Source organism: Triticum urartu, chromosome 3A (genome assembly GCF_056163025.1).
Source record: "Triticum urartu cultivar PI428250 chromosome 3A, HENAU_Tu73, whole genome shotgun sequence".
NCBI classification, from domain to species: domain Eukaryota; kingdom Viridiplantae; phylum Streptophyta; class Magnoliopsida; order Poales; family Poaceae; genus Triticum; species Triticum urartu.
The window spans coordinates 45,820,802-45,892,502 of record NC_141875.1 but is presented as its reverse complement, the minus strand read 5'-3'; the positions used below and the strand labels follow the sequence as shown (position 1 = coordinate 45,892,502).

The 71,701-nt window shown below is 46.2% G+C and overlaps 3 protein-coding genes and 1 pseudogene across 5 annotated transcripts; all 4 read right to left on the bottom strand.

The window, feature by feature from the left end:
* Positions 1-6,692: 6,692 nt before the first annotated feature.
* ALB3 (63 kDa inner membrane family protein) lies at positions 6,693-10,441 on the bottom strand. The gene is made up of 12 exons (XM_048705793.2): positions 9,971-10,441; positions 9,635-9,745; positions 9,464-9,538; positions 9,215-9,275; positions 8,860-8,933; positions 8,681-8,785; positions 8,123-8,230; positions 7,941-8,044; positions 7,679-7,828; positions 7,474-7,594; positions 7,187-7,331; positions 6,693-7,070 (listed from the first exon to the last, which is right to left on the bottom strand). The coding sequence occupies exons 1-11, from the start codon at positions 10,304-10,306 to the stop codon at positions 7,227-7,229; spliced, it is 1,350 nt and encodes a 449-aa protein (XP_048561750.1). The 5' UTR covers positions 10,307-10,441; the 3' UTR covers positions 6,693-7,070; positions 7,187-7,226.
* Positions 10,442-42,098: 31,657 nt separating this feature from the next.
* Positions 42,099-44,839, bottom strand: LOC125542661 (uncharacterized). Of its 2 annotated transcripts, XM_048705792.2 has the most exons (3): positions 44,642-44,839; positions 42,520-44,356; positions 42,099-42,241 (listed from the first exon to the last, which is right to left on the bottom strand). In XM_048705792.2, the coding sequence occupies exons 2-3, from the start codon at positions 44,089-44,091 to the stop codon at positions 42,191-42,193; spliced, it is 1,623 nt and encodes a 540-aa protein (XP_048561749.1). In that variant the 5' UTR covers positions 44,092-44,356; positions 44,642-44,839; the 3' UTR covers positions 42,099-42,190. The 2 variants fall into 2 exon arrangements, with proteins under 2 accessions (XP_048561749.1, XP_048561748.1); XM_048705791.2 differs by having other exon boundaries at positions 42,099-44,356; positions 44,499-44,838.
* An 887-nt stretch (positions 44,840-45,726) lies between these two features.
* Positions 45,727-46,562, bottom strand: LOC147978374 (uncharacterized; annotated as a pseudogene).
* A 902-nt stretch (positions 46,563-47,464) lies between these two features.
* On the bottom strand, positions 47,465-52,058 carry LOC125542660 (very-long-chain (3R)-3-hydroxyacyl-CoA dehydratase PASTICCINO 2B). Of its 2 annotated transcripts, XM_048705789.2 has the most exons (9): positions 51,919-52,058; positions 51,714-51,825; positions 51,592-51,610; positions 49,415-49,503; positions 49,233-49,286; positions 48,968-49,038; positions 48,706-48,787; positions 48,514-48,607; positions 47,465-47,864 (listed from the first exon to the last, which is right to left on the bottom strand). In XM_048705789.2, exons 1-9 carry the CDS (start codon positions 51,993-51,995, stop codon positions 47,794-47,796), a joined length of 669 nt encoding a protein of 222 aa, XP_048561746.1. In that variant the 5' UTR covers positions 51,996-52,058; the 3' UTR covers positions 47,465-47,793. The 2 variants fall into 2 exon arrangements, with proteins under 2 accessions (XP_048561746.1, XP_048561747.1); XM_048705790.2 differs by lacking the exon at positions 49,233-49,286.
* Between the last annotated feature and the right edge of the window lie 19,643 nt (positions 52,059-71,701).

Here is a 71,701-nt window from a genome sequence, read left to right as displayed (position 1 = left end):
ATAAACATGTTCGAAGATAACAAATGACCAACCCAAAACACTTATACTATAAATACAAAAATAAAATATCAGAGTGACCCACAATACGACACATTAAAACTCTTGTTCTTGAACAAACAACATCTTTACCAAGCACTAAACATGAAAATCAAGCGTTGCAGCTGAATCTGTACCTGTTCGCACCAAATATATTGATGCACGATTTCTTATCTTGAAAGCTTGAATCTGTGACGACACAAGATCATCTATTTCCTTTCGCGTAGTCGAATGATTCTTCAAGGTGCATATTCTGTTTTGATGAACATGAGAGAAGAACAAAGAAGCAAGGAGAGTACGGGAACCATGGCATGGTGAATCATTTTTCCTTATTTATTATATGAGCATTTTTTATTATTTCCCGTTTTCATTGTTCAGGCACCCCATGGAACGGGTATACAACCCCACATGAATAGGTATACCTGCGTGATATATGAACACATTACAGATAAAAGTGAAAATAGAAATCCGTCTATACATCGTCAAATATGCAAATCTTGGCGCAGATGAACATCGCAGAATCTGTGTGCCCCCACACTTACGTTCCCAAAATCCTCACTTGCGTGGGCATTGCTAACATTGTGACGATGCCCAAAATTTGATTTGGGCAAACCCCATGTGTTGGGCTACACATGTATGTCACACACACTATCGACGTAATTGTGCATAGACACCTCACAAACTTTGTATAATAGAAATCAATGAGGATGTAGTTTTTTTCCTGGGTTTGTAAGAACGACTAATTCTTGCAAAGAGGGGGGGCGGGGGGGGGGGGGGGGGGGGGAGTTTCAGAGCATCTCCAGCAGTCTCCTTCAAAATCTCTCACAAGCATTTAGGGGTTCTCGCAATATTTTTTTGTGTGTGAAAGGTTTGCCACTATTGTAGTTTCCTTATAAACCTTTCGTTATACTTTACCTCGACATACGATCCCCACTTGTTAGTGACTAATTTATCTTCTCTTTCTCTATCGCGTCCATGCAAGACATCGCCAGAGCTCCGGGGACCTGTGGGGAGGCAGTAGGCGATGCGGTGGATGGCAGCCAGGCAGGCAGCAGCTGCAGCAGGCGATGATGTGGCATGAGTTGAAAAATTATTGAGAGAGCAGCAACTCTCCCTCTATTGAGGAAAGATGGGGTATTTTTTTCGAGAGATCCAAATAGTTTTTTTTACGAATAGAGGGGGATTTTTTTTACCTAAACTCTCCCTGTGCGTGCATCCTTTTGGAAATAAAGAGACTGGGAGCTGCTATTAACGAGGTAAGGGGAAAAAAGTGGCGACAAGAGGGTGGGAGTTGATCCGAGCAGCTGGATTTAGGGCCTGTTCGGAGACTCTCCCGCTCCCCAAGTCCGCTCCAGGAATTGGTGGAGCTGTAGCTAAAAATGACAGAGCAGGAAAAGGAAGCTCCACATATTCTCAGGTTTCATAGAGCCGGAGGACTGCCGAACAACTCCTTAATTTAAGGGAAAACTTTGTTTTTGCCACTCTAGCTTTTGCCAATTTTGCTTATGCCACTGTAGAATTTGACATCTCACTTTTGCCACTCTTTGCTTTTGACAATGCATCACAAATGTCATTCCGTGGCAAAATCGATAATTTTTCATTTCACTTTTGCCACTCTTAGCTTTTGACAATGTATCACAATTGCCACTCTGAAAATTTTGCTTTTGCCACTGAATGGCAAAAGTGATACATTGTCAAAAGCTAAGAGTGGCAAAAATGAAATGTCAAATTCTAGAGTGACATAAGCAAAATTGGCAAAAGCTAGAGTGGCAAAAACAAAGTTTTCCCTTAATTTAACACTTGGGAGCTGGCCGGAGGAGCGTGCGTCCCTACCATCATTTTTATCCACCGACCGGGGTCGCCGTAGCCAGGCAGACGGTCACACAAGTGGTGCGCCCCCACCGCAGGCTTCGGGCTGAAATCATATCATAGTCACCCAACCTGGCCACTCTTTTACCCCACGAAGCATGGGGTGACAGGCCCGCGCCACCAGGCCCGGCGAGGCAGGCGCACGCGCGTCGCCAGCGGCCCAAAAAATGCTTGCCACCAGACCCGGCGAGACAGGCGCACGCGCGTCGCCAGCGGCCCAAAAAATGCTTGCCACCAGGCCCGGCGAGGCAGGCGCACGCGCGTCGCCTTTTAACCGCGTCGCCAGCGGCCCAAAAAATGCTTGACGAGCGTAAAAATTTGTATGCCAGGGTCTACAATACGGGGGAGGCGCCCTGGAACCAAGTGGCACCGACCGGGGTCGCCGTAGGCAGGCATACGGTCACACAAGTGGTGCACCCCCACCGCAGGCTTCGGACTGAAATCATATCACAGTCACCCAACCTGGCCACTCTTTTACCCTCCAAAGCATGGGGTGACAGGCCCGCGCCACCAGGCCCGGCGAGGCAGGCGCACGCGCGTCGCCAGCGGCCCAAAAAAGCTTGCCACCAGGCCCGACGAGACAGGCGCACGCGCGTCGCCAGCGGCCCAAAAAATGCTTGCCACCAGGCCCGGCGAGGCAGGCGCACGCGCGTCGCCAGCGGCCCAAAAAAGCTTGCCACCAGGCCCGGCGAGGCAGGCGCACGCACGTCACCAGCGGCCCAAAAAATACTTGACGAGCGTAAAAATTTGGATGCCGGGGTCTACAATACGGGGGAGGCGCCCTGGAACCAAGTGGCACTCACTACAGCACGCAGTTGGGCCGGCCCACAAGAAGCGAAGAAAGTATAGCTTTGTTCAGGATTCGATCTCGCGCCGTTGGACTCACGTACATCTTCGCTAACCACAGCCACTAAATTGCCCTGACTGAAATCAGCGGCAAAAATATAAGAACGACTATGGACGCACTATGTATACCTTATCACTTAGATTTTGGGATCATTTGAGAAAAAACATGAATTTCAAAAAGTTCATCGATTTGGAAAAAGGTTCATCATTTCTGAAGAAAAAAGTTCATCGATTTTCAAAAAGAGTTCACAAAATACTGAAAAAAGTTCACCGACTTTGTAAAAAGTTCGTCGATTTTCAAAAAGAGTTCACAAAATACTGAAAAAAGTTCACCGACTTTGGAAAAAGTTCATCGATTTTCAAAAAGAGTTCACAAAATACCGAAAAAAGTTCACCGACTTCGGAAAAGTTCATTGATTTCGATAAAAGTTCATCGATTTCGATAAAAGTTCATCGGTTTTGAAAATAAGTTCATTTATTTTGAAAAAAGGTCGTTCAAAATTGAAAAAGGTTCATAGATTTTAAAAAAGTTCATCAATTTCAAAAAACAGTTCATTAATTTTTGAAAGAGTTCATCGATTTTGTAAAAAAGTTCGTTCATTCAATTTTGAAAAAAATTCATTCAATTTAGCAAAAGAAAAAACGAAAAAAGAACAAAACTATTCCAATAAAAAAAGGAACAAGAAAATAACTTTTTTAAGAGAAAAGAGAAGATAGGAAGAAGAACTATGGAAACAAAACCATATGTAGTAGGTGTTCGCGTGGTTAGCGCATCGTAATCACCAGCAGGAGGTCGGTTGTTCGAACCTCAAACATCGCGCAACATTGTTGTGTTCAAAAACAGAAAAAAAACGCAGAGGAAAGGGTATGCGCCTGTTTGCAAGAAAGGAAAGAACGGGCGCTGAAGGCGCCGTTTAAGGAAATGCCCCTTTATAGGGCTACAAATCTGACCAAAATTCCTATTAGATGTACAGCACTAGTTGGGCCACGCCTGGGGTTTTTTTTTTTCCAGCTTTTTAGATGGTGTTTTTCCTAGTTTTTTTTACTTCTCGGTTTTTTTAGCTTTTGGACCCAAACAAAATTACACGAAAAAATATGTTTTCTTTTTTTCTTCCTTTTCACGAGAGGCACGGTTTTGCTTCCGCACAACATTTTTGTGTTCAAAAACAGAAAAAAAACGCAGAGGAAAGGGTATGCGCCTGTTTGCAAGAAAGGAAGGAACGGGCGCTGAAGGCGCCGTTTAGGAAATGCCCCTTTATAGGGCTACAAATCTGACCAAAATTCCTATTAGATGTACAGCACTAGTTGGGCCACGCCTGGGGCTTTTTTTTTCAGCTTTTTAGATGGTGTTTTTCCTAGTTTTTTTTACTTCTCGGTTTTTTTAGCTTTTGGACCCAAACAAAATTACACGAAAAAATATGTTTTCTTTTTTTCTTCCTTTTCACGAGAGGCACGGTTTTGCTTCCGCACAACATTTTTGTGTTCAAAAACAGAAAAAAAAACGCAGAGGAAAGGGTATGCGCCTGTTTGCAAGAAAGGAAGGAACGGGCGCTGAAGGCGCCGTTTAGGAAATGCCCCTTTATAGGGCTACAAATCTGACCAAAATTCCTATTAGATGTACAGCACTAGTTGGGCCACGCCTGGGGCTTTTTTTTTTCAGCTTTTTAGATGGTGTTTTTCCTAGTTTTTTTTTACTTCTCGGTTTTTTTAGCTTTTGGACCCAAACAAAATTACACGAAAAAATATGTTTTCTTTTTTTCTTCCTTTTCACGAAAGGCACGGTTTTGCTTCCGCACAACATTTTTGTGTTCAAAAACAGAAAAAAAACGCAGAGGAAAGGGTATGCGCCTGTTTGCAAGAAAGGAAGGAACGGGCGCTGAAGGCGCCGTTTAGGAAATGCCCCTTTATAGGGCTACAAATCTGACCAAAATTCCTATTAGATGTACAGCACTAGTTGGGCCACGCCTGGGGCTTTTTTTTTCAGCTTTTTAGATGGTGTTTTTCCTAGTTTTTTTTTACTTCTCGGTTTTTTTAGCTTTTGGACCCAAACAAAATTACACGAAAAAATATGTTTTCTTTTTTTCTTCCTTTTCACGAGAGGCACGGTTTTGCTTCCGCAAGAGGCACGGTCGTGCCTCCTGGAAACAAAAAAAAACATGTTTTTTTCTTCCGCGAGAGGCACGGCCATGTCTCTCGGAAACAAAAAATAAATGTGTTCTCTTTATTTTCCGTGAGATGCACGATTTTGCTTCCGCTTGCTTTCGCGAGAGGCATGGTCGTGCCTCTCGGAAATGAAAAAAAACATGTTTTCTCTTTTTTTTCCTTCCATGACAGGGACGGTTTTGCTTCCGCGAGAGGCACGGTTGTGCCACTCGAAAACGAAAAAAAAGTGTTTTTTGTTTTTTTTCGCAAGAGCACGGCTGTGCCTCTCGAAAATGGCTTTCTGAAAGGAGAAAAAACGTGCTCGCGGTCCGGTTTTTTCGTGAAAAAAATTCATCAAAACCTCTCAACATGGGATCTAGTTTTGAAGATCTCAATGCGAGAAATCCAACAATGAAAACTGTTCAAGATTTGGACGCACGGTTTAAAAGACAAACCATTTTTAATAAACGAATCTACGAAACAAAGGAAAAACTCACAGGTTGCGACTAGTGACCCACATGCAGCGCGCCACCTGTCGCAACCTGGGGAGATGGAAGTGATCTTGAAAGGAGTACTCCTCAATTAGTGGTTTCGTCTGATGTGCAATCGGCTTTCCTCTCGAGCATGCAAAATTCCATATTCTTTACTTTTATTTTTGAAGCTTCCGTATTCTTTACTATATAGCCCTCGTTTGAGATTTGGGAACATGTCATGTCCCGTTGAAAACACAAACTTAAGGCCTTCCACTATGTTGCCGGTGCCATATTGGTCAAACTTCCCCAATGCCTAAAGAAAACACGAACCTAATAACAACATCATCCACGATTGAAGAAATATAGTTTTATGGCACGTGCTCCACAGTGTAGGGCACCATTCTGTATAAAGGAATTGATAAACAAGTCCACTGATCCAGTTGACAGTGCCCTTCGATCTAACTTTGGAGAATTTGGCATCGAAGCATCTGCTTGCTCCGAGGCCCAGAAATTTTTTATGGCTCCGGCTGGGCTACGTAGGGCATCGGTGCCCAAAGGCTAGAAAGTGAATTTGGCATTGATTGTGGCCTACATAGTCGAGGGCCTTATACTCTTGTAGAATTTTCATCAGATTACCTGTTGCAAAACTCCAGGATACACGCACTATCTTGCCAAACGATGCACGACCTGTGTACTATACTGATCAACCAGCCAAACACTAATGAGATACAGAAATCAGAGGACGTATACCATGGTTAAATAGATTCGCCATATATATACCGACAGTCTTTCTAATCTCAAACAATGAGTTGGCTATCCCTTTTGGATCTTGATGATTCGTTCCTTATAAAACAGGAGTTCCCAGATCTAACTTGGCCCCTGATTGGCCAACTGAAATCGAAGACTCCCACACCAAGTCCCCAAGAATATATGTATCCAACACATTGCCTTCAGAAACAGCACAGCACACAGGCGCATATGATACACATCCAAATTGTCAACCACGATGGGGAGCGTGGCAGTCCTTCCCAGTGGTTGGGCGAGCAGAGCAGACGGCAGAAAAAGAGTGCAAAATCCACATGAAAAGATTGGGAGGCAGTGAGAACGAGTGATGACAGAAGCTACAGCTGAACTCGCCAAATGTTCCTCTCCAATCCAACCAACATCAAACCTTTCTCCTCAAGTAAAAGGAAGTCGTCCAAGCAAGTGAAGTTCAACTCGCAAGAATGCCCATCGGTCGTCCTCGTCTCATCTCTTTACACTTGCGGCGACGAGACGAAATCGCAGCAGTTCCATCGGACTAATTTGTACGATTCGCATACCATGTACTCCCAAGAACTACAATGTTATTATTAGGTTATTACAAGAGGGATAGAGAAAATACAGATTGTACAAAGTACGCAATTCCTGCCCGATTTCCGAGCCCGCCTTACAGAACAGCACAAGAAAGTTTATGTACCTCTTCTCTACATATACTCTCCTCGGCTGGAACAGGCTTGCCTGATCCATTAACCTTGCGATCCTACCGTAACATATTGTGCTGACTGAACCCAACTATTTTCATCTTACAGCTTCCCAGCAAATACCTGCCTGTAGTAAAACTTTTGTCTATCCCCATCTGAAGATCTGGGACCCCCGTGCAGGTGACCATCAAAATTTGTATCCGAGATCATCTACAGTGGCTCACTGGTCAACTGAATTAACCTGTGATTGTAAGGATTACATGGGTAAGACGGAGATAGAGAGACAATCTGCCCACTGTAACCAGCTCCCCTTTTTCTATGTTTATAGAGCATGGGCGGCATGCTAACAGTGCTTACCAGTTTTGACAAAAATGAATTCCAATTAGGCTTTCTCACGTTACTGCACAATGCGCTTCCTCTTTGACCTCTTGCCCTTCTTTCCAGAGTAAGTAGGGAGCTTCTTGTCGTTGCCGGTAGCGAATGTTTCCTCTACAGGTCCTCCCTGTTGTCAGGTTTACATCAGTAACTGAAATTCCGTATATTTGCATGAACTGTCTACGAGGAAATCCCAGATGGCTAGCACCGCTCGCCTAGACACAGTGATCTAGCAATACGGATGAATGGAAGAAAGAAAAAAAGAGTACCTCCTCTGTAGTATCATCATCTGACTCTTCATCCTCTGATGTAGTTGAACCATTTGAATCTCCTGCACCAAGTGCTTTCACAGCTTTTCTCCTGTTCTCCTCTTCTTTTAGCTGCTTAAACCTGCTCAGAATATCGTTGATTCTTTTATTTTACAGCCCGAACATAGTACAATTAAATCAAATGTCATCTGAAGTTCAAAAGCACCTTTCTCCACCCTGGCCTGATTGAGCACCTGAACGTTTTGCTCGTCCAGCAGTTATAATTCCGCTTGCTCCCTCATTCATAGCAGGCTTTGCTCCTCCCAGTTTCCGCAACCATATCTGCTGGGCTGTACTGAGGACATTGTTTGTAAACCTACATGGAGTGTCAACACACAGGTTACAAATTTTGATCAACTGCAAAAACTGAGTGAGCATCAAAAACCATGCCTGCACACAATCATAGAATAAATAGAAGATGCACATACCAATAAATGGACAATCCTGATGGCACCGACAAAGAGAAGTAACCGATCATAAATGGAAGAAATTTCAAAATAAGTTGTGTATTCTTCTGCGATGGATCAGTACTCTGCAGCAATCAAAAGTACCAAGGTTAAACACTGGAAGCTTGTATAACGGCGCTATGGTGGATTAAAGAGGCAATCACCTGGGGTGGTTTCATGATCTCCATGGAGACAAACTGAGAAGCAACGAGTAGCACGGGCAACACAAGATAACATATCGTATCATGCCAGCCTATTGGCGGATGACCATCCTACACAATTCATTCAAAATGTTAGTATCACTTTAGCATATCTCAATCATGCAAGCATATAAAGTAGTGTATTGTCACTTTTCTACAAGAATAAGCTGAGAAAATAATATGTTACTACATCATTTAAACAAGATTGATATGCCACATGCCCAACGTTCTCAGTCATGCTGCTAAAGTACAGGTTTAAAATTAGACATAGGAAATCCTGTTGTTTCTCGCTACAATACCACCAAAGCTAATGTTGTTGGTTGAGTACAATTCAATGTGCTGCCTAAGTGGCTATGCGTAGCAACAAGCCACTGGTGTAACTTGACTACAATGTTGCAGTAACATCATATTGCTAACATCTAAGTGATGAGCATAGTCATAGAGGAAGGACATACGCAAAATCAATCCCAGAACCAACAGTAGACAGTTTCACATACATCGACAAATAAGCAATTTTATTACCACAAAAGGAAAGAGCCATGAAATGCCAGCACCACTTTGACGAGCAGCAATTGTTGTAGGGCCTCCCAAAGATGGAATCCAGAAAAATCCTTCTGTCAACAAACCCTTCATGCCAGAGAATCCACTTAGTCCAAAATACTCTTAACGAATCAAACTTCAAGAAGTAGGATCTGGCATACCTCATTTGCTACATTTGAAAGGGCTTGGTAAAGTCCAATCCAGACTGGAATTGTTGCCAAAGTTGGCAAACATCCTGGAAGAGAAAACATTGAGATCAAGACGCTGCATTACAAAAGAAAGTACAGTAAAAAGTTAACTGGTTTTGCAATTCGTGATAGCAGTAATGGCAATCAAGCAGAAAAAATAATAGAAAGTGTGATCAGCTAATATGGTTTATTGTCTTTCAAAAGTCAGTAATAACAAAAGATGTCTTTCAGAAGGCAATAATACTAAAAATATGAGATGTGCCAGAGGAGTCATTTCACAATGGGAAGTAACTTGGTTTGGGAAGAAAAGGAAAAGAAATGCAAAAACCTGCTAGAGGATTGACTCCAGCTTGCTTGTACAAACGAGCAGTCTCAAGCTGTATTCTTTCCTAATAAGAGTTATGTAGAAGCAACAGATCAGATATTAACAAAAAAATTGTGCCTGAAAGGATAAAATCAAAACAATCTCATTAAGGAAAGCATATGTACAGTATATCACAGCATTATGCAGACATATGCCTGGAACCAAAGCATAAATGTATATCCATGATTGAAGTTCTAGCCAAACAAGACAAACCTGATTGCCTGCGTATCTCGCCTGAATTGCCTTGAGCTGTGGCTGCAAATTCTGCATCGCCATGGTTGATTCGACCTAAGAACAGATAAGCAGCACCGTTGAATTCAGTTCATAGGTAGATAATTAAGGAATGCCCATCTGGTTTAACTCAAATCAGGTTAGAACATCCACCTGCTGCTTCGTTAACGGCAATGTTGCAGCCTTCACGACAATGGTGAGCAGAATGATGGCAAATCCATAAGCGTAGGGCACATGAACTGCTGAGAGACCATCCTTCAGAATCTGTATGGCAAATTTCAGATAGCATCAGAAATCCAGCCTCCCTAAGTTAAACGAATGCTACGCTCCTAACCACTGCTAAGATCCCAGAATTCCTAAGTTCTAGTGAGTTTCAGAGTGCTTGCATCACAAGTGTCCGTCAGACACAGCAGGAACTTGCATAATCTAATGGCAGTTCTTCTGCCCACACAAAGTCGCTGGCTACGGCTCCAGCGCGTACACGCTTACCTTGAGCACGACCTCCATGGCGTCGGAGATGAACCCGAACCATCCCCCGCTCTTCTGCACGGCCGTGCCGGCGTCCTCTCCTCCTCCGGCCGCCCCGGCCGCCGAGTCGGCGGCGACGACCGCGGCGTCGGCGAGCGTGTAGAGCGCGGCCTCGGCGCGCTCGAGCGCGGCGTGGAGGCCCCCCACGGAGTCGAGCCCGTGGAGGCTCGCCCTGACCCGGCACCCCGCGGCGCGGCGGCGCAGCGAGGGGAGCGGCGGTAGCCTCGCGGCGCCGGCGCCCGCGACGGCGCGCGGGAGCGAGGGGAGCAGCGAGGAGGAGAGCAGCGCCTTGGCCATCGCGGGCGGGTGGGGCTGGGCTGGGCTGGGGCCGCGGCGGGGCTAGGGTTTCATGCACGGCGCGGCGGGGAGGGGGCAGCGAGTGGTGGTGGTGGTGGAGCAGAGGAGAGGAGTGGAAGAGGAGAGGAGGCCGGTCGTTGGAGAGAGAGGTGGACGATGATGCTTTATCCTCTCCCTGCTTGTGGACTCGGCGCACCGAATGTTTCCAGTGATTTTTGGACCGGTTTGAGGGAAATTCGTTGCAAATTGTCTAATTTTCGAATGCACCGGCCAAAACGATAATCGTGGTTTTTGAGTATTTGAAACGTTTGAACTAAAACCACGACAAGTAGTATATTTTTAAAACAAGATGAGTAGAACTTTAAAGGAGACTAAAGCCCTGTTTGTTTCGGATTCTGGGACCAGATTCAGCTTTGCTAATGAAGCCGAATTTAGAATCTGTAACAAACAACTAACTGTAATCAGCTTTGCCAGTGAAGCTGAGTCTGGATTTGGGCCATTTTTAGTGCAATTTCCTGAAGCACCTCCAAGTGTATTTCGGTGGCGAAGCTGATTCCCATAACCAGTTTCCGCACTGAAGCGTATCCACAAGTGATTAAAATCCAGGCGAAGCTGAAACAAACAGGGCCTAAGGCTGAGTATTGGGGTTCATACTGCATACCCTGAAACACGGGTATCATACTGCACGTCACCGGGTTTCCCAACCTCCACCGGCTGCTCCGACAGTAGCAAAGGGAGGGGAACCGTGGGACTTTGTGTTTCGCGGGTGTTTATGTAATCTACCAATGTCTTCATCAAGTCTTTGGCGGTCCATGACTTCGGCTTCGAAGGTGGCAATGGCAACACCAAATAAGTTTCGTCTAGATCTATCATCGAAGCCATCGTTTTCTCACCTATTGGTGTTGGATCTAGGAGGCAGTGTATCTCAGGTCATTCGGAACGGTCTCCTTCTTCAAGCTCTTTGCAGCGGTGGTGTTGCGGGCAGCCAATGACTTCAACGGCGAAAGGCCGACCCTTGAGAATGGGGGGTGATATTCCCTTGCCCGTTTTTTTACAGTAGAGATGAGGTTGTGTCCTAGTTTTATTTTTTTGGGTGTCTCCCTGACACGACATATTGTTCTCCGGTGATTCATGCTTCCTCTTTTTGGCAACAACACTTTTCCCGCGGTCTTTGCGAAGCTGGCGGAAGGTTTGTTTAGGAGATCGGCTTCTGAGATTTTTGATCTACACAAGACTTCTACGATGACGGCTTTTTCTCCAGGGCGTTGGTCCAACTGGACCTTAACATGACAACGTCCCGACCACATGATACAACGCCAGGTTTGATGAAGCGACAACGACTACGCACATCTGGCTCTTATCATTAGAAAATTTTAATATAAAAGTAGAGCCTTATGTTTTTTGAAATGTGATGTACTCCACTTTTTATTTTAACTTGTGATATACTCGACGTATATGGCCTTTTGTATTTACTCATATAAATGTTTAATATATCTCATTTTGCTCTTCTTTGGCTCGGGTCTAACTTAAATGGCATTTTGTATAATTTTTTTCCTTAAGGCTAAGAGTGTGTTGAAAGTAATCTCATTACATTCGCAAAAGGAAAGTAATCTCATTAACGAACTATGTTAAGTAATTAAAACTCTTATCGTAAGACCTAATCCGGAGCTTTTTATGTGAAAATATATAGAGAGGAAGTAGCTCTGATAAATGTTCTTCTGAAAGGATCGATATGGTTGACTAGAGGGGGGGGGGTTGAATAGGCAACTGACAATTTTTAGTTTTTCTTTAACAATTTAAACTTTGCATCAAAGTAGGTTGTTTAGATATGCAACTAGGTGAGCAACCTATATGATGCAATAAGGATAGGAACACAAGCAAGCAAGAGATATAACACAAATAAGCTTGCACAAGTAAAGGCACGAGATAACCAAGAGTGGAGCCGATGGAGACGAGGATGTGTTACCGAAATTCCTTCCCTTTGAGAGGAAGTACGTCTCCGTTGAAGCGGTGTGGAGGCACAATGCTCCCCAAAAAGCCACTAGGGCCACCGTATTCTCCTCACGCCCTCACACAATGCGAGATGACGTGATCCCACTATTGGTGCCCTTGGAGGCGGCGATCGAACCTTTACAAACAAGGTTGGGGCAATCTCCACAACTCAATTGGAGGCTCCCAACGACACCACAAAGCTTCACCACAATGGACTATGGCTTCGCGGTGACCTCAACCGTCTAGGATGCTCAAACACCCAAGAGTAACAAGATCCGCAAGGGATTAGTGGAGGGAATCAAATTTCTCTTGGTGGAAGTATGGATCGAGGCCTTCTCAACCACTCCCGAGCAAATCAACAAGTTTAATTGGCTAGGGAGTGAGATCGAGCGAAAATGGAGCTTAGAGCAACAATGGAGCTTAGTGTTGGAAGAGATAAGTCAACGGGGAAGAAGGGGACCTTTTTTATAGTGAGGGACAAAGATCCAACCGTTATCCACCTACCAGCCCACGGCCAGCGGTACTATCGTGGGGCCGCGCGATACTTCCGCTTGCTGCCAAGCGGTACTACCGCAAGGTCACGCGGTACAACCGTGTAGGCCCGCGGTACTACCGCCGCACCAGCAACAGCTAGGGCGGACCTAAAGCACAAGTGCTAAGGGCGGTACTTCCGCGGGCGCCGTACTATCGCTCCCCCTTGCGGTACCACCGCAAGGCAGGAACCCCTAGCCTGGGAAGAGTGTGGATAAGGAAACATCCGTGCCTACTTCCGCTGAAAAACAGAAGAAGCAAAAACCCGACACAGTACTACCGCAGAGGGGCGGTACTACCGCCTGACACCTAAGCACGGTACTACCGCGGAAGGAATGCGGTACTACCGTGGTAGGCGCGGATGTAAAAAATTACATCCGCCCCTACTACCGCGGGGGAGCGGTACTAGCCTGGTGGGCCATGGTAGTGCAGCTCCAGGGGAGCGGTACTACCGTGGGCACCTGCGGTACTACCGCGCCGCAGCACGGTACTACCGCTCACCTGGGAGCAGTACTACCGCGAGCCAACACAGCAGCCAGAAATAAGGTGACGAGATAACAACGGAGGAAGCTCCAAGGTGCAAGGGAAAGGAGGGGACTAGGAAGAAACGTGTACATGATGATTCCACCCAAACCTTTCGGACGCGGACCCCCTCTTAATAGTATGGCTTTCCTACGACTCAAATCCACCAAAAAGAAACGTAGAAAAGACGCCGTCTTCAACAGTCTTCGAGGGGCACCCAACCGTCTTGTGCCTAGCGATGAAACGTGTGGGATACTCAAGGCACACGATTAGTCCGCAAACGCATTGTCATCAATCACCAAAACACCTTAGGGATAAATATGCCCTTACAATCTCCCCCTTTTTGGTGGATTGATGACAATACGGGATTTACACAAGGAAAATAATATTAAGCAAACGCAAACCCCTCCTCTCTAGAATATAGACGGGCTCCCCCTAGATGTGTGCCAACTAGATGGGTGCTTTGGACTGCACGACACACATACTAGGATCAAAGCTCCCCCTATATTATAGAGACAAATCATATCTTGCAATAGAAGGCTAACACTAGACAAGATAGCACAAACATAACTTAACTAAGATAGACTAGAGTGCATATGTCTTACACCATATGTAGGATAAGTCTCGAAGGCACAAACCAAACAAAGGCAAACGAGGATCAAACGACAAAGCAAACACACTACACTCTCTCCCCCTTTGGCATCGAGACGCCAAAAAGGCAGAGAGGACACCTACACACACGGGGTGGCTCAGGCAGAGAAGTCATCCCACTGATCCTCGTGCTCCTCGTCAGACTCAGTGGCGGCGACGGACTCCTCGATGTCCTCCTCAGAACTAGTCCATTTATACCCCTGCTTCGCCATCCATGCAGCCTCTGGTGTGATGATATCCTCAGAACCGCCAGAGACATCCTCTCCAAAGAGCCTCATGACCTTTTTGTCGCAGCGGCGACTCTCCTTGTCTACCATGTGAGTCCTGTACTGTCCCTTTGCCTGCATGCAGAAGAGAGTCTTCATCTTGTCCTTTAACTTCTTGGCCCACGACGGCTCAAAGGAAGGTGTGGTAGACCTAGCAGCACGGTCCTCAGCAACATTCTCCGCACCAGCCTCCTCCTCACCAATAGCCCTCCTAGCAGTAGAAGCCTCAGCACGTGTAGTAGTGTTGGCCCAGTTGGGCTTGACGCGGAGACTGATGGACTCATGCCGAATCCAGTCTGGAGCAAGGAACTCATCACCAGGGTACATCTTCTCCCAAGTTGTGGAGAGTAGCAGAAATAGGTACGGTCCATAGATAGGTACCTTGCGGGTGAACACCACAAACCGAAGCTCACACCACATGATGTGTGAGACATCAAGTGGCTGAGTCTGAGACGAACGTGCCTCCGCACACAGGAGCAACATGTCCACTAGATAGGAATGAACCTTGTCCTTGTCGCCAATGCGTGGGAACAGAGTGTTGCGAAAGATGCGATGCATGATATCTAGAAAGGAATTCAGTACCCAAGTCGACTTGCCATTGGGGAGCACCTTCTCAACAAGGAATGGCTGAAGCAAGTTCTTGTTAGCAGACTCAGAGTTGGCGTGGGGGCGAACACCAACGGGTGTGTGAAGCCCGTCATCAGGAATGTGAAGCAGATCCATGAACTCCTTCCATGTAGCAGACAGCTGACGGCCGTTGGTCATCCAGGTCATCCTCCGCTCATCCCCGGGGTGAAAGTAAACTGAGGCAAAGAACTGATAAATAAGCTCGGGGTCATAGTCAAGGTGAAAGGAGATCACAGGCTCAATAGCAAACTGCTCCACCAAGTCCAGAGCTTCTCCAAAATAGTCACGAAACTTGTCCTTCCTCATGTGATTCATGTCTATCCACTTGACATCCACGAAGGTATTCTGCTTGTTCTTGATCACATCCAGATAAATGAGAGCCTGCTGCTTGGTCCAAAATAACTCAGTGCCTCTGAGGACAGCACGAGGATTCACATAGGGGTTGATCTTCTGGCGTTCGACATACTCATTGAGGGAAATCTCGTCCATGCCCTTAGCAGGTTCCTTTTGCTTGCTGGCAGTGGTCTTGACATTGCGCTTGGGGGCATTGGAGCCCTCTGGTGCTTCATCTTGGGGATTGCGCAGACGCTTGGAGCCAGTGTCACGACTGGGATTGGAACGGCGAGAGCCACCACCTGAGACACAAAGCGCAAAACACACATGACAAGCAAGAAGGATCAATGCAAAGACCACAACAAAGCAAAAGAAACATGTAGAAAGCACACAATATAATTGCCATGAGAGAGGTTTGACCCCTATGGTAGAACTGCCAAGTGCTGCGGTACTAAGATTGTAGTACCGCTCCTAGTCGCGGTAGTACCGTGTAAGGTCACAGTAGTACCGGGTCTGGGAGCGGTAGTAGGATCTTAGTGCCACAGCTAGCGCGGTAGTACCACACCTGATGGGTGGTAGTACCGCACGTGAGACACGGTAGTACCGCACCGCGTCAGATCTGAACAAGTTCAAATCTGAGAAAGCCCGCGAAACCATGGCGGTACTACGGCTGGACAAATCTATCACAGGACAACATATCGAGTATGATTCCTACGCAACACGACTCTCCTACATCCTACCCTTGCATAGATTTGGCCTAAAATCTCAAGAACAACATGCATCTCCCCAAAAACCTAGAAGCGAGAGAACAACCAAGAAAGAGAGGGATTTGGGGAAAAACCTTGTTCCATGGCAAGGGGAAGTGGTGGGGAACGATCCCACCGGTCGGAATCCGAGGAGAGTGGCCGGAGACGGAGATCCGGCGAGGACCTCCGGCGTCGTTCTTGAGCGAGAGAGAGAGAGAGACATGGGGAGAGAGGCACGTGAATGGGTATGGGGAGTTGGAACTCCCCTGCCTGAGTCATAACCCCCACGCCCACTCGACGGCGCGGTAGTACCGTGCATCATCGCAGTAGTACCGCTCGGCGGAAGTACCGCACCTGAGCGGTAGTACCGCTCTCCGGCGTGGTAGTACTGTGCCCTCTCAACGCGGTAGTACCGCGGCAAGCCGCGATAGTACCGTGGGCTCAAAAAGTTGCGAGTTTCAAGCACACGAAAAATGGTCTTTGCACGAAAACTTCGAGGCAACAAGACACCACAAGACCACGCGACACACGAAGGCAGAAAGGCAAACGACCACACGAAACAACCACGAGACACCACCTCTCCAAAGAAAGGGCGGTGGCCGGAGCCACCTATGTTTGAGTCAATTGGTATGGCACTGCGAAGAATTATCCTTGGGCCCATGACCAAAACTCGTCTTTGAAGCACAAGTACCATCAAACATGGCTAATGTGAAAGACTTGATCAATTTATGCATATTGGGGGGAGGGAGAGTTCATTGAGAGAACAACACTCCCCCTATGTCCATGCCTACATCTAAACAAGACAACAAGTTGAGTATGGTGGGGTGTGCAAGGGTTCAAGCAACATTGCTCGAATCAATGATATTTAGCTCATGCCTTAACTCGCGGAATCTTGCTTCATCCAAGGGCTTCGTGAAAATATCTGCAAGGTTATCATGAGTGTTGACATAGTTGAGCTCGATCTCTCCTCGCCTAATGTGATCCCGGATGAAGTGATACCGAATCTCAATATGCTTCGTATTGAAGTGTTGCACCGGGTTGAGAGAGATCTTGATGGCACTTTCATTGTCACACCAAAGAGGCACTTTGTCACAAATGATACCGTAATCCTTTAAAGTTTGCCTCATCCATAAGAGTTGTGCACAACAACTACCAGCCGCCACATACTCCGCTTCGGTGGACGAGAGAGACACACAACTTTGCTTTTTGGAAGACCAACTTACCAAAGAGCAACCAAGGAATTGGCACCCTCCGAAAGTGGGCTTCCTATCCACTTTGTCTCCCGCCCAATCGGAATCCGAATACCCTACAAGCTTGAAGTTTGCTCCTCTTGGGTATCATAAGCCAAAGTTTGGGGTATGAGCCAAATATCGAAAGATTTGTTTGACCGCCACATAGTGACTTTCCTTAGGTGCGGCTTGAAACCATGCACAAATTTCCACACTCAACATGATATCCGGTCTAGATGCATAAAGGTAAAGCAAGGAGCCTATCATGGAACGATATACCTTCTGATCCACCGCTTTACCATTGGGATCTATGTCAAGTTGGCACTTGGTGGGCATTGGAGTGGAAGCCGGCTTGGCATGACTTAGCTTGAATCTCTTGAGCATGTCTTGAGTGTATTTGGCTTGGTTGATGAAGGTTCCTTCTCTTCTTTGCTTCACTTCGAACCCTAGAAAGAACTTCAACTCTCCCATGGAAGACATCTCGAGCTTTGAGGTCATGAGAGCGGCAAATTCCTCATTGAAAGCTTTGTTAGGGGAACCAAAGATAATATCATCAACATATAATTGGCACACAAACAACTCCCCTTTGACCTTCTTAGTAAAAAGAGTGGGGTCGATTAGCCCAACTTCAAAACCACGGTCTTGTAACAACTCGGTAAGGTGGTCATACCACGCACGTGGGGCTTGTTTAAGGCCATAGAGTGCCTTATCGAGTTGATACACATGATCGGGAAAGTAGGGATCCTCGAACCCGGGGGGTCGCTTGACATAAACCAATTCATTAATAGGACCATTAAGAAAAGCACTCTTCACATCCATTTGTTGTAACTTAAAGTTATGATGTGAAGCATATGCAATCAACATGCGAATGGATTCAAGACGAGCAACGGGAGCAAAGGTTTCACCGTAGTCGATACCCTCGACTTGGGAGTAGCCTTATGCAACCAAACGAGCCTTGTTGCGAATGATAATCCCATGGGCATCTTGCTTGTTCTTAAATATCCACTTGGTTCCAATGACATTGTGGTTCCCCGTTGGTCTTGGCACCAATCTCCACACTTTGTTGCGCTCGAAGTTGTTGAGTTCTTCATGCATGGCCTTGAGCCAATCCGGATCTTCGAGCGCCTCATAGACCTTGTGGGGTTCGACACAAGAGACAAACGCGTGATGCTCACAATAGTTTGCTAATTGTCTACGAGTGCTTACCCCCTTTCTTAAGCTTCCAAGCACATTCGTCATGAGATGATCCTTGGTGGAGAGCTTGGAAGCAACCTTGGCGGCACGACGCTCCAATTCCTCCTCGGGGGTGAGACGAGGAGTGGTCACTTGATCATCTTGAGCGTCGTCTTGAGCTTGTTCTTGTTCTTGAACTTGCTCGGAGGAGAGAACTTGACCTTGGGCATCACTTGGTGTGTCAACACCATCTTGAGCATGATCTTGCCCTTGGTCTTGTTCTTGAGGATGAGGGCCTTCATGTTGTTCTTCGGAAGCATGTGGGCCTTGGGTTGGTGATGGCTCCACTTGAGTGGAGCATTGTCCTTCTCCTTCGGCCACAAGGGGTTCCTCAATGGGTAGGATAAAGCCAACACCCATTCTTCTTATGGCTTGAGGAGGAATTTCATAACCTACATCACAAGTGCCACTTTGCTCCACTTGGGAGCCGTTATTCTCATCAAACTCCACGTTACACGTCTCCTGAATAAGTCACGTGGATTTATTGAGGACACGGTAAGCATGAGAGTTTGTAGCATAACCAACAAATATGCCCTCATAACTTCTAGCTTCAAATTTAGACAACCGAACACCTTTCTTGAGAATGAAACACTTACATCCGAACACCCTAAAGTACTTGAGGTTGGGCTTGTTACCGGTGAGTATCTCATATGGAGTCTTGTTCAAGCCCTTGCGGAGGTAGAGCCGATTGGATGCATGACATGCGGTGTTGATGGCTTCGGCCCAAAAGTTGTATGGAGACTTGAACTCCGCCATCATGGTCCTTGCCGCATCCATCAACGTCCGGTTCTTCCTCTCCGCAACACCGTTTTGTTGAGGGGTGTAAGGTGCGGAATATTGATGCTTAATCCCCTCATCACTAAGAAACTCATACAAGGTGTAGTTCTTGAACTCGGTGCCGTTGTCACTTCTTATAGTCAAGATCTTTGCATTGTGTTGACATTGTGCTTCATTTGCAAAGTCAATGACGGTTTGTTGGGTCTCGCTCTTCCTCTTGAAGAAATACACCCAAGTGTATCTTGATTAGTCATCCACAATCACCAAGCAATACTTCCTACCCCCAAGACTATCGAAGGATGGAGGCCCAAAGAGATCCAGGTGAATGAGCTCCAAAGGCCTCTTTGAGTAAATGATAGTCGTGGGAGGGTGAGCCTTCTCATGTAGCTTTCCTTCGATACAAGCACTACAAGCACGATCTTTAGCAAAACTAACATTCGTTAGTCCACGGACATGGTCCCCCTTGAGAAGACTTTGCAAAGATCTCATATTGACATGGGCTAGACGGTGATGCCAAAGCCACCCCACATCAACTTTAGCCATTAGGCATGTCGCGGTCTTAGTGGGTCGCTCCGAAAAGTTAATCACATATAGACCATTCTCGACATGCCCAACAAAGGCTACTTTAAGAGTCTTGCTCCACAAGAGGGCCACGGTATCGATATCAAAGAAAGTGGCAAAGCCCATGATTGCAAGTTGACGAACGGAAAGTAAATTGTATGCAAGGGACTCAACAAGCATGACCTTCTCAATCGTGAGATCATGAGAGATGACTACCTTGCCAAGTCCCAATACCTTAGAAGATGAGGCGTCACCCCACTCGACATTGGTGGCCATAGATGGAATCTTGTGCACGTCCACCACCAAGTCCTTGCTTCCGGTCATATGATTTGTAGCTCTGCTATCGAGCAACCATGATCCCCCACCGGAAGCAAACACCTACAAGAGATCAATGCTTGGTTTTAGGTACCCATTTTGTAATGGGTCCTTTAATGTTAGTAACAAGAGTCTTTGGAATCCAAATAGACCATTCAATGTACTCATGAGGAGAACCAATGAATTTGGCATAGACATGCCCATCACTAGCATGACATAACATATAAGATGGATTAAAGTCGCCGGCTTTGATGGGAGAAGTGGCATTACCCTTTTTGACACCGCCACCCTTCGCGTTGTTCTTCTTCTCCTTGGAAGCACTCTCTCCCTCCTTCACAAAGGTTTGCATGAGAGGAGGAGGTCGTTTGGTCTTGTCATTCTTCTTCTTGTTCTTGGACTCGGGCACGTACCCACCCCTTCCTTGGCCACAACTCCCTTTTGATTGATCAAGAGGTCGTTGAGGTTCTTCTTGCCTTGTATGTGATGTCTACTACACAACCTTCTTCTTGTAGACGTTGTTGGGCCTCCAAGTGTAGAGGTTTGTAGGACAGTAGCAAATTTCCCTCAAGTGGATGACCTAAGGTTTATCAATCCGTAGGAGGCGTAGGATGAAGATGGTCTCTCTCAAGCAACCCTGCAACCAAATAACAAAGAGTCTCTTGTGTCCCCAACACACCCAATACAATGGTAAATTGTATAAGTGCACTAGTTCGGCGAAGAGATGGTGATACAAGTGCAATATGGATAGTAGATAATAGTTTTTGTAATCTGAAATAATAAAAACAGCAAGGTAGCAAGTGATAAAAGTGAGCGTAAACGGTATTGCAATGATAGGAAACAAGGCCTAGGGTTCATACTTTCGCTAGTGTAAGTTCCCTCAACAATACTAACATAATTGGATCACATAACTATCCCTCAACATGCAACAAAGAGTCACTCCAAAGTCACTAATAGCGAAGAACAAACAAAGAGATTATGGTAGGGTACGAAACCACCTCAAAGTTATTCTTTCCAATCAATCCATTGGGCTATTCCTATAAGTGTCACAAACAGCCCTAGAGTTCGTACTAGAATAACACCTTAAGACACAAATCAACCAAAACCCTAATGTCACCTAGATACTCCAATTTCACCTCAAGTATCCGTGGGTATGATTATACGATATGCGTCACACAATCTCAGATTCATCTATTCAACCAACACAAAGGACCTCAAAGAGTGCCCCAAAGTTCCTACCGGAGAATCACGACGAAAACGTGTGCCAACCCCTATGCATAGGTTCCCAATGTCACGAAACCCGCAAGTTGATCACCTTAACATACATCAAGTGGCACGTGGTATCCCATTGTCACCACACATTTCCACAGCAAGACATACATCAAGTGTTCTCAAATCTTTAAAGACTCAATCCGATAAGATAACTTCAAAAGGGAAACTCAATTCATTACAAGAGAGAAGAGGGGGAGGAGAAACATAAGATCCAACTATAATAGCAAAGCTCACGATACATCAAGATTGTATCACCTCAAGAACACGAGAGAGAGAGAGAGAGATCAAACACATAGCTATTGGTACATACCCCTAGCCCCGAGGGAGAACTACTCCCTCCTCGTCATGGAGAGCGCCGGGATGATGAAGATGGCCACCAGTGAGGGTTCCCCCCTCCAGCAGGGTGCTGGAACAGGGTCCCGATTGACTTTTGGTGGCTACGGAGGCTTCTGGCGGCGGAACTCCCGATCTATTATTCGTTCTGGAAGTTTTAGGGTACGACGATATATATGGGTGCAGGAAGTACGTCAGGGGAGCTACAGGGGCCCCACGAGGCAGGGGGCGCGCCCTAGGGGGGGCGCCCCCCACCCTCACGAGCACCTCCCGTATCTCCCGACGTGGAGTCCAAGTCTATCCGGTGGCTTTCGTTCCAAAAATAACTTCTCCAGTTGATTTCGTTCCGTTTCGACTCCGTTTGATATTCCTTTTCTTCGAAACACTGAAATAGGCATAAAACAGCAAATCTGGGTTGGGCCTCCGGTTAATAGGTTAGTCCTAAAAATAATATAAAAGTGGATAATAAAGCCCAATATTGCCCAAAACAGTAGATAATATAGCATGGAGCAATCAAAAATTATAGATACATTGGAGACGTATCAAGCATCCCCAAGCTTAATTCCTGCTCGTCCTCGAGTAGGTACATGATAAAAAGATAATTTTTGATGTGGAATGCTAGTTGGCATAATTTCAATGTAATTCTTCTTACTTGTGATATGAATATTCAGATCCGAAAGATTCAAGACAAAAGTTCATATTGACATAAAAACAATAATACTTCAAGCATACTAATAAAGCAATTATGTCTTCTCAAAATATCATGGCCAAAGAAAGCTATCCCTACAAAATCATATAGTCTGGCTATGCTCTATCTTCACCACACAAAGTATTTAAATCATGCACGACCCTGATGACAAGCCAAGCAATTGTTTCATACTTTTGATGTTCTCAAACTTTTTCAATCTTCACGCAATACATGAGCGTGAGCCATGGACATAACACTATAGGTGGAATAGAATGGTGGTTGTGGAGAAGACAAAAAGGGAGAAGATAGTCTCACGTCAACTAGGCGTATCAACGGGCTATGGAGATGCCCATTAATAGATATCAATGTGAGTGAGTAGGGATTGCCATGCAACGGATGCACTAGAGCTATAAGTGTATGAAAGCTCAAAAAGAAACTAAGTGGGTGTGCATCCAACTTGCTTGCTCATGAAGACCTAGGGCATTTTGAGGAAGCCCATCATTGAAATATACAAGCCAAGTTCTATAATGAAAGATTCCCACTAGTATATGAAAGTGACAACATAGGAGACTCTCTATCATGAAGATCATGGTGCTACTTTGAAGCACAAGTGTGGTAAAAGGATAGTAGCATTGTCCCCCCCTTTTTTGGCCTTTATTTTTTTATTTGGCCTTTTGATATGTCTCCGTCGTATCTATAATCTTTGATTGTTCCATGCCAATATTATTCAACTTTCATATACTTTTTGGCAACTTTTTATATTATTTTTAGGACTAACATATTGATCCAGTGCCAGTGCCAGTTCCTGTCTGTTGCATGTTTTTGGTTTCGCAGAATATCCATATCAAACGGAGTCCAAACGGGATAAAAACGGACGGAGCTTATTTTTGGAAAATATGGAAAATTCGGAAGGAAAATCAACGCGAACCAGTGCCCGAGGTGGTCACGAGGCAGGCCCCCCTAGGGTGCGCCCCTACCCTCATGAGCCCACCGTAAGGCGGTTGACGCTCTTCTTTTGCCGCAAGAAAGCTAATATTCGAGAAAAAATCACGGCGAAGGTTTCAGGCCAATCGGAGTTACGGATCTCCATATATATACGAAACGGTGAAACAGAGCCAGGACAGAACGCAGAACCAGAGAGAAACAGAGAGATAGATCCAATCTCGGAGGGGCTCTCGCCCCTCCCATGCCATGGAGGCCAAGGACCAGAGGGGAAACCCTTCTCTCATCTAGGGAGGAGGTCAAGGAAGAAGAGGAAGAAGGGGGCCCCTCTCCCCCTCTCCTCCGGTGGCGCCGGAACGCCGCCGTGGCCATCATCATCATCACCGCGATCTACACCAACACCTCCGCCATCTTCACCAACATCTCCATCACCTTCCCCCCTCTATCTACAACGGTCCACTCTCCCGCAACCCTCTGTACCCTCTACTTGAACATGGTGCTTTATGCTTCATATTATTATCCAATGATGTGTTGCCATCCTATGATGTCTGAGTAGATTTTCGTTGTCCTATCGGTGGTTGATGAATTGCTATGATTGATTTAATTTGCTTGTGGTTATGTTGCTGTCCTTTGGTGCCCATCATATGATTGCGCGCGTGGATCACACCCTAGGGTTAGTTAGTATGTTGATAGGACTATGTATTGGAGGGCAAGAGTTACAGAAGCTTCAACCTAGCATAGAAATTGATGCATACGGGATTGAAGGGGGACCAATATATCTTAATGCTATGGTTGGGTTTTACCTTAATGAACGTTAGTAGTTGCGGATGCTTGCTAATAGTTCCAATCATAAGTGCATAGAATTCCAAGTCAGGGATGACATGCTAGCAGTGGCCTCTCCCACATAATACTTGCTATCGGTCTAGTAAAGTAATCAATTGCTTAGGGGCAATTTCGCAACTCCTACCACCACTTTTCCACACTCGCTATATTTACTTTATTGTTTATTTATCTAGACAGCCCCTACTTTTTATTTACGTACTCTTTATTATCTTGTAAACCTATCCAACAACACCTACAAAGTACATCTAGTTTCATACTTGTTCTAGGTAAAGCGAACGTCAAGCGTGTGTAGAGTTGTATCGGTGGTCGATAGAACTTGAGGGAATATTTGTTCTACCTTTAGCTCCTCGTTGGGTTCGACACTCTTACTTGTGGGTTATCAAGACCTTTTTCTGGCACCGTTGCCAGGGAGCAATAGCGTGGGATGAATATTCTCGTGTGTGCTTGTTTGCTTTATCACTAAGTAATTTTTATTTGCTGTTCTTAGTTGTTTTCTATCTTTAGTTATGGGTAGGAAACGCAAAATACCAAAAAAATAGTTGTACCTACTGAACCAATGGTTGAAGAACCACTCAAAATCTATCACACTGCTGAAGCTTTTTACTTGGATCATCTTTGATCCCTTTGTGCTTGTGCCGAAACCCCAACTAGCTTAGTTGAGGGCAAATCTTTAGATGAGCATGCTTGTTATGTGCGACACCGTATATCTGAAAAAGGGAAATTATTATGGAGTCAAATTCAACGTTTGCAATGCTATGCTTGGAATTTATGTGAATTATATGATTTTACTTGTTGTTCTGGAAACCCTAAGAAACACCTTCCCTACCAATGTGAGTTTATTGATAATGGAATCTTATCTTATTATGCTAAAGGTGTTTATAGTTACTATGATGTCCAACAAATTGAATAATTTGTTGCTTTTGAGGGTGCTTATGAAATTGCTTCTTTGATTGAAAAGTATGATGCTACTTTTCATAAATCTGAAAATTTTGCTATACTTAAATATTGTATGATAATTATGCTTCTAATACCTATGTTAAACAATATATTGAGGAATACTCTGTTGCCCAAGAAGAGACCAATATTTTGCAGGAGTCTATGGAAGAAGAAATTGATGAAACTGCGAGCTCATTGGATGAAAAAGATGATGAGGAGAGCGAAGAACAAAAGGAGGAAGAGCGGATTGATCACCCGTGCCCACCTTCTAATGAGAGTAACTCTTCAACTCATACATTGTTTAATTTCCCTTCGTGCTTACCGAAGGATGAATGCTATGATGATTGTTATGATCCCGTTGATTCTTTTGAAATATCCCTTTTTGATGATGCTTGCTATGCTTGTGGCCAAGATGCCAATACGAATTATGCTTATGGAGATGAACTTGCTATAGTTCCTTATGTTAAACATGAAATTGTTGCTATTGCACCCACACATGATAGTCCTATTATCTTTTTGAATTCTCCAAACTACACTATATCGAAGAAGTTTGCCCTTATTAAGGATTATATTGATGGGTTGCCTTTTACTATTACACATGATGATTTTAATGAATATAATATGCATGTGCTTGCTGCTCCTACTTGCAATTATTATGAGAGAGGAACTATATCTCCACCTCTCTATGCTTCCCACATGATAAAATTGCAAGAAACTGTTTATACTATGCAATGGCCTTTACTAGGTGTGCATGAATTGTTCTTTTATGACATGCCAATGCATAGGAAGAGAGTTAGACTTCGTCATTGCTTGATATATGTTGCTTTGTGCTCACTACTAAATTACAAATTATTGTTAATTAAAATTGGCTTTGATATACCTTGGGATCCGGGTGGATTCACTACTTGAGCACTATATGCCTAGCTTAATGGCTTTAAAGAAAGCGCTGCCAGGGAGACAACCCGGAAGTTTTAGAAAGTCATTTATTTCTGTTGAGTGCTTTCATATAGTTTAAAAACAACAAAAATAAAGAGGGGAACCAAAAATTTTTCAAAAAGGAAAGTGAAAGTGAGAAAGACAAGCACTGTTGAAGTGGGAGAGCTCCTTGAACTTTGTTCATGCTCACGGCAACTTTGTGAATCTTGATTACAGAAACTTTTCAAAAAAAAAATAATTATCCCCTTGTACAATTCCATTGTATTATAAAAATAATGTGCCAAAGTTTGCCTTTAGGATGTTTACATTTGCTTGATGATTTGTACGGTGCAGGACAGAAACTTTGGCTGTAGTGCGCGATTTTACATTTTTAGTTGGAACGTCAAATGGTTCTGATTATTTTTGCACTGTCTTGCTGTACAATTTTTTTATTTTTCCTAATTTTGGCAGGATTTGTCAAGTATCATAAGTATGGTGAATGTTCAGATTGCTACAAACTGTTCTGTTTTAGACAGATTCTGTTTTTGATGCATAGTTTGCTTGTTTTGATGAAACTATCAATTTATATCAGTGGATTAAGCCATGAAAAAGTTATACTACAGTAGACACAATGCAAAAACAAAATATGAATTGTCTTGCAACAGTACTTATAGTGGTGATTTGCTTTATTATACTAACGGATCTTACCGAGTTTTCTGTTAAAGTTTTGTGTGGATGAAGTGTTCGATGATCGAGAAGGTCTCGATGTGAGAAGAAGGAAGAGAGGCAAGAGCTCAAGCTTGGGGATGCCCGAGGCACCCCAAGTAAATATTCAAGGAGACTCAAGCGTCTAAGCTTGGGGATGCTGGGGAGGCATCCCCTCTTTCTTCAACAAGTATCGGTATGTTTTCGGATTCGTTTCGTTCATGCGATATGTGCAATCTTGGAGCGTCTTTTGCATTTAGTTTTCATTTTTATTTTATGCACCATGCTGGTATGAGATAGTCCTTGGTTGATTTATAGAATGCTCTTTGCACTTCACTTATATCTTTTGAGTATGGCTTTATAGAATGCTTCATGTGCTTCACTTATATCATTTGAAGTTTGGATTGCATGTTTCTCTTTACATAGACAACCGCCATTTGTAGAATGCTCTTTTGCTTCACTTATATTTGTTAGAGCACGGGCATATCTTTTGTAGAAAGAATTAAACTCTCTTGCTTCACTTATATCTATTTAGAGAGATGACATGAACTGGTCATTCACATGGTTAGTCATAAAATCCTACATAAACTTGTAGATTGCTGAATATGATATGTTTGATTCCTTGCAATAGTTTTGCAATATAAAGGTGGTGATATTAGAGTCGTGCTAGTTGAGTAATTGTGAAATTGAGAAATACTTGTGTTGAGGTTTGCAAGTCCCGTAGCATGCACGTATGGTGAACCGTTATGTAACGAAGTCGGAGCATGAGGTTTTTATTGATTGTCTTCCTTATGAGTGGCGGTCGGGGACGAGCGATGGTCTTTTCCTACCAATCTATCCCCTAGGAGCATGCGCGTAGTACTTTGTTTCGATAACTAAATAGATTTTTGCAATAAGTATGTGAGTTCTTTATGACTAATGTTGAGTCCATGGATTATACGCACTCTCACCCTTCCACCATTGCTAGCCTCTCTAGTACCGCGCAACTTTCGCCGGTACCATAAACCCACCATATACCTTCCTCAAAACAGCCACCATACCTACCTATTATGGCATTTCCATAGCCATTCCGAGATATATTGCCATGCAACTTCCATCATCATCATATACATGACTTGAGCATTTATTGTCATATTGCTTTGCATGATCGTAAGATAGCTAGCATGATGTTTTCATGGCTTGCCCGTTTTTTGATGTCATTGCTACGCTAGATCATTGCACATCCCGGTACACCGCCGGAGGCATTTATATAGAGTCATATCTTTGTTCTAGATATTGAGTTGTAAGTAAATAAAAGTGTGATGATCATCAATATTAGAGCATTGCCCCGTTGAGGAAAGGATGATGGAGACTATGATTCCCCCACAAGTCGGGATGAGACTCCGGACTTTACAAAAAAATAAAAGAGGCCAAAGAAGCCCAAATAAAAAAAGAGGCCAAAGAAGCCCACCAAAATAAATAAATAAAAACAAAAAAACAAAAAAAATGAGAGAAAAAGAGAGAAGGGGCAGTGCTACTATCCTTTTTCCACGCTTGTGCTTCAAAGTAGCACCATGTTCTTCATATAGAGAGTCTCTTGAGTTATCACTTTCATATACTAGTGGGAATTTTCATTATAGAACTTGGCTTGTATATTCCGATGATGGGCTTCCTCAAATGCCCGGGGTCTTCATGAGCAAGCAAGTTGGATGCACACCCACTTAGTTTCAGTTAGAGCTTTCATACACTTATAGCTCTAGTGCATCCGTTGCATGGCAATCCCTACTCACTCACATTGATATCTATTGATGGGCATCTCCATAGCCCGTTGATATGCCTAGTTGATGTGAGACTATCTTCTCCTTTTTGTCTTCTCCATCATCATATTCTATTCCACCTATAGTGATATGTCCATGGCTCACGCTCATGTATTGCGTGAAAGTTGAAAAGGTTTGAGAACGTCAAAAGTATGAAACAATTGCTTGGCTTGTCATCGGGGTTGTGCATGATGTGAATATTTTGTGTGGTGAAGATGGAGCATAGCCAGACTATATGATTTTGTAGGGATAACTTTCTTTGGCCATGTTATTTTGAAAAGACATGATTGCTTTATTAGTAGGCTTGAAGTATTATTGTTTTTATGTCAAATGATAGACTATTGCTTTGAATCACTCGTATCTTAATATTCATGCCATGATTAGACATATGATCAAGATTATGCTAGGTAGCATTCCACATCAAAAATTATTTTTTTATCATTTACCTACTCGAGGACGAGCAGGAATTAAGCTTGGGGATGCTGATACGTCTCCGTCGTATCTATAATTTTTTATTGTTCCATGCCAATATTATTCAACTTTCATATACTTTTTGGCAACTTTTTACATTATTTTTGGGACTAACATATTGATCCAGTGCCCAGTGCCAGTTCCTGTCTGTTGCATGTTTTTGGTTTCGCAGAATATCCATATCAAACGGAGTCCAAACAGGATAAAAACGGACAGAGCTTATTTTTGGAAAATATGGAAAATTCGGAAGGAAAATCAACGCGAACCAGTGCCCGAGGTGGTCACGAGGCAGGGGGGCGCGCCCCTACCCTCGTGAGCCCACCGTAAGGCGGTTGACGCTCTTCTTTTGCCGCAAGAAAGCTAATATTCGGGGAAAAATCACGGCGAAGGTTTCAGGCCAATCGGAGTTACAGATCTCCATATATATACGGAACGGTGAAACAGAGCCAGGACAGAACGCAGAACCAGAGAGAAACAGAGAGATAGATCCAATCTCGGAGGGGCTCTCGCCCCTCCCATGCCATGGAGGCCAAGGACCAGAGGGGAAACCCTTCTCCCATCTAGGGAGGAGGTCAAGGAAGAAGAGGAAGAAGGGGGCCCCTCTCCCCCTCTCCTCCGGTGGCGCCGGAACGCCGCCATGGCCATCATCATCATCACCGCGATCTACACCAACACCTCCGCCATCTTCACCAACATCTCCATCACCTTCCCCCCTCTATCTACATCGGTCCACTCTCCCGCAACCCGTTGTACCCTCTACTTGAACATGGTGCTTTATGCTTCATATTATTACCCAATGATGTGTTGCCATCCTATGATGTCTGAGTAGATTTTCGTTGTCCTATCGATGGTTGATGAATTGATATGATTGATTTAATTTGCTTGTGGTTATGTTGCTGTCCTTTGGTGACCATCATATGATTGCGCGCGTGGATCACACCCTAGGGTTAGTTAGTATGTTGATAGGACTATGTATTGGAGGGCAAGAGTGACAGAAGCTTCAACCTAGCATAGAAATTGATGCATACGGGATTGAAGGGGGACCAATATATCTTAATGCTATGGTTGGGTTTTACCTTAATGAACATTAGTAGTTGCGGATGCTTGCTAATAGTTCCAATCATAAGTGCATAGAATTCCAAGTCAGGGATGACATGCTAGCAGTGGCCTCTCCCACATAATACTTGCTATCGGTCTAGTAAAGTAGTCAATTGCTTAGGGGCAATTTCGCAACTCCTACCACCACTTTTCCACACTCGCTATATTTACTTTATTGTTTCTTTATCTAGACAGCCCCTACTTTTTATTTACGTACTCTTTATTATCTTGCAAACCTATCCAACAACACCTACAAAGTACTTCTAGTTTCATACTTGTTCTAGGTAAAGCGAACGTCAAGCGTGCGTAGAGTTGTATCGGTGGTCGATAGAACTTGAGGGAATATTTGTTCTACCTTTAGCTCCTCGTTGGGTTCGACACTCTTACTTATCGAAAACTGTTGCGATCCCCTATACTTGTGGGTTATCACCTTTTTTATGGCCTCTCTCCCTTTTTGGGACAATGCTCTATTGAATGATGATCATCACACTTCTATTTATTTACAACTCAATGATACAACTCGATACTAGAACAAAGTATGACTATATGGATGCCTCCGGCGGTGTACCGGGATGTGCAATGACTCATGAGTGACATGTATGAAAGAATTATCAATGGTGGCTTTGCCACAAATACGATGTCAACTACATGATCATGCTAAGCAATATGACAATGATGAAGCGTGTCATAATAAATGGAATGGTGAAAAGTTGCATGGAAATATATCTCGGAATGGCTGTGGAAATGCCATAATAGGTAGGTATGGTGGCTGTTTTGAGGAAGGTATATGGTGGGTTCATGGTACCGGCGAAAGTTGTGCGGTACTAGAGAGGCTAGCAAAGGTGGAAGGGTGAGAGTGTGTATAATCCATGGACTCAACATTAGTCATAAAGAACTCATATACTTATTGCAAAAATCTATAAGTTATCAAAGCAAAGTATTATGCGCATGCTCCTAGGGGGATAGATTGGTAGGAAAAGACCATCAATAAATAAATCATGCTCCGACTTCATCACATAACGGTTCACCATACGTGCATGCTACGGGAATCACAAACTTCAACACAAGTATTTCTAAAATTCACAACTACTCAACTAGCATGACTCTAATATTACCATCCTCATATCTCAAAACAATCATCAAGTATCAAACTTCTCTTAGTATTCAACACACTCATAAGAGAATTTTATTATTCTTGAATACCTAGCATATTAGGATTTTAAGCAAATTACCATGCTATTTAAGATTCTCAGAATGATCTAAGTGAAGCATGAGAGTTCATCTATTTCTTAAAAATAAAACTACCACCATGCTCTAAAAGATATAAGTGAAGCACTAGAGCAAATGACAAACTACTCCGAAAGATATAAGTGAAGATCAATGAGTAGTCGAATAATTATGCAACTATGTGAAGACTCTCTAACATTTAATAATTTCAGATCTTGGTATTCTATTTAAACATCAAGCAAAGCAAAATAAAATTACATTCTAAGAATAGCAAACATCATGTGAAGAAGCAAAACCTTAGGATCAACCGATACTAACCGATAGTTGTTGAAGAAGAAAGGTGGGATGCGAACCGGGGCATCCCCAAGCTTAGATGCTTGAGACTTCTTGAAATATTATCTTGGGGTGCCTTGGGCATCCCCAATCTTGAGCTTTTGTGTCTCCTTAATTCCTCTCATATCACGGTCTCCCTAAATCTCAAAAGCTTCATCCACACAAAACTCAACAAGGACTCGTGAGATAAGTTAGTATAAACCATTGCCAAAACCTTATCATACTCTACTATAGCAAATCACTAAAATTATTATTCAACATTGCATACTAAATGCCTCTGCATATTTAATAGTCCTATCCTCAAATAGAATCATTAAAGAAGCAAACATATGCAAACAATGCAAACATAACAGCAATCTGCCTAAACAGGATAGTCTGTAAAGAATTCTGCAACATCCATACTTCCCTAGCTCCAAAAATTATGAAATAAAATTCCCACTGTAGTAAATTTATCAGATATTAATATGCAAAAGGTTTCAACATTTTATCACATTCTGACTTTTCTAGGGAATTATTGCAACAACGGTAAACTTTCTATTTTCAAACAGCAATATGTGGACTTCTAAAATAGGCATAGTAAAGGCTATCAATGCCACTTTTATTGAAATAAAAGATGCAAAAAAATGTTCTAAATAACAGCAAGCAAACCCTAACAAAATAAATTGACGCTCCAAGCAAAACACATATCATGTGGTAAATAAAAATATAGCTCCAAGTAAAGTTACCGATGAACGAAGACGAAAGAGGGGATGCCTTCCAGGGCATCCCCAAGCTTAGACTCTTGGCTATCCTTGAATATTACCTTGGGGTGCCTCGGGCATCCCCAAGATTAGGCTCTTACCACTCCTTATTCCATAGTTCATCGAATCCTTACCCAAAACTTGAAAACTTCACAACACAAAACTTAACAGAAAACTCGTAAGCTCCGTTAGTATAAGAAAATAAATCACCATTTCAAGGTACTGTAATGAACTCATTATTTATTTATATTGGTGTTAAACCTACTGTATTCCAACTTCTCTATGGTTTATAAACTCTTTTACTAGCCATAGATTCATCAAAATAAGTAAACAACACATGAAAAACAGAATCTGTTAAAAACAGAACAGTCTGTAGTAATCTGAATCAAACGTATACTTCTGGAACTCATAAAATTCTCAAATAAATTTCTGGACCTGAGGAATTTATCTATTAATCATCTGCAAAAATAATTAACTAAATAGCACTCTCCAAATAAAAATGGCAGCAGTTCTCATGAGCGCTAAAGTTTCTGTTTTTTACAGCATGATCAACAAGACTTTCCCCAAGTCTTCCCGAAGGTTCTACTTGGCACAAACACTAATTAAAAGAATAAAACCACATCTAAACAGAGACTAGATGAATTATTTATTATTAAACAGGAACAAAAATAAAGTTGGGTTGCCTCCCAACAAGCGCTATCATTTAACGCCCCTAGCTAGGCATGATGATTTCAATGATGCTCACATAAAGGATAAGAATTGTAACATAAAAAGAGCATCATGAAGAATATGACTAGCACATTTAAGTATAACATACTTCCTATGCATAGGGATTTTGTGAGCAAACAACTTATGGGAACAATAATCAACTAGCATAGGAAGGCAAAACAAGCATAACTTCAAAACTTTAAGCACATAGAGAGGAAACTTGATATTATTGCAATTCCTACAAGCATATATTCCTCCCTCATAATAATTTTCAGTAGAATCATGAATGAATTTAACAATATAACCAGTACCTAAAGCATTCTTTTCATGATCTACAAGCATAGAAATTTTATTACTCTCCACATAAGCAAAATTCTTCTCATTCGGAATAGTGGGAGTATCATAGGAAACTCGAATACTATAAATTGTTTCCACATTAAAAAAGTAATGTTCAGAGAAGGGGTAATCATAACCATGACAAGTTTTATAAATATAATCACTACTTTTTATAGCATAAGTATCATCACAATAATCATCATAAGTAGGAGGCATGCTATCATTATTATAAACTTGCATATCAAAACTTGGGAGACTAAAAATATCATCTTCATTAATCATAGCTTCCCCAAGCTTGGGACAAACATTAATTGCAGTAAATATATTCTCAAATATGTCATCCTCATCAAACATAGCTTCCCCAAGCTTGGGCCTTTTCATATCATAAGCATAATCACTCTCATCATTAATAGTATAGATAGCACCGATAGTATAGCAATTATTATATTCTTCCAAGCAAGTACCAAAAAGATTTTCAAGATCATAAGAAGTATCATTATCTTCCAAATCATAATCATCACAACAAGCAATAGGAATAACGAGATCATCATCAAGTGTATCATCTTCATTTTCATGAGGCACAACAATAATAGGAGCAACTTTATTTGGGAGAGATACCTTTTTACCTCTCTTCCTTTTTCTTTTCTTCTTCTTCACCACATCATGTCTGGGTTCAATCTTCTTTTTGGAGCTCCTTATTAATGAGATTGGTTGAATAGGAGGCTCCTCCTCGTTACCTGATTCATCATAAGAAATAATAGGAGGATATTGGGAAGTCTCTTCCCTTTCATTAGTATTCTCTTCACCCTCTATTTGTTTTCTTTTCTTTATGTAATTGGCAATATAAGGATTTTCAATGCAATTCACCGCACAATACATATAAATATTCTGTAGATCAAAATCAAGAACTCTATCAAGATTAAACTTTGGAATACCCTCAGTTATACGTTTCATTTCTTCACAACCCAAAAGAAGGCTAAGCTCTTTATGATGCTCAAGGGTAATCAGATTATCACAATGTTTGGACACGACTTGATCATGAAACAAATAGCATTGGAGCTTTAAATGACCATATTCATTGCAAAGTTCACAAGGGGCACGAAAAATATTGAACCTATCAGCACATTCATCTAGCTCTTCTTGCAACAATTTAGTTTCTAAGTACTTATGCCTCTTGCAATATCTATCTTCCCTATTTGGTGTGTACTTGCAAACCCAGTCTACTCCACAAAAATTGACATGTTTATAGGAGGCATTTTCATCATAACTAGTGCAATCATCATTAGCATCATGGATATTCAAAGAATTCGTACTAACAACATTGCAATCATGCTCATCATTCAAATATTTAGTGCCAAACATTTTAGAGATCTCTTCTTCTAGCACTTGAGCACAATTATCCTTTCCATCATACTCACGAAAGATATTAAAAAGGTGAAGCGTATGAGACAAACTCAATTCCATTTTTTTATAGTTTTCTTTTATAAACTAAACTAGTGATAAAACAAGAAACTAAAAGACTCGATTGCAAGATCTAAAGATATACCTTCAAGCACTCACCTCCCCGGCAACGGCGCCAGAAAAGAGCTTGATGTCTACTACACAACCTTCTTCTTATAGACGTTGTTGGGCCTCCAAGTGCAGAGGTTTGTAGGACAGTAGCAAATTTCCCTCAAGTGGATGACCTAAGGTTATCAATCCGTAGGAATCATAGGATAAAGATGGTCTCTCTCAAGCAACCCTGCAACCAAATAACAAAGAGTCTCTTGTGTCCCCAACACACCCAATACAATGGTAAATTATATAGGTGCACTAGTTCGGCGAAGAGATGGTGATACAAGTGCAATATGGATAGTAGATAATAGTTTTTGTAATCTGAAATAATAAAAACAGCAAGGTAGCAAGTGATAAAAGTGAGCGTAAACGGTATTGCAATGATAGGAAACAAGGCCTAGGGTTCATACTTTCGCTAGTGTAAGTTCCCTCAACAATACTAACATAATTGGATCACATAACTATCCCTCAACATGCAACAAAGAGTCACTCCAAAGTCACTAATAGCGGAGAACAAACGAAGATATTATGGTAGGGTACGAAACCACCTCAAAGTTATTCTTTCCAATCAATCCGTTGGGCTATTCCTATAAGTGTCACAAACATCCCTAGAGTTCGTACTAGAATAACACCTTAAGACACAAATCAACCAATACCCTAATGTCACCTAGATACTCCAATGTCACCTCAAGTATCCGTGGGTATGATTATACAATATGCATCACACAATCTCAGATTCATCTATTCAACCAACACAAAGGACCTCAAAGAGTGCCCCAAAGTTCCTACCGGAGAATCATGACGAAAACGTGTGCCAACCCCTATGCATAGGTTCCCAATGTCACGAAACCCGCAAGTTGATCACCTTAACATACATCAAGTGGCACGTGGTATCCCATTGTCACCCCAGATTTCCACGGCAAGACATACATCAAGTGTTCTCAAATCTTTAAAGACTCAATCCGATAAGATAACTTCAAAAGGGAAACTCAATTCATTACAAGAGAGAAGAGGGGGAGGAGAAACATAATATCCAACTATAATAGCAAAGCTCGCGATACATCAAGATTGTATCACCTCAAGAACACGAGAGAGAGAGAGAGATCAAACACATAGCTACTGGTACATACCCTCAGCCCCGAGGGAGAACTACTCCCTCCTCGTCATGGAGAGCGCCGGGATGATGAAGATGGCCACCGGTGAGGGTTCCCCCCTCCGGCAGGGTGCCGGAATAGGGTCCTGATTGAGTTTTGGTGGCTATGGAGGCTTCTGGCGGCGGAACTCCCGATCTATTCTTTGTTCTGGAAGTTTGAGGGTACGACGATATATATGGGTGCAGGAAGTACGTCAGGGGAGCTACGGGGGCCCCACGAGGCAGGGGGCGCGCCCTAGGGGGGGCACCCTCGTGAGCACCTCCCGTATCTCCTGACGTGGAGTCCAAGTCTATCCGGTGGCTTTCGTTCAAAAAATAACTTCTCCAGTTGATTTCGTTCCGTTTCGACTCCGTTTGATATTCCTTTTCTTTGAAACACTGAAATAGGCCTAAAACAGCAAATCTGGGCTGGGCCTCCGGTTAATAGGTTAGTCCCAAAAATAATATAGAAGTGGATAATAAACCCAATATTGCCCAAAACAGTAGATAATATAGCATGGAGCAATCAAAAATTATAGATACGTTGGAGACGTATCAGTATGCAAGTCGCAAGACCTCTCTCAAGTTGCACCTTTAGCTTAGCGTTCTCCTCAACAAGATGCACATGCTCACAACACGGGTTAGTAGCATTTGCATTATCAATTAACATCATACGAGGAAAAGTGGCTTTTTCCTTGGTTAGCTTTACTTGAAGTTGATCATGAGACTCTTTGAGGCTAGCATGAGCACCCTTCAAGACCTTGTGAGCCTTGTCAAGTAGATCAAACTCCTCTTTGAGTCTAGCAAGATCAACCTCAAGTTTGGCCTTCTCGGAGTTTAGCACATGAGAAACAATGAGAGCATGATCATAATCTTTTTTTAACTTAGCATGATCAACGTTGTGTGACTCCTCAAGAGCCAAACGAAGACCACACTCTTCCTCAAGAGCATTGGAAAGATCCGAAATCTCATCGGCATAGTCACGACTATGCCCTTCCATCTTAGTAATGGTATCTTCGTGAGCCTCGATCATGTCATTGGCTTCACCAAGTTGTTCCAAGAGAGTAACAAAGTGCTTCTTGGATTTACCCTTAAGTTTGCCCAGAAGGCCTCAAACTCATTCGCCTCCACATTAGCTCCCTCATGTTCATCAATGCTATTCGTCGAAGAAGGATGATTAATGATGGTAGTTTTGATGTTGGGGGTTACCTTGTTGGTGGCTTTAGCCATGAGGCACTTGGCGGTGATGCTCTCATTGGGTGAGTCGAAGAGAGACACCCGTGGAGTCGTCGCAATGGCAATTGAGGCCATGGTAGCCGACTCACCATCTTCATCATCGTCATCATCCTCATTGTACTCTTCTTGTACCACCAATGCCTAGGGAGGAGTCTTCTTGGTGAAATTGCTCTTGTTGGGAAACGACCTGGCCTTGTCCTTTCGGATGAGCTTGCCACCATTGTCTTCCCTCTTCTCATATGGGCACTTCGCAACAAAATGACTCACATTACCACAATTGTAGCAAGTCCTTACACGCTGCTTGCTCTTCGTGCCACTTGAGTTGTTTTTGTTAAAGTTTGGCCTTGAGTTTTTCTTGCTCCAAAATTGCCTTGAAGCGAGTGCCATGTGTTCATGATATGCATACTTTGTATCTTCGAGGTTGCTCTCCTCTTCTTCCTCTTCTTCTTCTTCAACGCAGAGCTTGGCCTTCAATGCAAGGTTGGGCTTCTTTGCCCTTTGGTAACGAAGCACCGCATTGTCGGCGGTCTTGTCCAAAATTTTCATGGTCACAAACTCATCCAACACTTCGCTTGAGGTCAAAGTGTGGAAGTCCGGCCTTTGACGAATGACGGAGGACATGGCCTTGTGGTAGGGCATCATTGCCTCGAGGAATTTGCGCTTGATCCAATTGTCATCCGTGTCCTTTCTCCCGTGACCTCGGAGTGAGACCGCGAGTTTGGTTACTCTCCGATAAAGCTCACGAGGTTCTTCATCTTCTTTCATTGCAAACTCATCGGCCTCATCTTGCACCATTTCATAGTTGGAGTGTTGAATGCTTGCGCTTCCCCGATAGAGAGAGACAACACAAAGCCATGCGTCTTTGGCCAAGGCGAAGGGCCGAAGATGAGGTAGATCTTCGGGTGGAATTGCATCTTGAATGATGAAGAGAGCATTTTCATTGAATTGATTATCCGCGGCTTCTTGAGGAGTGAAGTTGCTTGGATCATGCGGATAGAAACCTTCTTCAATGATTCTCCAAATATTAGTGTTCACATGATTTAAATGACGTTTAAAGCGGTAAACCCAAGAATCAAAGTCCTCATTTTTCACAATCTTAGGGGGAGGACCGGCATGATTCAAATGAGTGGAAGGAACCGGTCCACCATAAACAAGTGGTGGTTCCACATGAGCAAAGATGTCGGTGCCATTCTTACCACTAGAAGAAGGAGCCTTTTCACTACTAGCTTCCCCCTTATCGGAGGTAGCATCCGTCACCTTGTCGTGGGGTTACCCACTTTCAACTGTGCGGTGGATAGTTTAAGCCCTTTAAGGAATTTAGTAAACATGCTTTCAACCTCGTTCGTCATGGAGGTTTTCAAATGTCTCCAAGGCCACATTGAACTCCTCACGTGAGACCGAGGTTCCCCCATCGCCCGTAGACGAGATCGGATTCACACCGGAGTGTTCCTCCACACCGTCTACGGTATCAACCATACTCTTCGGACGATAAAGTCCTTAATAAAGAGACGAGGCTCTGATACCAATTGAAAGGATCAATATGGTTGACTAGAGGGGGAATGAAAAGGCAACTAACAATTTTTAGCTTTTCTTTAACAATTTAAACTTTGCATCAAAGTAGGTTGTCTAGATATGCAACTAGGTGAGCAACCTATATGATGCAACAAGGATAGGAACACAAGCAAGCAAGAGATATAACACAAATAAGCTTGCACAAGTAAAGGCACGAGATAACCAAGAGTGAAGCCGGTGGAGATGAGAATGTGTTACCGAAGTTCCTTCCCTTTGAGGGGAAGTACGTCTCTGTTGGAGCGGTGTGGAGGCACGATGCTCCCCAAGAAGCCACTAGGGCCACCGTATTCTCCTCACGCCCTCACACAATGCGAGATGCCGTGATTCCATTATTGGTGCCCTTGGAGGTGGCGACCGAACCTTTACAAACAAGGTTGGGGCAATTTTCACAACTCAATTGGAGGCTCCCAACGACACCACGAAGCTTCACCACAATGGACTATGGCTCCGCGGTGACCTCAACCGTCTAGGATGCTCAAACACCTAAGAGTAACAAGATCCGCAAGAGATTAGTGGGGGAAATCAAATTTCTCTTGGTGGAAGTGTGGATCGAGGCCTTCTCAACCACTCCCGAGCAAATCAACAAGTTTGATTGGCTAGGGAGTGAGATCGGGTGAAAATGGAGCTTAGAGCAACAATGGAGCTTAGGGTTGGAAGAGATAAGTCAACGGGAAAGAAGGGGACCCTTTTTATAGTGAGGGACAAAGATCCAACCGTTATCCACCTACCAGCCCGCGGCCAGCGGTACTATCGCACCAGGCCAGCGGTACTACCGTGGGGCCGCGCGGTACTTCCGCTTGCTGCCAAGCGGTACTACCGCAAGGTCACGCGGTACAACCGTGCAGGCCCGCGGTACTACCGCTGCACCAGCAACAACTAGGGCAGACCTGAAGCACAAGTGCTGAGGGCGGTACTTCCGCGGGCGCGGTACTACCGCTCCCCCTTGCGGTACTACCGCAAGGCAGGAACCCCCTAGCCTGGGAAGAGTGTGGATAAGGAAACATCCGTGCCTACTTCCGCTGAAAAACGGAAGAAGCAAAAACCCGACACAGTACTACCGCAGATGGACGGTACTACCGCCTGACAGCTAAGCATGATACTACCGCGAAAGGAATGCGGTACTACCGTGGTAGGCGCGGATGTAAAAAATTACATCCGCCCCTACTACCGTGGGGGAGCGGTACTAGCCTGGTGGGCCACGGTATTGTAGCTCCAGGGGAGCGGTACTACCGTGGGCACCTGCCGTACTACCGCTGGTGCCCACGGTAGTACCGCTCACCTGGGAGCAGTACTACCGCGAGCCAACACAGCAGCCAGAAACAAGGTGACGAGATAACAACGGAGGAAGCTCCAAGGTGCAAGGGAAAGGAGGGGACTAGAAAGAAACGTGTACGTGATGATTCCACCCAAACCTTTCCGACGCGGACCCCCTCTTAATAGTACGGCTTTCCTACGACTCAAATCCACAAAAAAAAACCCTGTAAAAAAGACGCCGTCTTCAACAGTTTTCGAGGGGCACCCAACCGTCTTGTGCCTAGCAATGAAACGTCCTGGATACTCAAAGCACACGATTAGTCCGCAAACGCATTGTCATCAATCACCAAAACACCTTAGGGATAAATATGCCCTTACATCTTCTTTTTTTTTTGCAAATAATCAAACATCAAATTTGGCTTGATACGCCCGCTTCAGATTTTTTTGTCCCCCTCTTTCTTTTACGAATTTCAGTATGCATTATTCCCTCCGATCTATGTTAGTTGTCGCTAATTTAGTACAACTTTGTACTAAAAGTCAGCGATAATTAATATGAATTGGAGGGGGCAGTATTTACATAAGAGCACGTGGAATTTATTCATCCTACGCGTCGGGGAATATTATGAGCACACACCGTTTCATCTACGAGGAGGAAGAAGGGTTGGCAGTGGCACACATAGCTAGGGTGCATTTCAACCGTGTAATTGAGCACCTCACCACCCGTGGGGAGGGTCACACGTAACACCACTTGTTTTCGGCCTGCCGGCAGCCGCCCCACTCGCTGGCTCAATTCAGGTCAGCCGCTGGGGAAAAAGCAATTCTGATTTGATGAGCACCTCTGCGTGTGCACTCGCAGCGAAATATGCAAAGCATTTCTCTCGTGCGTAAGTGCCCATCTGAAAGCATAAAAAGGCAGGACAGGCGACTTGTTGACACCGTCACCAGTTGCTTCGCCGCTGCTGCTGCTGGTGCTTGGCCACAAAGAGGACACAAAGGAGACATAGACAGTCATTCTACAACACCACCGGCCGCGTGCAGCCGGTGAAATGGTGAAGCAGCATGGCTCACTGCCAGCCACATGCAATGCAAGTCAGGAAAAAACCGCAAACCTAAGCGCGAAAACTGAGATCTGAATGGCCAAGGCGCCAGAACAGACTCGGGCAGACAGGATCTTAGGTCCCCATTTATGCCGAGAGCGATCCGGGTCGTATATAGCACAAATGCACAATACATACAGGTATGCTGAGATGCCTAGGGCAGTGACTACAACAGCGAGATATCGACAGACTCTGCTCAAGAGAAGCAGCTGTCCAAATTATTATGAACCCAATCCTCGGAATATATGCACATGCAGAATATATACTGCTATTATCATGTTTCAAAGAAAGGAATAGTAGTCAAGGGGGATGTGTATCCTTGTACTGCAAATGTGGGGCTACACAGCATCAACCCAGAGATCACCCACAGGTCAGGATAAACTGAGAAATGCATCCCGAGTTGAGCCACAAAACAGCGAGATTTTGTTACCGCTGTGGAAACTGAGCTCTGATCATCACTAATAATTCAGCCACATGTCAGTCAAGAAAGATCCTCTATCAAGTCTCAGCAAATATACCTTTGTACTGTAAACATGTAAGAATATCTTCTTATTTGCTCACACAGCATCACCCACAAGTACGGATGAAACTGAGAATTTCGTGCTGGAGCGAGCCAGGAGCAGCGAGATTCAGTATTACCGCTGCCGAAAACCGAGCCCTGGTCATCAGCAGGAATAACCAAGGTGCGGGCACAGATTCAGGCAACAGAATCTTAAGTTCCCATTTATGCCGAGAGCGATCCAGGCCATACCTATGTAGTACGACACATACAAGTATGCTAAGATGCCTAGGACAATGATTACAACAGCGATATCGACAGACTCTGCTCATGAGTAGTAGCTGTCCACATTATTATGAACCCAATTCTCGGAATATACAGGGACAGAATATATACTACTATTAGCTTTGCCATGTTTCACAGAAAGGAATAGTCAAGGGGATCACCACCAATGTAGTGATGTAGCACCTGTATAGAAAGAAAGTACAGAGGGGAATTAACAGAGGAGGAAGAGGTAATTTTCCGCCTAAGGGAGACAGACAGACAGATAAGTGCGACTAATGTTCAGTGCCGAAAGAAAATTTCCGATTTTTGATCCATGGCATGATGATAGCTTTGCTGCTATGCTCCGGTGCCTCATGGCATGACACCGGATGACCTAGTAAGAGGCTAAAATGTTTTTTTTTCCTGTTCTATTATGATAAAACGAGATCATTGTCGCCAAGATGCGGGGGCCTCATGCAAACCTGAACTTCATGCTCCTCTGGCCCGACCCGGTGCTTCGGTACCATGATCTCCAGTCCAGTGCCGGTCTCGTCGTAATACGCTTCGATCTTGGCGTTCTCTGGGATCCTTGTGGCCAGAGGTATCTCCCTCACAAACTCGCCGGGAGGGCAGTGCTCAGGGGAAGGGTCGGTCAGCTTGAAGGTCCTGTCGTGCCTCTTGATGAAGGGCATGCGGGCGGTGCTCACACATGTTATCTTCACGACGCCATGCGTCAGCGTGTTCCTCCAGGTGACCTTCACGCTGTGTGGATCGGATAAGAGCATGCTCACCATTATCAGGTAGCCTTCATCATCCTCGTATATCGTCTTGGCAGCAGTAACAGGCCCACTTGCGTGCTTTGCCACGCCAGTGAAGTCATGCATCCATGACGGCTCACCGGTGTGTACTTCAACCTCTTGCTCCCTCTCCGAACAGGAATTATTGGCCATTGCACAATCCTCTTCTACGCCATGACCAAAGAAGTCCTTGCGGCGTTTGTGGCACTTTGGTGAAAGGTCCATCCCATCGTCTGATGACGGTGGTGTAGATAGATTCAGACCTGAACCATTCAGTGCCTTCTTGTGATTATTATTATGAGAGGTATGTGGGACGGTCTTTGACGCTGCTGGCTGTGGCCTATCAAGTTCAAAATCAGTGCTTGGAAGATTTCTCCATGACTCAAAGTCACTCGCTTCAGATGGTACTGAGAAATTAAGCTCCCTTCCTGTAAGCTCAGCCCACCTCTTCATGTCAGCCTCAGGAACTGCCGACAAGTTTGGTGAGTTCACAATCTCAATCCCATGAAGGCACTGTGGGTTGGACAGACCACGGTAGTGCTTTCGCTGCATGCGGTGTGACCTCGAAAAGCCCTTGTCCGCACTGAACGGAAAAGATGGCTCCCCGTGCTTGGAATGCCCATTCATGAAACTCCGGAGCTGCATCTTCCCAAGGGCATTGTCAGGCCGGTCCTTAAAAACCCACATGTACAGGTTCTCCATGTCATGCTGCACCAGGAAGACATCAAGGCGGAGATCGGACTTGTCAAAGCCGGTGATGCTCCCAGACGCGTCCCGCGTCACCTTCTCCTTTGCCTTCTCCACGAGTGCAGGCCTGAAGTAGTGATTGAAGAAGAACCAGGCTCCCCAAATGCTGTCCCCCCTCTTGGCGCACTTCCTCGCGCCGACGCCGACTGCGGCACTGCCGTTGCCGCTCGACTTTGGAAGGGTCAGCGCAACCTCAGACTCATGGGTGTGCGTGCCAAGGCCGACATCGAAAATGTCGAACGTGTCAAGGCTCCACAATGCAGGCGGCGGGGAGGGGTCTGCTGACAGCGGGACGTTGATGTCCGGCGGGCCTTGACGCACAGACTCGTGCCGCGGAATGATGAAGAGTTCCCTGTCAGCACTGGCGCCAACCCCGTTGACGGCGCCGCCACCGCCGGATGACTCGGCTGAGGCCGGGTGCGACCCCGCCGGGTCCATGGAGAGGAGGGTGCAGGGATGGCTGTTGTTGTTCTCCATGGAGAGGGAGGTGAGGAGGGGCTCTCCTCCCATGGAGAGCTCCCTCCTCTCCTTGTCCTTGGTCCTGCCTATCCTTGCCTGCTCTTCTTCTCCTGCCTCCTGCTGCACCTCCTCCTACCACTGCCTCTCCTCCCCTGACGCCCCAATCATGGCACGGGTTTCTCACGGGGCTGCCCCATAAAAGGCGAGTCTTTCTGCCCACCAATCCACAGATCGAGATTTGCGACGAGGGTTCCTTCCTTGCTTGGAAACAAGTTCGAGATCTTCGAGCTGATGAGGCCAATCCGGCGCCGCAGACCTGCGAATTGATTGACGGGGAACAAAAGTTACTTCTCACAATCGTCAAATGAACGAACGCCATTAACAGCATGCGAATTAGTACTGAAATCTTGAGCCCTCTTTCTGTTCTAAGCAAAGCCGATTTCTCCGTAGATACCTACAGGTTCAACAAAATTTCACCCGGAGGAACCAATCTGCTCTCGAATCATGCCGGAGTAAACCTGGGGAATCCCACTAGCACCCCAAGAATCGCCGCCGAGAATGAAAAAGATGAGCCGGAGACCTTGCTCTGATCTGTTCTAACCTTGGGGAGGGGAGAAGGGAGCTCCCGCGAGGCCGCTGTTCCCGTGGAGGAGGCGCTCTCGCAAGGAAGGTGCGCGGGTCGACGGGTCCGCGGCCTGAGCCCTCGCCGGAGACGCGGGGGTGGGGCGGAAGAGGGGAAGAGGAGGGGAAGAGAGAGGAGAGGGAGAGGGGCGGGCCAGCCAAAGAAGAAGAGGGGTGGGGTGGTCGGTCGAGGCGTGGCGTCAGCGGGTTCGGGTCTCGTCTCGTTGCGGCCTTGCGGGTCGCAGCCTGCAACCGCGTTTTCCCCGTTTATACTTTTTTTTCTTGGTATGTAATATAAACTCGATTGAATTTTACATAAATTTCTCAAAATCTGTTCGAATTTTTTGGAGCCTGTTTCTTTGGGTGATTTCTACCGTGTGAAATTTCTTGCATTGATATTTGTGTCGACACTACCTTAAAAAATGAGGGTGAACCCCTCGCCCGATACATCCGTGCGCAACTTGCAACGATGCATTTACATCGAAATGCCTCAGTTTCCCGCGGGGAATCAATAGCAAGGCTGACCGTCGCCGGTCAGCCTTGCCATTGATTCCTTCATCACGCGCGGCGCGTCACGGACGGGCCGGCGCAGCGACGCCTTCCCTTCTGTCACGCGTTCACATGGCCTGGGGCTATATAAACAGAGACTTCCCTCGCCGCTGGCCACACCAGCCGCCGTCCCTCTCTTCCGCTGCCGAGCCCAAACCAGTCGCCATCCCTCCCTTCCGCCGTCGAGCTCTCCCCTTCCCTCCCCTTCCCCTTCTTTCTCCATGTCCGAACGCTTTCCCGACGACGCCGCGGCAGCCAATGGCTTCGACCGCCGCACGCTCCAGGAGTGCGAGTCGTGGCTTCTCTTCGAGGCGAACATCCCGGCGCCGCCGGACATGCGCGTTGGGCCGACGGGGTGGAAGATCAGCAACGGCGGTGTCCCCATCCCCCTGTGCCCGACGTCGACGCGCGCCCCGGCCTCTTTGCCGCCGAGGTCGACCGCGTGCGGGCGTCCCTGTCGGAGGAGCAACGCGCCTTCCCCCAGTACGCCGCTGACAACCACGCCGCCTGGACTGACTATTTCCAGCGACGACAGGCGCATAGGCTGGCGTCCACGAACGGGGCGGCCGGGGCGGCGGTGGTCGGCGACACAAAGAGCAGTGACGGTCTCCGCGTCTGGTGGGGGGTCCCCGGCCGCACCCTGCACGAGGTGATCGCACACCTCGAGGGCGACAACAACCCGCCGCTGGCGTACCCTGCCGCGGTGGCCGTGCCGGCCCCTCGACGGAGCGCCGGGCCATGGGTGCCCAGAAGGTTCGCCTCCTCCTCCTCCCGCTCCTCCTCCCACTTTTCCGGCTCGCCGGCGCTCTTCGGCGTCAAGGCAGAGCCCGCCGCGGAGACGCCGCTCGGCTGGCGCACACGCAGCGCCGACATCGTCATCAACGAGGGCGGCCGGCGTGCCACCTCCTCGGCTCCTCCGCGTTTCGTCAAGCCGAAGACAGAGCCAGGGCTCGCCGCCGTCAAGCCGGAGCCGGGGCTCCCCGTCGTGAAGACGGAGCCCGTCAAGCAGGAGGCGCTCGACGACGAAGCGGCCCTCAAATGGGCGCGCGACGACTGGGTGCAGACAGAGAGGGAACGCCAGCGCGCCGCCTTTGCGCGGTTCGAAGCTCGTCACCGTGGCTGGGACGAGGGAGGCATCGTCGTCCTCGACGACCGCGACGACGACGACGACGCGCCGCCACCGCCTGTCCGCCATGGAGACGCCGGGCAGGGGTCCAGCAGGGGCGGCCGCGCCATCAAGAAAGAGAAGGCCGCCGCCGACGACGAGGACGTCGGCGACATCGCCGCGCTGATCGAGTTCTTCGCCCCATAGAATATCTTATAAAAAATAATTTATGTAAAACGCCGAACATGAATATCAAGTTTGCCGAATTTTAGCCGAACTATACCGAATTCAGTTTTTAAAAATAAAAAAAAACGCGTCTGGGGCGACCCTGGGGCGAGTGGCTGGGAACCCACTCGGCCGATTTTTGCACCGCCTCACCCCGAGGGGGCGCGTAAAATCGCCGCTTGGGGGGCCAACTGCTGGAGATATTCTAAGTACCACTTGTTTCTGAGAGGCCAAAGTGGTCGCAATTGTTTAGGGAAGATACTCTGGCTCAAGTGGTAAAACAAATGATTTATAGACTTGATAAGCAAGATTGAGCTGGATGCATGCGCACGTTGTTGACCTATGTTTGAGTGTATGGTCAAGCAGATAAAATGTGCATAAACCGAAAATACATAGGAGCACTCGGGGCACACCCTCCTATATTCAAAAATAAGTTAATAATTTAAAAAAGGTAAAAGAAAAAACCTCGACACATTTTATGGAATCAAGCATGACCAAGTATTGCACTTGTATAAAAAAGATTAAACATGAAATGCCTTTGATTGTATCCAGGGTCAAAGATTTGCCAAAAAACGCTAGATACAAGTACTATTCATACTATATTGTCGTCATAATTTTTTTTCTCTAAAGTCAATGAGAATCATTCCTTGGCCAAACTTTTTATACGAGTATAATCCCAGTCATATTTGTTTCCAAAAACGTTGTACACTCTTTTTTTTATCAAACATGCAAATGTAAAAGAGAAAAAAATGTTGCACCAAGGGAAAAGGGAAAAGAAAACAACTCACAAGCCAACATGTCACACTTGTGGCTGTTAGGATGATCCAACAACATGTCACACTTCCATTTCATCGCTCATTTCTATTCAGATGAAAACGACACTCCTAGACTTTTTTAGACAGAAAGGGAAATGCAAAAACACAGTACAGTAAAACACTAACATACAAAATTAACACTATTTCATTTTTGTGAAGTTGTTACAATGTACCATTTATTGCTGAAAAGGATTGAGAATAATTCAAACCGGAGATTACAAGTACGAGATACCAAGCAAGTTTGAAGCTAGTGATCAATGAATGACACAAAACACGATTCAAGATTTAAAGAGTACTCCCTCTGTAAACTAATATAAAATCGTTTAGACCACTAAAGTAGTTATCTAAACGATCTTATATTAGTTTACAGAGAGAGTATATTCTAGCATTCTACATTCCATCTGTCTCAACATGATTGGTCAAGAAGCAATTGCAGTATCATGCCGTTTTTGCCGCCGACAAGACCTTCTTCCGCTTAGCCACCATATAACGGAACAAGTATGGAAATCCTGCAAATGCAACCAGATAAAACAAGAGTTATCTTGTTAAATTCCACCCTTTTTAATAAAACATTAACACCATTATGTGCATAATATAGGTGGTACATCTAGGCACTACTATGCACAAAGACACATAATTCAACATCCTTATAACTTCAGCTACGTCTATGAGATTCACCCTCTAAACAATTAAATGGGGGACACTGCGATTTTGGCTTAGGGTTCAATTGCATATTCAAAATTCAAAAGACGTGGAAGGCTCTCATGGGGAGACCCATTGCACTTCACTCTCTTGGTAATTCTACATTGAAATATCCTCATGCAAAAGGGCATGTCTAACACAAGCAAAGTGATCTATTTACATGCATCATGTGGAGTGTCTAGACGTGTCAAAATAGAAGAATTTTCATTGGCAGAGGCTAACCTACACCAAAGTAACCTTTGGCACAACAACCAAGAGTGTAACACAGGTTGACAAAGTTGTTACCAGCTGTATGATAGGGGGTTTAAGAATGCTTCCCACGAAAAAATGGTCCCTTGTTTATAGTTATTCCATATTGTATTCTTCTTAATGGAAATGGACCACTATTGATGGTTGCTAAAAAGAAGATAACTTTGGTTGCAAAATGAAGGATAATATCGAGAAGGAGTATTGTACCTGGTATGATTAGAGCTGTGACAAGAGTCAATTCATAGTGGTAGTTGAAGGAGAAATTCCATTTATTAGGCATCATAAAATATTTCCTTGATGTCTGAGGCAAACCTCCAAATATCAGAGCATGTAACAAACAAGACTATTCATCTGAACAACATGGAGCCCTTTCCATCTTTACTTATTAATTTAGGTTACCTTCATAAAAGGCATGGCAACTAAGATCAGGCCAACCTCGCTTACGATGCCGGTAGGATAGAACACCAGAAAGGTGCTATACCTGCAAACAAATAGGCGCACAAACTATAAAGCTAGAGGCCCTAAGAACAATTTATTGAAAATATACTAGATTTGTTTAGAAGTTTGTGTTAAACCATATTTTCCTCTTTTGTCATAACTAGTACCTACCTAAGCTATAGGAGTATGGAAGATGCAAATTTGAAATATGACTAGTACCTACCTAAGCCATAGGAGCCAGTAAGGTGCAACCCCAAATGTCTCCTTCATACCAAAGAAAAAATATCGGATGACCTGGAGGCAACCAACATGATTTCTATAACATTATATTTAAAGTGAAGAATATTGCAAATCCTGGTTTTGTTAAGATCAACAAGGGAGCTTATGTTTACATTGAAGAACTTCAAGAATTACTATCAATTTAGATCTCATACTTAATACACCCTTATATATATATATAACTCATGGTGTCTTGGCCACATGTATACCTCAGTGATAGACCAACTTATGATCAATGAAGTTAAAAGAATATGAGACTGCGCCTGCAAGACGGTTAAATGTGCAAAGTGACCATTAAATCACTACCGTTGAGAAACTAAACTAAATTTGTGTTACTAATTATATAAAAAGATCAAAGTCTTGGTAACTATGGACGAGAGGTAGATGATACCTCATGAAAGCTCCACAAGATGCCCCATGTGATGTACAATCTTCCAGTGATTTGTGGGAGAGTTGTCGAGATCGGAGACCTCACAAACCCTATTAATAATTGGACATTCATCACAACAAACAATAAAGTTAGGTGAGAACACCATGCAAGTTCATGAGTTTGCCAGGAGTGCACTATGTATACTCAATTAAATAAACGGTAACTGCAAGAGCAAATGAAATGATACTACTCCCACCATTCTAAATTACTTAAGTTTTGAGTTTCTCTTAAGCCAAACTTCTTTAATTTTACCAGCTCTATAGAAATATATAACCCAACATCTACAATACCAACTTATTTTATTAGCAAAAACATTTTCATACTAATCGCTAAAGGGACGACATTTTCAGTATGATATTTGTACGACACTACTGATCAAGCCATCCGTAGGTCGGACCGGAGTGTAGCACAACGCTGGATTTCACATCATACTAGGGTTGGATCAACAATTGTCGAACGCGAAGTAGTTTCGAAATATGTTTGATGTCCCATTTTGAAGGACTTTTTAGACAATATCCGTTTACCAAAGAGCTTTTTTTTTGCGTAGACGTTTACCAAAGAGCTTGCACACACATACGGAAATCCCTTTTGGAGCTCGGGCTCCAGTGAGGCCTCTAAATTCAAATTTGAAATTTCATTGAAATTCATATTTTTATATTTCAAAAAATTCTGAATTTTTTAACAGATATACATGAAGGCATAACACACATGTGTGTAAATTTTCAGTTCAAAATACAATGAAATGAGGACCGTGCAAAAGGACAAATCTAGACATGATACTATTCATCCTCCTAGGCCATAGATTTGTCTTTTTTGTACAGGTCGCAACTCAAGGTATTTCATCATAAATTTTGGATGCCGAGAACGCCCACACGTGTGAGTGTTAAGGGGTCTGTCCACACATTTTGTATGGTGTTTAAGAGGATCAGCCCACACATCTACGTGTGGGCAAAATAAGTAATGCCCACATGCCTCTGTTTTTTTCCTTGTCGTCTCTCTCATATGCCTACGTGTGGGCAAAATAGATAACGCCCACACGCCCGTACGTCAGGCCTCCTACCTCATGGTCCCGCACGCATCGCGTGACAGTCACCATGCGCCTCGCAGTTGCCATGGTCCGGACCCTCTTCCATATTTGTTTAACTGCAGTTGTCATGTCGCTGAACTACAGTTGCCATGTCGGACAACTATAGTTGCCATCTCAGGTCAAGTGCCAGATGTCATTTTTGGACAACTGCAGTTGTTGCCATGTATAGTCTGGTTTACTATAATTGCCATGATTTGAGAACTTTAGGGGGTGCCACCTACTAACACTAGGCAGTTGCCATGTATGGTCCGGTTTACTGTAGTTGCCATGATTTGAAAACTTTAGGAGTTGCCACCTACTAACACTAGGCAGTTGCCGTGTAGCGCTACAAAAAGACATGGCAAAATAATATGTTCGGGTAAAGAGAGAGTTGCCATATGCTTACAAGCACACTAGGGCAGTTGCCATGTACCCTGCAAAACACATGGCAACTGACATGTTCGTGTAAAAGAGAGAGTTGCCATCTGCTTACAAGCACACTAGGGCAGTTGCCATGTACCCTGCAAAATACATGGCAACTGGCAACTTTAGGTGTGGGAGAGGAGACGGACGTGTGGGCGAACTGATAAATGCCGACACACCAACCCCTGTGCGTGAATGAAAACTAACGTGTGGGCGAACTGCTAAATGCCCACACACTAGTCCCTCTGTGTGGTGAAAATGGACGTGTGGACAACCGGATGAATGCACACACACCAGCCCATTCCTACGTGGCACCACAAACATGCCAAGATTCGTGCAACCATAAACAAACGTGGATCCACATGTGTGGGCGAGATGCAAACGCCCACACGTGTGGGCGTTAATGTTTCCGTAAATTTTTATACACATGTTAGTTACATCTTTACATACACACATTTTTTTCAAATTTTTTTGAACCATAAAAGTTTGAATTTGAATTTATAAAAAATAGAGGCCTCCATGATGCTCGGCCACCAAAACGCCTTTCTCCACACACACATACTCCTACATACTTACATTGCACTTGTCCAGATTGACCGATGTTGAGAATATATAACGTGAAAGGCTAGAGAAAGAAGAAACTAGTTACCTAGAATCGAATGCAGAATCTGGGCCACCAGCAACAGAGCGTACCATCGGAATCAAGACGTTCAGTTAGTAACTTGATAATTAAGAAATTATTAAGAAATGAGCTGCTGAGACGAGAGGGACCTCCATGAAGGCTGCGGTCTGCGCGAACTGCAGCGGCCGCTCGACGGCGGCGTAGACGGCCTCGTGGCCGCTCTCCAGCAGCGCCGAGGCCGCGTAGCACATCACCTGCGCCCTGCAAACCAGAGAGATCTTCACGGTCAACGGAGCAAGAAACCAGAGATAGCCACTCCATCATGCACCCATGGCCGTTGCGCTACTTAATTACCATCCGAAGAAGACGACCCAGTTGTAGGCGGAGAGGTAGAGCCGCCGGAGCGCCGTCGCGGACGCGGCGGTCGCCATTAACTGCGGAGAGAGCTGCTGCGGTCGAACTGCTAGCTAGCTTCTCAACTGGGGATTGGTGTCGTTATAATTGCACTGCTTCTCAACTTTGGTTTGGCGTTGATTTAATCGATCGGGCGGACGGAGGCGGTTGGGGAGTAACACGGTTGAGGAACGGTCAGATTGCAACTTGCAACGACCGACTTCCCGCCAACTCCATGCATGCATGCATCCATGTGATCCACGTGGTTCGTCGCACCCTGCATGCATGCATATGTATTCTCAAGCTAATACTACTTCCTCTCTTCCTAAATATTTGTCTTTCTAAATATTTCAACAAGTAACTACATACGAAGCAAAATGAATAAATCTACACTCTAAAACATGTCTATATACATTCATACGTGGTGTTTCATTTAAAATCTCTAGAAAGATAAATATTTAGAAACGGAGGAAGTATATCGAAAATCAAATAAAACGTGCATGCAAACATATAGCTGAAACATCACGCATGCATGTGTGGTAAGTGGTAACCGATGTGATTCAACGCGGATCATGCTTTTGCTGAGTTTGCTGTGTGGGCCTTTCTGCCGTGCCATGCTTTTGCAGGCCTTGTTCTTTGCTGCTTTAGACGACTGCATGCTTGCGCACTATCCGTGTATGGCGTGTGGGCCAGTTGGTGTGTTGTGCGGCGGTCGCAACGGGTATGAGCAACAATGAGATAACTGATCGACTGTTGCAGGTCGGGCGAGGGAGTCCTGAATTATGGGGTGTTCGGATGGCCGGACTATACCTTCAGCCGGACTCCAGGACTATGAAGATACAAGATTGAAGACTCCGTCCCGTGTCCGGATGGGACTTTCCTTGGCGTGGAAGGCAAGCTTGGCGATGCGGATATTCAAGATCTCCTACCATTGTAACCGACTTTGTGTAACCCTAACCCTCTCCAGTGTCTATATAAACCGGAGGATTTTAGTCCGTACGACAACTTCATCATACAACAATCATACCATAGGCTAGCTTTTAGGGTTTAGCCTCCTTGATCTCGTGGTAGATCTACTCTTGTACTACCCATATCATCAATATTAATCAAGCAGGACGTAGGGTTTTACCTCCATCAAGAGGGCCCGAACCTGGGTAAAACATTGTGTCCCTTGTCTCCTGTTACCATCCGGCCTAGACGCACAGTTCGGGACCCCCTACCCGAGATCCGCCGGTTTTGACACCGACATTGGTGTTTTCATTGAGAGTTCCTCTATGTCGTCGCAATCAGGAAGGATGCCTCTTCCCGTCTTTAAAGACGGCGCCGTTACTAAGGGAGCCTTGGCTGTCGGCCAAACTCTCCGGCTAGGCGGTTTTCTCATGACCGCTTGTTCGGCCGTTGCGCCGACGGTGACCTCTCGGGTCATCAAAAGCAATCTTCACGTCAGCTCGGAACTCATCGAGCAGTTAGATCCAATGGGGCTCTCTTCCGTAAACAAGCTCTTGGATCGCATCGCCGCCTTGGGGGTCACTACGGATTATGACCAGGTTGGGCTTAAACCCGATCGAATAGAAATTAATTCTCCCCAAGTCACCCATCACGTTGCCGTAATAGAGGCACAGTGCGGCGACTCTTCATCTATCTTAAGGACTAGCTACGTCCGGATTCCAGATCCCTCCAAGCCGGATACCCGCGGAGGGGAGGATGTAACTCAAGACCTGAACTTAGAATCAGGCAACGGGCTAGATTCACTGGACAACATCCAAGAATCCAAACCTTAGAGTTCGGAAATTCCTTGGCCTCTGAGTCTTAGATTGGGTGAAGTTCCGGATTTAATTCCACCCACCCGCCCGAACATAAGCGATCTATCCCAAATCAGACAAAAGCCCGAAGAAATAGTACATCATTACTGGGCAAGGTTCCTCCTGGTTATGAACAGGATAAAGGACTGCCGCGAGGAAAACGCAATCTCAATCTTCTGCAATAATTGCACGGATAAGGGAATCCTCAACGCCACAGGTCGTCGTGATCTTACACGCTTCGCTGACTTGGCGTCCATAGTACAAAATTACTGTGCGATGGAAAGCGCCCGGAAAACCGAAACTGAATTTTGGGACAATCCGGCCCTGAATAGAAACCTCGTCCGAAATAAAAGGGTGCATCATCATCAGACACCCGGGTTAAAAACCGAAAAACCAAAACCCTCTACAGGGCATGGAACCGTACTGGAGGGATGGCTTAATGGACCCTGTAAAATTCATAGTACAGAGGACGCCACACCAACTCATAGCCTTAGAGCATGTTGGATACTCCGGCAGGTGGCCAAAAGGGGCGAAGATCTCCTAATTCCGGAGGCCGCAGAAAGCCACCTCAGGGACTCCAGTACAGTCTTAACAGTCTTCGAGACTTTCGCATCAAATAAAATGCGAAAAAGAACACTCCGCAGCTTCGCCGAAGTCTATCAAGTAGCAACAATAAACCCATGGAGTGACACGACTATTACCTTTAATGCCAGCGACGAACCTAAATTCCGAACAGCTCGAGCACCAGCCGCATTGGTACTCAGTCCTATAGTGGACGGCTTTCGCCTCACCAAGGTACTCATGGATGGAGGCAGCGGATTGAACCTCATTTATGAGGAAACCCTTCAAAAAATGGAAATAGACTGGAACCGCATTGAGTGAAGCAACACAACCTTCAGAGGAATAATCCCCAGTCGGGAAGCACGTTGTACAGAAAAAATCACACTAGATGTGGTGTTCGGCACGCCGGATAATTATAGGTCCGAAGAGGTCACATTCCAAGTGGCCCCGTTCAGCAGCGGATACCACGCTCTGCTGGGGCGGGAAGCGTTTACAATCTTCCAAGCAATACCCCATTACGGGTACATGAAGCTCAAGATGCCCGGGCCGAACGGAATCATCACTCTCGCTAGTGATCTGGACATAGCACTCCGCGCCGAAAACAAGACAGTCGCACTGGCCCTTGAGGCACTGTCCGAAGCCCTAGCGGCTGAGGAACTGACTACGCTGCGCTCCACGGTAAACAGGGACGATGTGATACTCGACAAAAGATCCAAGTCCACCTCCTTTAAACCAGCGGATGAAATAGTCAAATTCCAGGTCCATCCAACGGACCCCAATAAAACAGCTTCCACCGCGGCACAATTAAACCCCGATGTAGACGCCGCACTGCGAGAATTCCTACGGGAAAATTGGGACATTTTTGCATGGCACCCTTCGGACATGCCAGGAATCCCACGCAGGCTGGCCGAACACAGCTTAAATATTCTAAAAGGATTCAAACCTGTCAAACAAGCCCTTCGGCGTTTTTCTGAACCCAAGAGACAGGCAATGGGAGAGGAGCTAGCCAAACTATTGGAGGCCGGATTCATCAGAGATATAAAACATCCGGACTGGCTAGCAAACTTGGTGATGGTACCAAAGAAGGACAAATCCTGGCGCCTGTGCGTTGACTTCAAAGACCTCAACAAGGCCTGCCCAAAGGATCCCTTCCCCCTCCCTCGCATCGATCAAATTATCGATGCCACTGCAGGACACGAATCGTTGTACTTCCTCGACGCATACTCCGGTTACCATCAAATCAAGATGGCCGAGTCAGACCAAGCTGCAACGGCATTCATCACCCCATACGGCCCATTCTGCTTCAACACAATGCCTTTCGGGCTCAAAAACACCGGCACAACATATCAACGCATGATTCAGACATGTCTGGCAAACCAGATCGGCAAAATAGTAGAGGCATACGTGGATGATGTGGTCGTAAAAACAAGACATGTCGAATCTCTAGTAGACGACTTGAGGCTTACATTTGACAACCTCCGAGCATATGACATCAAGCTAAATCCGGAAAAATGCGTTTTCGGCGTTCCAGCCGGAAAGCTCTTGGGCTTCATTGTATCCAGTAGGGGAATCGAAGCAAATCCAGCCAAGATCCGAGCTTTGTCACAATTGGATATCCCAAAGGACCTCAAACAAATACAAAAATTAACCGGATGCGTGGCGGCTCTAAGCCGCTTTATCTCCCGGTTGGGAGAAAAGGCGCTACCCCTCTATCGCCTCCTTCGGCGCACCGAACACTTCGAGTGGACGGACGCCGCCACGGCCGGACTCGAGGAAATAAAAGCCGTATTGGCAACAAACCCCGTCCTAGCCGCGCCAAACATCGGCGAACCAATGCTATTGTACATTGCAGCAACCCATCAAGTTGTCAGTGCAGTACTCGTCGTCGAGCGGGAAACGGACGGACGCAAATTCCCCCTTCAAAAGCCGGTTTACTATGTGTCCACTGTCCTCACCCCATGCAAATCACGGTACCCACATTATCAAAAGATTGCATATGCGGTATTCATGGCATCCCGGAAGCTACGACACTACTTTCAAGAGTGTTCAATAACAGTAGCATCGGAAGTACCACTCAATGATATTATAAACAACCGTGACGCAACGGGCCGAATTGCAAAATGGGCCATCAAGCTCCTCCCGTTCGACATAACTTATAGGCCACAGTGAGCTATCAAGTCGCAAGTTTTGGCCGACTTCGTCGCAGAATGGACGGAGGCCGAACTCCCTAAAGAGTACGGCACATACTCAAACTGGATAATGCACTTCGACGGTTCCAAAATGTTGGCCGGACTAGGGGCCGGCGTCGTTTTGACGTCCCCCACAGGAGACACGGTTCAATATGTACTCTAGATTATGTACACGGGCCCCAACAATGCAGCCGAATATGAGGCCCTTTTACATGGTCTCTGGATGGCAGTATCCATGGGCATTCAACGCCTAGAGGTGCGAGGGAATTCGAACCTCGCGATATCCCAAATAAATGGAGACTTCGATGCCAAGGATCCAAAAATGGCAGCTTACCGCAACGCCGTCCTCAAAATGTCAGCTCGGTTTGAAGGGCTCGAATTTCACCATATAGCCCGAGAAAACAATCAGGCGGCAGACGTCCTGGCACGCATCGGCGCAAAACGCGATGCGGTCCCCCCAACATCTTCCTGGAAAGGCTGTTCAACCCATCCGTAGTATGGGAAGGGGAACATGGCAATATCAGTCCGGACCCAACCGCACTGTCCGAGGCCGAACAATCTGACATAATCGGAGGCTCTGCCAATGAAATAACAACCTCAGCCCACGTACTAATGGCCGTTATCGCCCCGTGGACAGAACCATTCCTAGCCTACCTTACTAGGCAGGAACTCCCAGAGGACCAAAACGAGGCACGCTGTATAGTGCGGCGATCTAAACCCTATAAAGTCCATGAGGGAGAACTTTACAAGAAAAGCACTACCGGAGTCCTTCAAAGGTGCATCTCCGAAGAGGAAGGGCGGAACCTGCTGGCTGAAATTCATGCTGGACTCGGTGGCCATCACGCCGCAGCCCGGTCCCTCGTAAGCAAGGCTTTCCGTACAGACTTTTATTGGCCGACGGCCCGGGCGGACGCTCAGGACTTGGTCCATAAATGCGTCGGTTGCCAGCTTTTTGCAAACCAAAGCCATATGCCACCCACCGCCCTCCAAACTATCCCCATCACTTGGACTTTCGCGGTCTGGGGGCTTGACATGGTGGGACCCCTTAAAGGCGGAACTCACAAGAAAAAATACCTACTGGTCATGGTGGATAAGTTCACCAAATGGATAGAAGCCAAGCCTGTTAAGACGACCGAATCCGGACCTGTGATAGACTTTATATCTGGGGTCGTACACCGTTATGGCGCCCCCCACAGTATCATCACCGATAACGGCACGAACTTTACGGCCGATGAGGTAAAACTCTGGTGCAAAAACATGGGCATCAAGCTCGATTATGCTTCCGTCTATCACCCACAAACTAACGGTCAGGTCGAACGTGCAAATGGTCTCATCATGAGCGGCATCAAACCCAGATTAGTGCGGTCCCTCAAGGAATCTAACACGCACTGGGTAGAGGAGCTCGACTCCGTACTCTGGGGGCTGCGGACCACGCCGAACCGCACCACCGGATACACACCATTTTTTATGGTGTACGGCGCAGAGACAGTCTTGTCCTGCGACATAATTCATGACTCACCTCGAGTGCGCATGTACGAAGAAAGGGAGGCCGAGCTCGATCGGCAGGACAGTTTGGACGCCTTAGAGGAGGAGCGTGACGTGGCAAAAGCCCGTTCCGCATTCTATCAACAGCAGGCTCGAAGATATCAAAGCAGAGAAGTGTGGGCCAAAAGCTACAACGTTGGCGAATTAGTTCTACGGCTGCCCGACAAGAAAAAGGACAAGCTGAAGCCCAAGTGGGAAGGTCCCTTCATAATCGACCAAGTCCTGACTGGTGGAGCATACCGCCTGCGAGATGCGTCGGATAACCGACTCGAGCCGAACCCATGGAACGCAGCCCGTCTCTGAAGATTCTATGCCTAGCGCCGGACTCTGTGTTTGTCTCCTTCCTCTGTCCATTTTTTACATTTTCTGTCTTACATTTCTCTCCTTCCCCTCTTCTCTTTTATAGCCCTTAAAGGCTCCTCAAGTGAAGTGCTACTTGCGCTCATTAAACCTGGGGGCTTCTTTAACATAAGCTTATTTATACAGGCTTCACGCCCACCACATGTGTCAAACTTCCGCATGTACCTTTTCTTCACCATTATATGCATTGATATGACTTAAGTTTTGGCCAAGCTGGGTTGCCTGGCTCCTGTGCTTACCCCTACGTTCCCGATTGTTTGGCTAGGTGGTAAAGGGAGCACCTCTGCGATTGTTACTGCCGGATCAGCCGGATGTGTACCTCAGACTGGGAGAAGCCGAAAGCTAGCGTTCTTAAGGGAATATTCGGTCGGTGAACTAAAAGATGACCTTTTTTACTTATTTATGTATATGCCCCCAGATGATTTTCCTGCGTTTGCAGTCCGGACATGCACTTTAGGGCATGCCTCCCAGAGAAAGGAACCCCTAACGGAACTATTCTCTCTGGAAGATGTTTCTTACTAACCATGTAATATAACATAACTAGTTGGGCACTTGTCTGATAAAGCACTAATGACCCCTACGCCTGGTCTCCATGCATACCCCGGTTCTTACATAACCGGTAGGGTATTCGGACACACTCCGGACCGTCAGGTCCTGAGGTTGAAGCGAAAAGGTCGGCAACGACAAACGATCTACAATCTGGCTAGAAGGCATTACACATGTCAATTAAACATTACATAGTCACTCTGACTGATTGTATTCCTCTTCAATACCATCTAACAGGCTGTCTAATTTACAGTCCTGCTGGGAATACTTTGCGGCCAATTCTACTTGGCCGTACACTAAGCTTACAGGGATCTCCTTCCCGTCAGGCCCCACAGGTCCGACCTCGGCCATGTGGTTTGGGTCAAACTTCGTGTATCGCGTCTTCACCATGGCCCAGGCCTCCCTAGCGCCTTGTCGGCAGGCCGATATCTTCCATAACCGGAAGCGACGCCGAGCTCCCTTAATCTTCTCCGAAAGCTCTCCAAGGCCCTCGGGCATGGAGTGGGAAGGCCATAAGGCTTGGGCAACGCCTCGCATCGCCTGCCGAACTCGCTCGTGCAGTTGCGAGAGCTCGGGAAGAAGGTCACCCGTAGAACCAGGCATCTCCTCTGCAGGACGAACTGTTAGCATACCTACAGACATTACTCTGTTAGTCGACTTCCTCGCCGAACTCTTTTCTTTCAAAGATTCGCTTAAGCACTTACTAAATATGCCGCGTCGAAGCCGCTGATTCTCCTTAGTAGAGTCCGAGAGCTGGCCACGAACATCTTTAAGTTCAACGTCCAGCTTGGTGTTGGCATCCTGAAGCTCATTCTTCTCCTGCCTCACCCTTGTCAACATACTCTCACCGGCCTTTAGCCGGCGTAAGAGTTGTTGCCTCTCCGGATCCAGTCCGGCGCCATCTGCAATATGATTTGGCAGATTCATACCCACGCCGCACTTCGCAAGATATTAATCTTTCGAAGTGTATCTTACCAGAGGGGGTCTCTTTAGGCTCCCCTGCCGCGGCTAGTGCGGCCTCCAGTTGGGCTTTGCACTCTTTCAGCTCCTGGGACAGTACGGTATTCTTCTCTGTAAGAACCTGCATAACAAATGATCCTTAAACCAGTTACTCTAACTGTTTCAAGTCTCGGGGGCTACTGGTATATACATATATATTTACCAAAATTTTCTTACCCGTATGTCTTTTACATATTGCTCCGTGGCTCTGGTTAAACCATTTTGAGCGGCACGGAGGTACGCATCTCCCGAATTGAAGGCATCTAATGCCTCTCGGGAGAAACAAGCGTCGTGAAGAACTGTCCGGCGATGCCTGTGGTTCATGGCACTCTCCACCTTGGAATTGGTGGCAGACAGCCTGTCCGCATCCTCTGTCGGAGGAGCGTCTGGTGCGCGCCTCGTGTTCGCTCCCGCTTCTGGGACAGGCGTTGGAGCCTGGCTGGTGGAGGTGCGGTTGGCAACCTCTCCGGATGTAGTCCGGCGAGGTCTCTTCGTCCTGAAGATAGCACAAACGTTAATATGCCATGAAGAAATAACACCAGGGAAAAAGAGGATGCGCTATACCTTTGCGCCGGCATCCCAGTCCGGACTACATTCCTTTTTGCCCCACGGGGCCCTGCGGCCCCTCGTTGGCTAGCCGCCGCAGGTTCGGCCTCCCGCCTTGGAAACCTCCCCTGCAAAACACGGTCGTTGTCAGGAAAACTGAAATGCGTGAGAATGGATTCCTTCTCAAAGGGATGAGACTCCGCTCTCTGTTACCTGGGAGGCCGGGATTAACCCTGGGTAATCAGCCGTAATGGCCACCAAGGTATTGTCCTTGCTTAACTGATGAAACACCCCGTTAATCAACTCCACCGATATATCCGGATCCTCTTCGGAGTCCGGATCGAGGGACTGTTCTGGATCCTCAGGTTGTGGGGGACGGCTGTTTATATCCTTTACTTCCTGACGCAGTTCCTGTGTTGAAATCGTTGGACTACATATTTAATCATGGGAATATAAAGCGGATGGGCAGGCACAATTGTTCACTTACCCAACTTGGGGGGTTGTACATACTAAATCCGCCCTGCAGGTTGACGCGGAGGAATTCCTCCTCTTCTCCCTTGTACAAAGAGGATAAGATCTTTACTAGAGCGGCAGCTGAGGCTGGCCCCTTACTACCGTAACGGGTGGCGTCATCCTCCCCGTTAAAATCCCACATGGGGTGGCCTCTATATTGAAGCGGCTGCACCCCCCGCATAATGCATGCGGCCATGACTCCAATCATGGTTAGTCCGGAATGAGCCAATAGTCTTATCCGGCCCATCAGGCGAAGGACGTCCCTCTTGCTTTCTCTCTGAGAGCTCCATGGACGCCAGCTCAAGCGTTTCTTTAAGGGAGCACTGTTGAATTCGGGGAGACCGACCCGGATAGGGTCCGGTAGCGGGACATCATCTATATAAAACCATTCCGAAGGCCAGTCCTCAGACGCCTTCTTTGGGGTTCCGGATAGATATCCGGTCCCGGCGATACGCCACACTTCGGCTCCGCCCACTTGATATATAGACCCCTCTTGAGAGCGGGGCACCAGACAGAATAATCTCTTCCACAGCGCGAAATGAGCCTCAACACCCAAGAATAGCTCGCAAAGAGCGACGAAGCCCGCGATATGCAATATAGAGGCGGGCGTGAGATCGTGCAGCTAGAGGCCGTAGAGCTCCAGAAGCCCACGAAGAAATGGATGGATTGGAAATCCAAGTCCTCTTACTAGATAAGGGACGAGGCACACCCGCTCTCCTTTGGAGGGACTGGGGGTGCTCTCCGCTTGCTCTCTGCCATTATAGGTGGCGAGTCCGGCTCGGACCGGGACCATATAGGCCTGAGGGAGAAATCCCTTGGCCTGAAGCGACACTAGCTCGCTGTGCGGGATGGAGGACCTCTCCCAGTCTCCAGGTTTAGGACTAGAAGGGCGAGAGGAGGAGCTGCGACGGCTGGCCATGTTGGAATGAACCTTTGCTGGAGGCGCTCTGATGATTACTCGCGGAGAGGAGAAGGTGTGGTTTGGATCTGAATCCCCATCCCATTAAATAGGTGGCTCGTTTATACGGCTAGGGGTGTGAATGTAAAAACACCCCGACTTTTCACATTCGTTTGACACGTGGAAGACGGCCATTATTGGGCGTGGAAGCCAAGGTGCGCTACATTATGAAAATCGGACATTATTCAGCAGGTACATGGAATTTGGAGAAGAACCCGCCTTGCAATGCCGAAGACAATCTGCGCGCCAGACTCGTCGTCATTGAAGCCTGGTTCGGGGGCTACTGAGGGAGTCCTGGATTAGGGGGTGTTCGGGTGGCCGGACTATACCTTCAGCCGGACTCCAGGACTATGAAGATACAAGATTGAAGACTCCGTCCCGTGTCCGGATGGGACTTTCCTTGGCGTGGAAGGCAAGCTTGGCGATGCGGATATTCAAGATCTCCTACCATTGTAACCGACTTTGTGTAACCCTAACCCTCTCCGGTGTCTATATAAACCGGAGGGTTTTAGTCCGTAGGACAACTTCATCATACAACAATCATACCATAGGCTAGCTTTTAGGGTTTAGCCTCCTTGATCTCGTGGTAGATCTACTCTTGTACTACCCATATCATCAATATTAATCAAGCAGGACGTAGGGTTTTACCTCCATCAAGAGGGACCGAACCTGGGTAAAACATTGTGTCCCTTGTCTCCTGTTACCATCCGGCCTAGACGCACAGTTCGGGACCCCCTACCCGAGATCCGCCGGTTTTGACACCGACATCGGGGTTTATAAAAAAAGACCGCTTCAGGTCGGTTTGGATGGTGGGAATGTATCCTTAGGAGGTGCGATCACTGCCATGTGGGTCCCTTTTGTGTGGGGAGATGGTGATGCTTGCGTTTAATTTGTGAACTTTTGTAAAATTTATGATGTTTTTAATACAAATTCATGAACTATTTCTAATGTATATTTTGAAATCCATGATATTTTTTAAACTCACAAACACCTTTTCAAACTAGCAACCTTTTTTTAATTTGTGATTTTTTAAAAATTACAAAGTTTTAAAATTTGTGAATATTTTTTTAAATCCAGACACATCTTGTGAAGTCTAGAACAATTTTCCAATTCATGGAAATTTTCTCAAATTTATTATCAATTTTAATTCATGGGCCATTTTTAAATTCACAAATATCTTTAAAATTCTATGTAGTGGGATAAAAGAAAAGAACAAACCACGAATCATGTGTAGCAGCGTAGCGATTGGAGGTGTGCGCCAATGGGCCGTCCCATCCCACACGCTAGCAATTGAGGTGTGTAGGAGACCGCTCGGTATGTACCGCACAATATTGGTTCTATAGGAATATGAGGGTGGCATGGGATCTGGTGCAAGAGGTGCAGATCAGGCCGCTCGAGGATAATCTCTATACATTGCAATTCTCTTGCCTGGGTGATTGGGAAAGAGTGATGGAAGAAGGACCGTGGAGTTTCAAGGGGAAGGCGGTGGTCCTCGCGCCGTATGATGGGTTCACGAAGCCTTCATTGATTGAACTGAACAAAATTGAAATATGGATCCAGACCCATGACCTACCAGACGGATACTTCCCCAAAGTAAAGGCTCTTTCATCGACAGTGGGTGAATTCATATTTGCCGAACCCAATTCGCACGACTTCATAGGTAACTTCGTTCGTGTCCGGGTGAGGATTGATGTCACGAAACCCCTCAAAAATGTTGTTTCACTTGTGGTCAGAAAGAAGGACTCTCTAGAACGATTCATCTTCAGGGTAAAGTACGAGGGATTGCCTGATTGGTGTGCTGTTTGTGGCAACTTGGGGCATTTGTTTAAGGAGTGTGGTGACGGGATTCACCCTGCGAAGGCGTTGGTGTTCAAGGACCTCAGGGCGAGCTGGTTCAGGGGACCGGGCAGAGGTCCGGGAGAAGGCAGTGGATCAAGGGGAGGCCATGGGAGAGGCCGCGCTGGTAGAGGTGGAGGTCGCTCGACCATGCAAAATAACCCCCTGTACAGCCAGGACTGTGAAAGCTCAGAGTATGATTCAGAGAAAGATGTTGCTATGGAGGAGGCAGATAGAAACAGGAAAAGGGTAGCTTCTAGGGCTGCTCTTATGAATGATCAACATCCCCCAAGCCAAGTGGCACTGCCTAAAACGATGCTCTCGCTTCCTGCACCAACTGTTCCAGCAAGTCCCTTGTCCAAGCAGGAACCGAAGAGGACCAAGCCTAGTACATCTACCAGTGAAGTTGTTGCGAGTAAGGCTCCAGCCCTCAACAAAACCATTGATGCGTGAATGACGGGCCTCCCAGTGGGGTCGCGCCCAGCGCAATGAGTCTGCTAAGTTGGAACTGCCGCGGAATTGGCAAAGCCGCGACAGTCTGTGAGCTTCGCGACTTAGCGAGGCAATTTTCCCCCTCTATCCTTTGCATTGTAGAAACACAAATAGAGGGATCGAGAGTTGAAAATTTAGCAGATACCTTAGGTTACAATAAAAGCTTTGCTGTTAGTAGTTCTGGATGAAGTGGTGGACTCGAAATTTTTTGGAATGATGAAATAAAAGTTGAAATTACTGGTTACTCGAAGTACCATATTGATACTCCTGTTGATGGTTTGGCGGATTTGCAGGTCAGGCTGACCTTTGTGTACGGTGAAGCCCAAGTACCGGAACGATATCATACATGGAATACCCTACGGGGGATAGCCGAAACACAGAATAGGCCATGGGCGGTAATAGGTGACTTTAATGAAGTTTTACATATCTGTGAACATGACGGAGTTGGTACCCGGAGTCAAGCTCAAGTTGAAGCGTTCAGAGAGGTGGTTGACTTATGCGGCCTGACGGACATTGGATACACTGGAACGGACTGGACGTTCGAAAAGAAGGTTGCGGGAGGCACGTATACAAGGGTGAGGCTCGATAGGTGTCTTGTAAACCCTGAGTGGCTCTTGGCATTACCATCTACGGCCCTAACCCATAAAAACGCAATCGGTTCAGATCACATTCCAATTCTTCTCACGTTACGTGAGTTGCATGCATGCAATGCGGGTCCCAGATCCTTTAAATATGAAACGATGTGGGAGAGGGAGTGAGTGAGTCCTGGATTAGGGGGTCTCCGGATAGTCGGACTATATCCTTTGGTCGGACTGTTGGACTATGAAGATACAAGATTGAAGACTTCGTCCCGTGTCCGGATGGGACTCTCCTTGGCGTGGAAGGCAAGCTTGGCAATACGGATATGTAGATCTCCTCCCTTGTAACCGACTTTGTGTAACCCTAGCCCCCTCCGGTGTCTATATAAACTGGAGGGTTTAGTCCGTAGGACAACATACAATCATACCATAGGCTAGCTTCTAGGGTTTAGCCTCTACGATCTCATGGTAGATCAACTCTTGTAATACTCATATCATCAATATCAATCAAGCAGGACGTAGGGTATTACCTCCATCAAGAGGGCCCGAACCTGGGTAAACATCGTGTCCCCTGCCTCATGTTACCATCCGCCTTAGACACACAGTTCGGGCCCCCCTACCCGAGATCTGCCGGTTTTGACACCGACATTGGTGCTTTCATTGAGAGTTCCACTGTGTCGTCATCATAGGGAAGGATGGCTCGTCTCGTTGTCAAGGGCAACATCACCTCTGGGGGAGCCCTGGCTGTAGACCAAACTCTCCGACTAGGCGGCTTCGTCATGACCACCCGATCGGCCGCTGCGCCAACGATGACTTGTCGGGTCATCGAAAATAGCCTCCACATCGGCTCGAAATTCACAGAGCAGATGGATCCAATGGAGCTCTCCTCTTTGAACGAGCTCTTGGATCACATCGCCGCTCTGGGAGTCGCTACGGACTACGATCGGATTGGGCTTAAACCCGACCAAAGGGAAATTAACTCTCCGCCGGTCACTCATCAGATAGTGGTGGTGGAGGAGCAATGCGGCGATTCTCCCTCTATCCTGAGGATGAACTATGTCTGGATTCCCGAGCTCTCCGAGCCGGATACCCGCTCACGGGAGGACATCGCCCTAACCCTGAACCTAGAATCAGGGTGCATACCGAACCTGCGGGGCAACATCCTGGAGCCCGAACTTCCAAGATCGTAAACTCCCCCGCCCCGGGGTCTCAGATTGGGTCAAGGTCCGGACTTAAATCCACCCACCCACCCAGATACAAACGATATTTCCCACATTAGGCAAGAGCCCCAAGAGACAGTACATCACTATTGAGCCAGATTCCTCCTTGTAATGAACAAGGTCAAGGATTGTCGCGAGGAAGACGCAATTTCGTTCTTTTGCAACAATTGCACGGACAAGGGAATCCTCAACGCCATAAGTCGCCGTGACATAGCACACTTCACTGACTTGGCGGCCATAGTACGGAAGTACTATGCGATGGAAAGCGCCTAGAAAACCCAAACAAAATTTTGGGATAATCCGGCTCTGACAAAACCCAGTCCGAACTAAAAGGGTGCACTCTCATAAGTCACCCGACTCAATTACAAAGAAGCAAAAGCCCACTACAGGGCATGGAACCGTATTGGAGGGATGGCTTAAAGGTCCCTGCAAAATTCATAGTACATCGGATACCATACCAACACACAGCTTCAGAGCATGTTGGGTACTCCGGCAGGTGGCCAAGAGCGGTGAGGATCTCCTCATCCAAAACACCTCAGAGCACCTTCCCGTGGATAACAATACAATATTGACAGTCTTTGAGACCTTCGCCTCATATAATAGGCGTAAGCGAGCACTCCACAGCCTTGCCGAAGTCTGCCATGTGGCAGCAACAAATCCATGGAGCAACACGGCAATCACCTTCAATGCCAGTGACGAACCTAAATTCCGAACAGCCCGAGCACCAGCCACCTTGGTCCTCAGTCCAATTGTGGACGGCTTTCGGCTCACTAAAGTGCTCATGGACGGCGGCAGTGGATTAAACCTCATTTATGAGGAGACTATTCAAAAAATGGAAATAGACAGAAACCGTATTGAGCAAAGCAGCACGACCTTCCGAGGAATCATCCCTAGTCGGGAGGCACGTTGCGCTGGGAAAATCACACTAGATGTGGTATTCGGCACTCCGGAGAATTACAGGTCTGAAGAAATTACATTCCAAGTGGCCCCGTTCAGTAGCGGATACCACGCCCTTCTAGGGCGGGAGGCATTCATGATCTTCCAAGCCATACCCCATTACAGGTACATGAAGCTCAAAATGCCCGGGCCCAATGGAATCATCACTCTAGCTAGTGATCCGGACATAGCACTCCGCGCCGAGAACAAAACAACCGCACTGGCCCTCGAGGCATTATCCGAAGCCCTTATGGCGGAGGAATTAACCGCGCTGCGCTCCATAGTGGACAGGGACGACATGATACTAGACAAAAGATCCAAGTCCACCTCTTTTAAACCAGCAAATGAAATAGTCAAATTCCAAGTCCATCCAACGGACCCCACAAAAACAGCATCCATTGGGGCACAGTTAAACCCCGCTATAGACGCCGCACTACGGGAGTTCATGCGCGAGAATTGGGACATATTCGCCTGGCATCCTTCAGACATGCCAGGAATCCCACGCAGGTTGGCAGAGCATAGCCTCAACATTCTAAAAGGATTCAAGCCGGTCAAGCAGACTCTTCGGCGTTTCTCCGAACCCAAGCGACAAGCCATGGGAGAGGAGCTAGCCAAGTTACTGGAGGCCGGATTCATTAGAGAAATAAAGCATCCGGACTGGCTAGCAAACCTGGTGATGGTACCAAAGAAGGACAAATCCTGGCGCCTATGCGTCGACTTCAAGGACCTTAATAAGGCTTGCCCAAAGGATCCCTTCCCCCTCCCTTGCATCGATCAAATTATCGATGCTACCGCAGGAGACGACTCATTGTGCTTCCTCGACGCATACTCCGGTTACCACCAAATTAAGATCGCGGAGTCCGATCAAGATGCAACGACATTTATCACTCCACATGGCCCCTTCTGTTTTAACACAATGCCCTTCGGGCTCAAAAACGCCGGCGCAACGTATCAGCGCATGATTCAGACATGTCTGGAAAAGCAGATCGGCAAAACAGTGGAGGCATACATAGACGATGTGGTCGTTAAAACCAGACACGTCGACTCCCTAATAGACGACTTGAGGCTCACATTCGACAATCTCCGAACATACGACATCAAGCTCAATCCGGAAAATTGCGTTTTCAGCGTACCCGCCAGAAAGCTCCTGGGCTTTATCATCTCCAGTAGAGAATTGAAGCAAATCCGGCCAAAATCCGAGCTCTATCGCAGTTGGCTATCCCAACTAACCTCAAGCAAATCCAGAAGTTAACGGGATGTGTGGCGGCCTTAAGTCGCTTTATCTCCCGATTAGGAGAAAAAGCACCCCCCTTTATCGCTTTCTTCGGCGCACCGAACACTTCGAGTGGACGGACGCAGCCACGGTCGGATTGGAAGAAATAAAAGCCATCCTGGCTACCAACCCAATCTTGGCCGCGCCAAATGTCGGCGAACCAATGCTGTTATATATAGTGGCAACTCACCAAGTTGTAAGCACAGTCGTCGAACGAGAGACGGACGGACATAAATTCCCACTTCAAAAGCCGGTATATTATGTATCCACTGTCCTCACTCCATGCAAATCACGGTACCCACACTATCAAAAGATAGCATACGCGATATTCATGGCATCCCGGAAATTATGACACTACTTTCAAGAGTGTTCAATTACGGTGGCCTCCGAAGTACCACTCAATGACATAATAAACAACCCGATGCCACGGGCCGGATTGCCAAATGGGCTATCGAGCTCCTCCCGTTCGACATAACATATAGACCACGGCGAGCCATTAAGTCGCAAGTACTGGCTGATTTCGTCGCCGAATGGACAGAAGCCGAACTCCCTAAAGAGTACAGCGCATACTCCAATTGGATCATGCACTTCGACGGCTCTAAAATGCTGGCTGGCCTGGGGGCTGGCGTCGTCCTGACGTCCCCCACTGGAGATACAATGCAATACGTACTCCAAATACTATACACAGACTCCAATAACGCAGCCGAATGCGAGGCCCTATTACACGGTCTCCGGATGGCAGTTTCCATGGGCATTAAATGCCTGGAGGTGCGTGGGGGCTCAAACCTCGCAATATCTCAAATAAATGGAGACTTTGATGCCAAGGATCCGAAAATGGCGGCATATCGCAACGCCGTCCTCAAAATGTCAGCTCGGTTCGAGGGGCTTGAATTCCACCATGTGGCTCGGGAAAACAATCAGGCGGCGGATATCCTCGCCCGTATCGGCGCTAAGCGCGACCCCGTCCAACCCAGCATCTTCCTGGAAAAACTGTTTAAGCCATCCGTGGTATGGGAGGGGGGCACCGGTAACAATAATCCGGACCGGCCACAACATCAGATACCGAACACTCTGACACAATCGGAGGCTCTGCCACCGAAATAACACCCTCAGCCCACGTGATAATGGCCGTCACCGCCCCATGGACAGAACCATTCCTGGCCTACTTAACCAGGCAGGAACTACCCGAGGACCAAAATGAGGCACACTGCATAGTGCGGCGATCTAAAGCCTACAAGGTCCACGAAGGAGAGCTTTATAAGAAAAGCACTACCGGAGTCCTTCAAAGGTGCATCTTCGAAGAGGAAGGGCGGAAGCTTTTGGCAAAAATCCATGCTAGACTCGGCGACCATCACGCTGCAGCCCGGGCCCTTGTAAGCAAGGCCTTCCGTACATGTTTCTATTGGCCGACGGCCCTAGCAGACGCAGAACATTTGGTCCAACATTGCGTCGGTTGCCAGCTTTTTGCAAACCAAAGCCATATGCCGCCTACCGCTCTCCAAACAATCCGCATCACTTGGCCCTTTGCGGTCTGAGGGCTTGATATGGTCGGACCCCTTAAAGGGGGAACCCATAAGAAAAAATACTTATTGGTCATGGTGGATAAATTCACCAAATGGATAGAAGCCAAACCTGTCAAAACGGCTGAATCTGGACCAGTGATAGACTTCATATCTGGGGTTGTACACCGTTATGGCATCCCCCACAGCATCATCACTGACAACGGCACGAACTTTACAGCCGACGAGGTGAAACTTTGGTGCAACAAGATGGGCATCAAGCTCGATTATGCTTCTGTCTATCACCCGCAAACTAATGGTCAAGTCGAGCGAGCAAATGGTGTTATCATGAGCGGCATTAAACCCAGATTAGTGCGGTCCTTAAAAGAATCAAACACACACTGGGTAGAGGAGCTCGACTCCGTACTATGGGGGCTGCGGACCACGCCGAATCGCACTACCGGATACACAGCGTTTTTATGGTTTACGACGCAGAGGCGGTTCTGCCTTGCGGCATAATTCATGACTCACCTCGAGTGCGCATGTACGAAGAAAAAGAGGCCGAGCTCGATCGGCAGGACAGTTTGGACGCCCTGGAGGAGGAGCGTGACGTGGCAAAAGCCCGTTCCGCATTCTAGCAGCAACAGGCTCGAAGGTATCAAAGCAGAGAAGTACGGGCCAAAACCTATAACGTTGGTGAACTAGTTCTACGCCTGCCGGAGAAGAAAAAGAACAAGCTCAAGCACAAATGGGAAGCTCCCTTCATTATTGACCAGGTTCTGACCGGTGGAGCGTACCGTCTGCAGGATGCATCGGACAATCGACTCGAGCCAAACTCATGGAACGCAGCCAGACTCCGAAGATTCTACGCCTAGTGCCGGACTCTATGTTCGTCTCCTTACCTCCGTCAATTTTTTATTAATTATCTGTCTTTTCTCTCTTTTTATTTTCCTCAAGGCCCTAAAAGGCTACACCTGTGTCTTGGTTACACAATCTTGACGCACTAACCGCACTCATTATACCTAGGGGCTTCTTATATAGAAGCTTAATCTAACTATTTTTCTGGGCTCTATGCCCCACACATGTGTTATTCTTCCGCATGTACCTTTTTTCGCCATTATATGCATCGATATGACTTAAGTTTTGGCCAAGATGGGTTGTCTGGCTCTTGTATTTATGCCCTATGTTCCCGTTAATTCGGCTAGGGCATAAGGGGAGCACCTCTGCAATTGTTACTGTCGGGTCAGCCGGATGTGTACCTTAGACTGGGTGAAGCCGAAAGCTATCGTTCTTAAGGGAATACTCGATCGGTGAACAAAAGATGACTTTTATTTAATTTGGCACATGCCCCCAGATGTTTATAGCCCGCGTCTCTTTTTGCAGTTCGGACATGCACATTAGGGCATGTGTACCCAGGGAAAGGAACCCTTAACGGAACTATTCTCCCTGGAAGATGTTTCTTACTACCCATGTAATATAACATAGCTAGTTGGGTACTTGTCTGTTCAAGCACTTATGACCCCTACGTCTGGTTTCCATGCATACCCCGGTTTTTACATAACCGAGCTGGTATTCGGATACACTCCGGACTATTGGGTCCAGAGGTCGAAGTGAAAAGGTCCGCCATGACAAATGATTTACAATCCGGCTAGGGGCATTATATATGTCACTTGAAGTACACAGTCACTAAGACTGATTAAATTGTTCTTCTATACCATCCAACAGGCTGTCTAGCCTACAATCCTATTGGGAATACTTTGCGGCTAATTCTACCTGGTTGTACACCAAACTAACGGGGATCTCTTTCCCATCGGGACCCACAGGTCCGACCTCGGCCATGTGGTTTGGGTCAGCTTTGGTACATCGCGTCTTCACCATAGCCCAGGCTTCC

Bases quoted from the DNA above. Each gene is read 5' to 3' on its own strand.
- ALB3 (XM_048705793.2), bottom strand. From the start codon at position 10,306: ATGGCCAAGGCGCTGCTCTCCTCCTCGCTGCTCCCCTCGCTCCCGCGC. The intron at 8,934-9,214 runs GTTTTTGCATTT...TTTCTCTTCCAG, and splicing joins TGGAGTCAATCCTCTAGCAG to GATGTTTGCCAACTTTGGCA. The intron at 8,786-8,859 runs GTATGCCAGATC...TCTGGCATGAAG, and splicing joins TTTCAAATGTAGCAAATGAG to GGTTTGTTGACAGAAGGATT.
- LOC125542661 (XM_048705792.2), bottom strand. From the start codon at position 44,091: ATGGGAGGAGAGCCCCTCCTCACCTCCCTCTCCATGGAGAACAACAAC. The intron at 42,242-42,519 runs GTTTGCATGAGG...CTTTCTATACAG, and splicing joins CAGAGGAGCATGAAGTTCAG to GTGCTACATCACTACATTGG.
- LOC125542660 (XM_048705789.2), bottom strand. From the start codon at position 51,995: ATGGCGACCGCCGCGTCCGCGACGGCGCTCCGGCGGCTCTACCTCTCC. The intron at 51,826-51,918 runs GTAATTAAGTAG...TCTGGTTTGCAG, and splicing joins TGGGTCGTCTTCTTCGGATG to GGCGCAGGTGATGTGCTACG. The intron at 48,608-48,705 runs GTAACCTAAATT...GGTTTGCCTCAG, and splicing joins TTGCCATGCCTTTTATGAAG to ACATCAAGGAAATATTTTAT.